Here is a 69,486-nt window from a genome sequence, read left to right as displayed (position 1 = left end):
CACCCGGAACCCACGTAGAACCCTGTGGGTGCGACGCTCGGATTTCATGCCGTGGAGGGATATCCAGGGAGCAGCGTCAGGCCACAGTATACAGCTGCGAGTGTGAGCAGTGAGCCCTCATTACAGAACCCGGAACGTCAAACACCCACAGTGGTAGGTATCAATTCCCCTTTTCTTCTGCCCTTGAGTCTACACAGAACTGGTCTCTTTCCTGTGCTTCGGCAACATCCCGTTGGTAGTTAAAGACAGAAACTAGGTGACCCCAGAAGCTGCCGTTTACCAACCTAAACAGCCCTGCTTCCTCCGACAGCGTGATCAAGGGTACCCAGGCAAACCCGGCGCTCTAACACACGGTTAACATGGCTCAGGTCCCATCCCCTGTCCCGTGTGGAGCCCACCCAGCGCCCAGCCCCAGCCCAACAGTCCTGTGAATTTCTGAGCGGATTCGAATCCCCAGAGACCTGGGGGCGGGGAGGCGGGGGGCTTACTGTGGATGCCGCTCTTGGCCGTCCTTCCCTCGGCTCTCGTCCACCCACCGTGACCCACCTTGATTCCCATCATACCGCCATGTCCACAACGTGCCATCTAAGTGTGCAGACGCACACGCAGCCTGTTCCTGTTCTGAACTGCATTGTTTTCTCCTTCTGGCTACACAAGCTTCCTCCTCTACCTGGTCTCTCCTCCCGGGCAGAATCCAATTTGTCCAAGCGTCTCACGGGGTGTCCAGAGCAGTAGCTCTGACATACAAGGTCAGGGGCATCGCTCTCGTGTCCCCCCCATTACACCCCTAGTAAATGCAGGGACGCTGTGCTGTCTGCACAAGGCAGGAAGAAAAGGCCCTCCTGGATGCAAATCAGAGCAGAGGGTCCTGAAAAATTAAAAAACAGAACTACCCTATGACCTAGTCATTCCATTTCTGAGTGTTTACGTGAAGAACACAAAAATATTACGTCAAGAAGAGAAAAGCACCCCTCTGTTTCCAGCAGCGTTGTGTACAGTAGCCAAGACGTGGAAGCAGCCACGTGTCCATCAAATGACGAACAGACAAAGAAGATACGCTATATACACGCACTAGAATACTACTCAGCCATAAAAAGGAACGAGGTCTTGCCATTTGCAACGACGTGGATGGATCTAGAGAGTGTAACGCTAAGTGAAATAAGTCCGAGAAAGACAAATACCGTATGGTTTCACTCGTATGTGGAATCTGTAAAACAAACGAGCAAACAAGGCTCCCCGGCCAGAGGGGAGGGGGTGGGGGGATGGGCAAAATACGCAAAGGGGATCAAGAGGCGTAACCGTCCGGTCATAAAATAAATAAGTCGCAGGGGTCAAAAATACAGCACAGGGAATAGAGTCAACGTTATAGTAACACTGTATGGTGACAGGTGGTTCGGGGAGCATTTCGCGTCGTGTGGGATTGTTGAATCACTGTGTTGCACACCCAAAACTAATATAACACTGTGTGTCACTATACTTCGATTCCACGGTTTTGCCTTTCCCAGAATGTCACGTGGTCGGGACCACGTAACAGGTAGCCTTTCAGACTGGCTCCTTTCGCTCATTTCCCGCTGATGCTGAATGATATTCCGTTGTCCGGATGGACCAGAGTTTATCCATCACCCACGGAAGGGCATCTTGGCTGCTCCGAGTTTTGGCGATTACGACCAAAGCTGCTGCAGACGGCCGTGCGCAGGTTCTCGCGTGGACCTGATTTGTCTATTCCTTGGGGTTAATGCCGAGCCGCGAAGGTGTTGGGTCACGTGTGGGGTTTTGTGGGAACCGCCACGCTGTCTCCCGGGGTGGCCGCACGTCCCCTCCAGCAACGAACGAGACTTTCTGCTCCACGTTCTCACCAGCACGGGGTGTTGTCAGGGGCTCCGGATTTGGCTGTTCTGTGCTCCCTCTGCAACTTCCCGTGAACTTAGAATCATTTCAAAATAAGAACATTTAAAACTCAAAACTGCAGAAGAACAATTTGACTATGCTACCTCCGTGCTGGCTTCCCGCCTCACTTGTGCATAAAGAATGTAGTCTCACCGTGACCCAGACGGTCTCCTGAGCTGTCCCGCTAGCCCCCCTGCTCACTGGCACACCTATCGTTCTATTCCGATGTTCCCCAAACGTGCCCTGGAACTCTGCCTCAGGGCCTTTGCACTTGCTCTTCCAGCTGGAACGTTCCTGCTCAAACGCCATCTCATCAGTGAGCCTATCCTTGAACCCAGCCCCACTAATTCCTGTCTCACTCCATTACCGCACACCCCACGTCACCTGTCCTCACCGCACCATCGCGACCTGACCTCACACGTATTTACTGGGTCGTCTGTGTCGAGACTGTTCTGGAGAACGTAAACTTCACGGGGGCAGGAAGTTTGTTTCTATGTTATTACCTCCCGAGTGTGCAGCACATAGATGTTCAATAAGTGGTCACCGAATCGATTACTCAATTCACTGGGACTGTTGTCCTTACGGTTACGAGTTGCAAGCTGAAGCCTCTCCCAGTCTGTCTTGGGTTCTCTTTAGAGCGCACACACGGGTTTTACCGTGCGACAATGTAAACATCCATGCGGCGGGACTCCCTTCTTTCTCCTTCTGGACATTGTATCATAAGTAGAAGGACCCCCTCCCAAGCCAAGGCTTCAAGTGTTTGCCTCTCTGGAAACTGCTGGGCAGAAAGCAGGAAGCAGAGAGGAGCTGCTTCTTGTCTCAAAGCTGTGAGCATCACTTCCTTTTCACGTTTGTTTTTATCCTCACGGTACCCCTTTGCCAACCCAAGTTTGCCGGTAACCGGGGGCTCTGGCGGTGTTTCTGGCAGGCCACAGCTTGCACACGCCGTGCAGACTGTGCGAGATCTTGGCTCTGTGAGCCGGCCAACGCTTTACCTTCAAATAGGGGAGTGTACCCTCTACCTGTGTCTGCGTGTCAGAAACACTTGAGGTTAGTTCTTTTTCGCCAGTTTTACAGCTTGTATCTCTGCTTCAAGATCTTTGTAGAGGCAATGACTTCCTTGTTTTTAATATGATGATGACACGTTTGGTCACAATTTTTATCTGCCCCATGCCAACATTGTTGGTAAGTGTTTTCCATTTTCAGTGTGTTTTCCCCAGTGTTTCTTCCCTTTTATCCTGTATCCTTGGATAGACCCAGGGCTTCTCAACCCAGGCACCCCTGGCATTTTGGGGTCCACGGCTTTGCTGTGGAGGCTGCCTTTGCACGGCCGGATGGATGTTCAGTGGCATCCTGGACGCCCCCCTCCCCGGATGCCTCCTCCCCACTTGTGACAACCAAAAGTACGTCCAGACACTGCCAAGGGGGCAGCCCCCAAGTGTCCCCCCAGGGTCACGGTTCTCCCCGTCGAGAACCACTGGCATCGATCACGAGCTCCTGTCTGTGGTTGCTCATCCCTGAGACAGAAGGACACAAGCCTCTCGCGTGGAGACGAGCCCGTGCTGGGGCAGGCATGACGTCCCCTGTCGGCGTGTGGCGAGGGAGCAGGAGCCAACGAGCGCCCACAACCCTCTTCTCCAGCCCCCTGGGCACGGCAGGTGGCACTCCACACGGGGGGCGAGGGGGAGCCAGTGACCCTCCCAAAGCCTGTCCCTAAAAGCCCTCCGAGGATGAAGCCCAACCCTCTCTTACGGTGACCCAGACTGTTCTGCTGGCCCTCACCTGCCTCTCCATCCTCGCTGCCCCTCGCGCACCTGTGGCCCCGCCCCCGCGCTCTGGCCAGCCCGAGTCCTGGCTTCCCCGAGCCATGCCCTGCCTCGAGCCTGGACCCCTGTCATCACGTGGCTCGGTGAATCCGTGGATGCACGAATGAGTGACTTTTCTAATGTGTGTTTATACTTGAGAGAGACACAGAGTGGGGGGGGGGGAGGGGCAGAAAGAGCGGGAGACACGGAATCTGAAGCAGGATCCAGGCTCTGAGCTGTCAGCACAGAGCCCGACGCGGGGCTGGAACCCAGAAACTGTGAGATCATGACCTGAGCCAAAGTCGGATGCTCAACCGACTGAGCCACCCGGGCGCCCCAATGTTTATTTACTTATTTACTTGAGAGAGACAGAGACAGAGACAGAGACAGAGACAGAGACAGAGCGGGGAAGGGGCAGAGAGAGGAGAAGACACAGAATCGGAAACAGGCTCCAGGCTCCGAGCTGTCGGCACAGAGCCCGACGCGGGGCTCGAAGTCATGAACCTCAGATCATGAGCTGAAATCGGACACGTAACAATGAGTCACCCAGGCGCCCCAGGATTTGCTTTCTTACTGATGTCATTCTGCCTCCACCTCCTCCTCCTCCACCTCCTCCCACTGCTCTTCCTCCACCTCCTCAGCCTTCTCCTCCTCCTCTTCCACATCCACCTCCTCTGCCTCCTCCACCTCCTCCCACTGCTCCTCCTCCTCCACCTCCTGCACATCCCCGTCCTCCTCCTCCATCAACTCCTCCTCCTCCTCCTCCTCTGCCTTCTCCTCCTCCTCTGCCTCCACCTCCTCCTCCACCTCCTCCACATCCCCGTCCTCCTCCTCCATCAACTCCTCCTCCTCCTCCTCCTCCTCCACCTCCTCCTCCTCCTCCTCCTCCACCTCCTCCTCCTCCTCTGCCTTCTCCTCCTCCTCTGCCTCCACCTCCTCCTCCACCTCCTGCACATCCCCGTCCTCCTCCTCCATCAACTCCTCCTCCTCCTCCTCCACCTCCTCCTCCTCCTCCGCCTCCACCTCCTCCACATCCCCGTCCTCCTCCTCCATCAACTCCTCCTCCTCCCCCACCTCCTCCAGCACCTCCAGCCGCACCCAAGCTACTCTCTCATGTGACTATTCGCCGCACCAAACGTGCATCATCCCAGTTTCAAGTGGGAGAATTGCAAAGTGCCTTCGCTGGGAGGTTCTGAACGGAGGTTCTGCGGGAGAACCAGCCCGGCCCTCAGAGCCAAGGTGAGCCTTACTGGCGTTTCCACCCTGACCTCTTGTGGTCGTTTCTCGTATCGCGGCAGCCCTCAGAAAAGGAAATGCCCCGAGTGTTTCCGGGAAAGGCCATCAAGGGACTCAGCACAGCAGCTGGAGCAGCGCTGACCGGGAACGACGTGCGTTCACGCCACTTCCCTTCGGGACTTCGCTCTCACCGCAGACGGAAGACGCCCGGCCCGGCAGCGGGTCACCCTGAGTGGCCGCACGCGGCCAGGGGCGGCTGGACCGGGGGTCGCGCCCGACTCCACGCTTGGTGCCCGGTACCTTACTCACCGGGCTGAAGGGTGACCGTGCCTCTGCTCGAGCCAGACGCCCGTCCTCCCCCGCCCGCAGACGCCAGGCTCTTTGTTCCCGGGCTCTGACTCGGGCCCGGGTTTCCACCACAGACCCCTCGGCCTCAGACCAAACACCACCTCTGGCCCTCCTGGTCTCGCCGGCTTGCATCTGGCAGACGCGGGGACTTCTCAGCGTCCGTAAGCGCGAGCGTCAGTTCTCACAGCAAACCTACGGTAAGTCCTGTCGTGTCTGTGTCTCCGTTTCTCGTACACCAGTCTGGAAGAAGTGTCCCCCCCTCGGTGGCACCACATTCACAAAGGACACAATCAGCAGCTCCAGCCTGAGCCACATTCCCCTGCGACCCTTCCTCACCCCCGACCAACCACTCCTGTATCCAAAGCTTTCACCAGGAATGGGTTTTACTAAGCCATTTATCTTTCAGAGCCTCTTGAGAGAAGTAAAAAGCATGCCTCAGTTTACTCTTACCAGCCGGACGGTACTAGCTGGACGGCTTTGGGAAAACCTGAGTAAATGATCCGTGCCTCAGTTTCCCCACTGTAAAACGGGAACGTTGACAGTCCCCGCGTCAGAAAGCCATTTGGAGAGCTAAACGAGGGGACACACAGCAAGCGTCTCCCGCTTGGGTTTGCTCACAGGAAGAGCGGAGAGTGATTCCTTCCACGGTGGCCGTGATTAGGATTATTTCTTAAATCCGCAGCCGCGTTAGAACAAAGGATCCAGGAGCGCCGTGTCGGGACCCAGGGTCAAGGCCAGGTCCCAGAACAAGCGGTTCCTGGTGCTCTGATCGCGTGGGGAACTACAAGGGGCTCGGCAGCCGAGCCTGGACCCGGGGACGGAGGCGGACGCGTGCACGTCTCACTGTGTCACAATTACGCGTCACTCTCCTGTTGGGGGACACTTGGCCTCAATGGGGTTTTGCCAGATGCCAGGGCTATTACCTCCTCGTCTGCTGCGTATTTTCCTGGCAAGTTTTTTCGTCCTTTTTTGAATGTCCGCGTCTCTCCGTCTGTTAAAGGAAACGTACTTGGATCTTACACTTTTGTCGGAGAGTTTCTGTTTAATTGGTTACATATTCTTTTTATCTTATTTTTTATTTTTTTAAAATTTACATCCAAATTAGCATATAGCGCAACAACGATTTCAGGAGTAGATTCCTTAGTGCCCTCCCCCACCCACGGCGTGTCGCGTGGCTCCGTGCGACCCTCGGGGCCTGTTTGCCCGGCCTGCGCGCTCAGGCTCCCCGGGCCTGGGAACGTGCACGACCAGAAGCCAAGGCCAGGCCCTGGTCGGCGTCTTCCCGGAGAGTCGAGGAGGGAGGAGGGCGCCCCGGACGCAGAATCGCAGTGCAGAGCAGGACCTGACAGGTTGCTCACACGGCACCTTAACCCCCCGCCCCGGGTACTCGCGGGGACACAGCAGGAAAGAGGGGACGCCCGGGGGCAGCTGGAACCCGTCTCCATCAGCCGCTGGCCAGTCGGGTCTGCCGTGCCCTCGCCCCACAGGCTCGCCGTTCGGGCCGCTGGTCCCGGCTTCCTGACCTCCGGGGGACCCTGGTGGCCTCGGGCCGACGGGCAGGACAGGCGGGCGCGGGGCCTCGGTCCGTCCTCCAAGTCCCCCCGTCAGTGCCGGCCCGGCCCCGGCCCCTTCCCGCTCCTGCACACGCTGTTCCACCTCCCCGAGGTCGCGGGCACAGAACGCGTCCTCGGACGCTCGCGCCCTGCCTGCTTCCGTAGTCCCTGCAGGCCGCGTCTGGAGGACGGCCGCTCGCCAGGCCACCGCCCTGAAGGGGGCACGGGATGCGTCAGCCTACTCTTACACACAGGCCTGTGCACGCGTACCACACACGTGCTTACACGCACACAAACTAAGACACACACCGTGCACACGCACACACATATCACACACACACACACACACGCACGCACGCACACGCTCCCCTGTTGTGCAGCCTCCAGCTGCCGGTCCGAGGGCAATACACCCAGCGCGTTCGTGAGCGCCGGCTGTAAAACGCACAAACCGAGGATCGCTTCACACACGCAGTCCCCCCACCCCAGGGTCGCGCCTGCCTGAGAACCAGTCCCGTTAAGATGAGCTGCCCTGTGTGGCGAATTAGAGAGACTCCAGTTAATACTTCAACTGCCTAAAATACGACAAGTCAAAAATGAAAAGGACACGCAGCTCACATAGATGCTCTGCGAGGGCAAGCCACGGGAGAAGCCAGACGCCCTTCTGAAGGCTGTCCGGCAGAGCTGGGACCCCGTGTCCCCCAGCCCCCTCACCTACCTGGGCCTCCTTCCCTCCGTGAGGGACACGACTAGTAAGAGATGTGACTTGTTAAAACAAACGTGGCCTCGCACTCCAAGAGGGAGCGTGAACAGCGTGGTCTGTGGGCGCCCCCGAGAGTCGCGGCAGCAGCGGCCTCCTCTCCAGCAGGCCAGGTGCCCTCTGGGAGTTCACACGCGGGGCACTTCCTCCTGTAGCCCCTGGGTCTCTCACACGAACCCCCGGACACACAGAAGCTTCTTAGAAAGCGGAATGGCCCTGTCTGGGCTCTGCCGCCCTCGCTGGCCTCAGGCAGGCAACTATTTCCCATCAAGTTCTGCAAGGCTTGTCCATGATCGGCAGAACCAAGGACCCGTCACATGAGCACAGCACACGGGCAGGGACATCCGGTGACAAGCCACTGCAAGCTGCTGAACGTCCGCCCGGCAGGGAACGCCGCGAACGGCTGGCTGTACGTTTTCACATTTAGATTTCGACGTTCGAAGCCTCTCAGGTCCACTATGTCTGGTTTATTTACCCGTCTTGTTGGAGAGAGTGACGAAAGAGGGAATCGGCAGGTCTGAGCCCAGCGCTGCGCGGGGCACATTCACTCACGTGGTCTCACACGGGGCTGGAAGACACACACGCACGCCTCCACCTGCAGACCCACCTACACGGTCAGAGGGCGGCGGCCTCTTCCCGGGCTGCCCACCCCGGGGCTTCCGTGTATCCAGAGCTCTGTTCTGACCCTCACTTCGCAGAATCTGCAACACCTGTCATTTCCTTCCTCCCCACCTCTGTCCTGCTTTAAGTTGAGCGGGGCATTAATTTTTTAAATAAGGGAGAGGAAATGCCATCAGAGACATAGGCACAGATAAGCAGTATTTATCTTTCAACTAAGCTAAGTAAGCCTCACGGAGCTTCGTTTCCACGTGACGTGTCCCAGTGCACCTCGCCCACGACGCGTTCACACCTGCCAGATGGCGCGGGCTTCGGATTTCTTGGTAGAGGTACTTTAAGGCAAACGTCGGATCTTCCTTCGAGAGCTATTACGGAGACACGTGATCAGTAATGCATTAACTTCTTACGAACAGGCAACGCTATACATTCAGTAACTAATAATGTATTAAGACCTTAGCACGTGGCAGGCGCTATTCTGGGGACCAAGGACACGGCATGGAGTTTACATGTAGTGGCGTAAGAAGGACGATAAACAGACAAGTAAACGTATGTGTCAGTGGTGACAAAACTAGCTTCGAAGAAAAGCAGGGACAGGGAGACGAGGAGGCCGGGGCAGGTGAGAGGGTGCCATCTCGAATGGAGTCGTTAGGGTAGATCTTGCTGCTAATGTGACATCTAGCCAAAAGGAGGCCACGCAGGTGTCAGAGAGATGGTGTTCTAATTGGGAACGGCATGTGCAAAGGCCCCGGGGCAGAGGCAAGGCCCAGTGTGTGATAGGAACAGCAAGGAGACCTGGGTGGAGTGAGAGAGGGGAGCAGGGCAGCCGGTATGCCGATGACGCGGGATCTCCCGGCCCACAGCGAGGACTCTGCCGCGACCCGAGGGACCTGTGGAGCCACGGGGGGTGGTGACCCAGAATGACACGGTCTGACTTGAGTTTTAAGCAGACGCCGTGGCTGCTGAAATGGCACGTAGCACAGCCACTCCCTGTCTTCTCCCTGCTCTCGGCCCCTCTGTCCGGACCACATGACGACGTTGCTTCCTCAGGGACCTCCCGAGTCCGAGGCAACAAAGTAACCGAGGCCCCAGTCACTGCTTCCGCTCGCCTGGGAGATTTACCCGCGGTGTGCGCACGCCTGCACACAGACCCCGCACACCCCGCGAGGGCAGCCTTGCTCCGTCACGCCGTCTGCACGGGCGCCCACAGCCCCCATTCGTCTGTAAGCTCCCCCAGGGCAAAGAAATAAAGGCACAGGTCTCCACGGTGCTCAGGCTTCGTTTTTATTAAACCACGTGCTGCCTCCGGGGAGATACAGCCGACCGAGGGCACCGGCCTCCGCTTTCCTCCCGCTTCCATGGCGGGCACCCCCGCTCACCCGGGATGGGAAATTTCTGCAAAGCCGCCCGCCCCGGGGCCCGGCTTCTCCAGGCACAGACAGCTCCACAGAGGGAAGCGGACTAAAGAGCCCCTTCTTCTGCACAGAGGCCTGGACACACACAGGCCGGGTGACCCGGGCACCGTGGGGCAGAGGGAGCGCCCGGAGCCGCCCCAGGAGGCCTGGGCACGCGGGGTTCCTCCTCTGGCCAGACGCGGGTCACTTCCTGTGGCCCTGCACAGCGGCCGGTCTCAGCCTGACCACTCGCTCTTCTCGGCGTCGCGCACGTAACGCAGTCAGATGCGTCCCCGTCACCGGGCTCTCTGGGCGCCGGCCGCCGGGACACCGGGAGCGGGCACCTGGGAGCTCGGTGCCCCCCCCCCCCGCCCCGCCCCTCCCTGGGCGGCTCTGCCTCCGGCCCAGCAGGAGCCCGTGACCTAGGAGGGCACATCCGTGCTGGGGGCGGGGCGCAGGGACTAGGAGTGCGCCACCCGGGGGGCGGGCCGCTTCTCCGTGAAGAAGCTTTTCAGCAGCAGCACCTGGCTGAAACTGACCAGGAACAGGGCGACAGTCTCGCCGACAGACCAGTACGAGACCCGGCTGTTCAGCTCCTCCGCCCGCGCCCGGTCCTGGGCCTCGCGGAGCCGGTAATGCGTCTGGGAGTCAATCACCGTCTTCAGGGCCTCGTGGATGGTCACACAGGCCGACTCCATCTGGGCGGGAGGAGAAGAGCAGTCATGTTCTAACCCCGAGAGGAGCGTGCAGTCCGCACACGGCCCACGCTGACACCCGGGCCACGTCCCCTGAGCCGCCGGCACCGAAACCGCACAGCGAGCCCGAGGCTCCGATTAGGAGGTGGCGGAGACAGGAGCGGAGCCCGCGTGTCTGAGTCCCGAGCCTAGGCCTTCGAACGCGGCCCTGGGGTCTCACCTAACATTCGGGACAGTGGCGGGCGGGGATCGCCACCCCGCTGGTAGGAGGCCTGACTGACTGCTGGCCCCGCACACAGATGAGAAAACTGAGGCTCCAAGAGGCCGTGTGACCTGCCCGAGCTCAGAGACGTGAGTCACAGTCGTGGGGGCCTGTTCCTGTACACACACAGGCACAGGAAGACACCCCTCTCGTGTATGCACACACACCCGACCGCACATACGAACGTGCACGCTTACACACACACGCTCACGTGGGACCCCCTTCACCCGGCTCCGCGTACTGAGGCAGAACCTTGAATCCGTTCCCCCTCCCCCACACCTGCCCGACTCCCGCGACACGATGAGCTGTGACTAGGTCACACGGCACGGCCACCCTCACGCCACGGCCACCACCCCAGCGCCTGACCTGACCACAGGAGCCGCTGAAAGGGAGCAGAGCTCCAGCTGCCAGCCTAGAGGACACAGGCACGTGCGGGGACCGGAGGAGGTCTCTGGGGGCCGGGGCACAACAGCCGACAAGGACCCGAACCCGCCAACAGTCTGGCGAGCGCGGAAGCTGATCCCCGGCCTCACCCCGACCCAGCCTGGGGACCCGCGTGGCCCGGACCGCCCGCCTGCGGCCCTGAGGTGCACGTGGTCCGCTTCGGACGCTCGGTTACGCCACGAAGGGAGTCACAAGCCCGCGGTGGTCATGAGGCTCACTCACAGGTGACCTATGACACGCATTTATCCAAAACCTAGAAGATTCTATCCCAACAAGGCCAGAGAAGCTCGCAACGCGTCCCGGAGACACCTGCTTCGGTCCCCGAAGCGCAGAGGTGAACTGTCCACACCGTGAGCGCAGGAAGGGAGGGGAGACCGAGTCACGGAGCCACCGCCTGACTGACCCCCAACACCCTCCCTTGTGTCACAAATGGAACTGTTTCCGGGAGGCAAATAGGAGACTGTGGCCAAAAAGCAACGTCGCCCTTACTTGCCTCACGGGCTGTTCACTCCGGGCCACGGCAGGCGCCACACCAGGCCACGCGAGGGAGGACGAGGCCTCCTTTCGGCCCCGGCGTTTACAAGGCCACGTATCGTGTCCACCCGATGACTGGTCTGCCGCCAGGGCTACGGTTTCCTGCGGACACGCGGGCGGCTGCTGTCACCCGGGTCCATGGGGAAGAGCTGCAAAGTGCCACCCAGACAGGAAGCGACAGGGTCACTGCCACCCAGGTGGAATTAGGGGAGCTTCACAGGGCAGCAGTTCAAAGGGCAGAATCCAGGGTCACAAACCCACTTTCTCGGGGACACCCGCACACCCTGTCATCTCGGGCTGGCGCCCGGCGTCGTCACCTGCCCCACACTTGGTAGGCGGCGCGTACCTACAGGCGTCAGACGCTGAGAAGCGGCCACCTGATCCTGGAAGGGCTCGTGACACCAACGAGTTCCTTGATGTGTCAACCGGCTCCAAATGCCGGCCACGACAGGACCACCCGGGGCACAGACCTCTGCCGGACGCACGGCGGCATTCGTAGGCGCTGACGCCCCCCACCCCCCGCCCCAGCTCTTCAGGTGACGCTTCTGGAGCTCACGAAGGCACGTCCGCCATCGCAGAATGAACAGCGGATAAACCGGGAAGGGCTAGGAAGGAGGCCGCGGCGTGGGGTCAGGCTACTCTGCGAGCCGTGTCCAGGCCAAATCACGACACGGCACTTCTGGAAGCCTCTCTAGTCCAGCTGCACCGGTCGCTGCGGTTCTGCGGGCAGGACAGGACAGAGCGGCGGACAGACGTGGGCACCGAGGGCCCCGCCACAAGCAGGTTCGGGGTGTCCCTGAGATCAGCGGGGGCCGGGGACGCACACGTAGGCATGCGCACCTGTGGGGCCTGCACACGCACACACACTCACTATGCGTGCACACACAGACTTTGCCTTTAAGCACGAGCAAAGGGCCCACGTGGGTTTCCGGGCTAGAATTCCACCCTCTTCGCTTAGGTCCGTCCCACGCTCATTCAGACACTCGGAGAGGGCGCTCCCCGGGCCCTGGGCCTGGCTGGGGGGCTCAACAGTGCAGGTCGGCAGGTGCAGGCTCCTCCCAGGGCCCAGAATCACTGGAAAAGGAGGGAGGGAAGAGGAAGAGAAACAGGGAGGACCCTGAAGTCACAGGTGCAGAGGCCCGAGGCAGAGGACACGTCGGGTCCGCCGTGCGAGGCGCCACGTCGGAGGCCGCGTCCCACCCACAGGCCAGAGACGGCACCGCGGTTCTGAGAAGAGGGCGGCGGTGGCCTTCACAGGAAGGTCTCAGATCAGGTCCCGGAGGGTAAAGCAGCAACGGGCGGGAACGTAGCTCTCCCAGCATCAAGGCCACGGGACCCAGGGGCAACATAGCACATGACGCGCACCCCCCCCCCGAAGTACCCCCTGCCCAGAAAGGCACACTACATCCCCATCACTGGGACCCCCGCCTGTGCCAGTGCATGGCCCGTGACCACAAGCTTTCCGTTAGGAAACCCGTCCAGCCTGCTTCCTACCCTGCGGAATCCCTTCTGCTTCCAAGAACCCTGTTTTCTCAGGGCCCTGGGCTGGAGTGTGGCTTCTGCCCTGGCTGGTTCCCTGGCTGGAATCCGGGAGCCTCCCGGGGTTTCCGGTCACTGCTGCCTTGTGACAGTTGCTCCCTGGAGACACCCCGATCCGTCCCCCTCCCGGGACCGTCCCCTTCCTCTGCTGCCACACCAGCGTCTCACCCTGTCTGTCCCGCCTGTTGATGCTCCAGTCTTCAGCCTGCAACCACCAGCAAGGTCCCCCAGCCTGCACCCCACGGGGCCCCCACGGACAGGAGCACTCGGGTCCTTACCGACTTCAAGAGCTCGGAGGCAGGGAAGCATGAGCTGACCTCAGAGCAGAGGTGGGAGAACCTTTAATCCTCCCCGGAAGACCAGTGAGCGGCCCGGGGCCTCTGACCTCCGCTGGAAAACCTTCAGCCTCTGCTGGGATCTGCCCGGACTCTCAGGAAGCTCGGCCGCCCCAGGGGCACCCTCCCGGCCCCTGCCCTCTCCTGGGAGCCTCGTCAGGCTGGGACCCAAGCTGGAGACAAGTCCCCGTGGCCTTAGCCCCGGCCTGGACCTTGGTCACTCTGGATCCCGCTCATCCATCAGAGTTTGGATTCGGGGGCCAGAAAACATGGCCTCTGGCCCACCGCTGTGCTGGAAGAGGTTGGGGGGGGGGGGGCAGGGGGTGTGAGAAAAGAGCCGGGGCCAATGGGGGATCCAAGCCACGCCAAGAAAACAAGGTCTGGGGAGGGACGTGCACCTGCCGGCCCCTCCCAAGACCCGTCCCTTAAACCACAGCTCTGACCACAGCGCCCCGTGGCTAACTGACATGGCCACACATCTCAGCCTGCCGCCAGCCGGCACCAGCACACAGGAAATGCCCGCCACACGGGAACCAGGCTCTCAGGTGTAGACACAGACAGACGGTGCTCAAGGCTGGGGGTGGGGGTGGGCGGGGTGGTCAGAGGTACCAGGGGAAGGGACCCCCTCTGGAGGCTGGGCAGGAGAAAACAGGAGATCCGGCCACGCAGAAGGGGGTGAGTAGTCAGTTTCCTGCCAGAAAACCAAATCTAATTCTAAGCCTCCAGGAAAGGATTTCTCGATCGCAGTGACCATTAAGCCTTTTCTCTACCCGATCTGTCTTCCACCGGTTAGAGGGGGAGACCTTCGGCTCCGCTTCCAGAGTTACCACATCTTCAGCACGGAGGCTGTTTCACCGGTGAGCCACAGAACTCCCAAGAGTACGGGCTGTGGGACCTCCCACCCAGGACACGCCACGGGTCACGCGGCCAGGCTCAGACCCAGGGCCATCTGGCGGAACCTGCCACGCGTGGCCACTGGCCACCTGTGACTGCTGGGCCCCGGAAATGTGGCTACGCAGCCAACGAGGAAACGAGTTTTTAATTTCATTTTAATAAACTTATGTTGCAATAGCCGTACGTGGCCAGGCCACACCCCGGACTGGGTGGCGGTAACCCCCATCTGATCAGGGAGGGCAGACGAACCCACAGTCAGAGCCACAGAGGAAGGGAGCGGGTGACCACGTGACCACCGAGAGGCCACCCAGAAGGCGACCTGGCCCCGCTGGAGACTTAGACGCTCTGGCTTTGGATCAGGAGCAGCGCAGCCCCGACGGTCAATCCTGTCTTGCGGGGTCCCCTGGGCCCCGCCACGCAGTCGTGTGGCAAGTCTGTGCCATGCGCCACGACTGGGGGCAGGGGATACCAGGGTAAACGGCACGGGTTGCTGGGCGGGCCTCGGGAAGCCGAGAGCCTGCACTGCACGTGAGGGGCAGGAGGGAGACTGACGAAGGAGCCTGGGCTCAGTCTGTCACTGGCCCCGAGAGCCCATGCACGGCCATCTATCCCCGATTCTCTTCCAGAGTGTGGGGCCCTGGCTGCGAGTACACTCCCCAAGCAGACTGTCTCTGCCAGCCCTCCCGGCATCCAGGGGGCCGCGGGACACCTGGCAACGACGGGCTGAGCAGAAGTGCGGCGAGTGACTCCCGGGCCGGGAGTCTGAAGAAGCAGGCGGGACTTCCGGAGGAAGTCCGCTCAGAGCCCAGAGGAATGGAGCAGGGAGCCCACCAGACAGCACCCCGGATTCCTACGTCAGTCCGTGGAGGAAAGCTCTCCACCAACCTAGTTACCGCTTGAGTGAGAAAAGATCTGCCACAGGGTTAAGCCACCGACACGTGGGGTTGATCTGCCGTCGCAGCTCACGTGGCCCTAACAACACACCGTACGAAGCAGGCGTTTGGTCTTGATGACGCACACACACTGTACACGCGGGGGGGGGGGGGGGAGGGGGCAGGCACGGACGCCCCCCGAGCGATGCCGTTTGAAAGGCCGGTGGGAACACGGAAATTCCAGAGGATCCGGCGAAACAACGCAGAGGGAGAGCACAAGGGGGACCGTGTCCTTTAGGACTGAACGCAGGAGGAGGTGAGGCCAACACTGAGCCACGCAGGCCGGGAGCTGGAGGCGGGGCGACTGAGTGCAGGCCAGGACCGGACCCGAGGGGAGGAATGGGCTGAAGGCGGAGCCCGGCCCGCGGCCGCCGACGTCCACTCACCTGGGTGAGGGCCGTGACCCTGTTCCCCATGTCTGGGAGGATGGGGGGCTCGTCGCCCACTTGGAAGTCAAAGTAGACGGTCTTGTGAGAGAAGGTGGAGAACTCATTGCTGAAGCAAAACTGATAAACGCCCTTGACCTCGGCCCGGTGCGTGAAGCTGTCGTACTGCTTCTTGGTTTCCCTGTAGATGGTCTTTCCCAGGGGGTCCTCCACGTAGCAGTCCACGTCATAGTGGCCTCCGGTAATGACCTGACAACCAGAGACACACCCACCGTCTGCTTTACCAGTGGGGCAACCAGCGCGCGTGCAATGCCGACCGGCCACCGTGAACTTCCTAGAACAGGTGCTGGGATGCTCTCGGTCGTCCTGGGGACGACACTGAGGTTGGGAGAGGTTAAGTAAATCCGCCATGGCCACACTGCTAGAAAGGGACAGGGCTAAGATTTGAATGCCCGTCTGCCCGACTTCCCAAGGTTTTGCTCTGCAAGGGCACAATGAGCTTAATCCTTCCCCTTTTACAGAAGAGGAAACTGAGGCTCTGAGATCAAGTAAATTGCCAGACGGGTCTAGTGAATGTTAATATTATTACTGATCAAATGCAAAAAGCAAATACAGATTAGAGTGCTCATAGACCCGGTGGCCATCAGAGGTGGGAGGGTCCTTGGGAATGACACAGTTCAAACTCTTTATAAACATAAGAGTGACAAGATGGGCATTGGGCAAAATCACACAGGTGGTCATCGGCTATAACCAACGTCCATCGAGGGACACAGTCAGCGGCCTACATCCACTTCCAAAGTTCTTCTTTGCACAGATGGGAGGATTTCCTTTATAAGTGGTCGGCCCCCTGCTGCTGGAGGTGCCGAAATCAAGGTGGCCATCCTTTGACAGGGCATTTCTGCCCTAGCAGTGACCAGACCGCCTCCCAGGCCCCTCCAGCCTCATAATGACCGGTTTTTAGTGATTGTACGGGAGGGGGGGGGGGGGGGCGGCTGTTAACCCAGACACAATTTGCATGGTGTCCACAGAGATGTCAAAGTGGCCATACCAGCGACCCAGAGGCCATCCCACACCATGTTGTCCCCAGGCACAAGCCTCCTGCAGTGGCTCTGGCCAGAGAGGACCCATGAAGGGCCTGCCTCACTCCTGCTTGCCCACGCCACCTCATCCCGGGAATGCCTGGGAGCAGGTGTCCACGGGCAGGTGGCCGTCTGGGGAGGATTCCCACTGGCACCCCAACCCCAGATCTGCCCACTAAACCTCCGGGGCAGATCCCTCACCCGAGACCAGTCCCCACCCGTGCGCCGCGCCGGGCGGTCTGTGGGAGGAGGCGGGAGTGCAGGAGCGGCAGCATATGGCCACAACAGGACTGCTTGCTGGTAAACGCTGCGCCTTGTCCCCTCCCCTGCGCTCACCCCGCCTCCGCCTGTAAACCCTGGAGAAGCGGGGAGTACGACCACGAACCCACCTCCCGCCCCCACTGCCGTGCTTGAGTACACGCGGGACAAGGCGGGCCGAGAGCGCTGCCTCCCGGCCCGCCCGCAGTGCCGCCCGTCGGGGCGCGGCCTCACCTGGTAGTCCAGGGAGAACTTGGCGCCCCGCTCCACGTCCTCGTGGAAGCACTGCTTGGCGCTGTCGGGCAGCTCGAAGGTGAGCTCGGCGCCCCGCGGCCGCTCGGCCCGGAGCAGCAGCAGCAGCAGCAGCAGCAGCAGCGGTGGCGACGGCGGGGAGCCGGGACGCGCGCCCGCGGGGCCCATGGCGCTCCGGTCCGGTCCCGGCCGGGGCGGCGGCTGCGGGGCGCTGGGCGCGGACGTGGCGCCCAGGCGGCGCTTCCGGGGAAGGCGCCCCGCCCCTTCCCTGCTGCGCGTGCGCGCTGGCTCCGCCGGGCAGGCCACGCCCCCTCCCCCTGCGGCTCCCGGCTTGGCGGGCGGGCTGGGGGCGGGGCAGGCGGGCGAGCTGCGCGGGAGCCCCGCACCCTGGGGCCACTGAGGCTGCGCTCAGCCACTCAGATGTCTGGGCTATCAGGACAAGGCGAAGGTTCTCCTGGGATAAAACGCTCTTTCTTTCTTTCCCTTTGCCTTCTCAAAACCATGAAAGCGGGGAAATTGACTTACTGCCTTCTCCATTACCATTGGCCTAAGAAGATATCTTGTATAATCACTACTACAGGGTTTTGATATTCTAAGAGCAGGTAAAACAGAAAAGACACCGACTGTGGTTTGGCTACTCAGTAAAGAATTTTTCGGGACAGCGTTATCACATGTGTATCCGGATTTCCGCAAATAATTGTACCGCCATATAGACCCCCACGTGGACGACAGGGAAGTGTACCGCCGCGGGGCACATCTGGCCGTGAATTAACGTGCGAAGCTATGTCAAAGCAATCAGATGACTCTGTACCAGGCTCAGAGAAGGTATGTTGTTCTGTGCCTTGAGGCTCTTTCCCTGGTTCTGTCCTGCGGCACATTATTTTTTAGTTACTGATATATGTATATATACATATGTATATATATATATATCGATATCAATATATACATATATATTGATATATATGTATATGGAAAAAACATGTAAGAAATAATCATTTCATCTAGATGCACCGAGAGAAGAAGCAAATGACAGATGTAAGACTAAGATGACCTTGGCCAGCTGCGGTGCTAAGATTAACAAGAAATTTTGCCAGGTTACATGTTAAGTCCTGTGTTTAAGTTCCAAGAAAACACCTGCATAAGCTCAGAGGCGGGAAGCCTGACGCGGCCGCAGCTCAGGCCACGGCATTCGAAGCCTGAGCCTCAACAACACTTAGCTGAGGGTAAGAGTGGGAATGCACCAACTGAGCAAGGAGGCCTGACTCGCCCCCTGGGGGTTAATAAAGGAACAGAACTGTCACAGCACCTAAGGGGTGGAAGGCAGTAACTGTCACACTGTCTCAGGCACTGATCAGAGCACATCTGTGTTACTACCTTGGGAGGGACATGAATAAAACAGGGGAATAAGTCACAGCGAGGTAGTTAGGAGGGGACCAGTCTAGTAAGCTGCCAGGAAGGCTGCTCAAACAAAGTGAAGTCAAAGGAAACAGGATATAACCTTGAAGAATAAAATCTAAGGATGAAGAAAGTGTTAACTTTAAAAAGTTTGCATAACAGCAATCTTTACAGCTACCATTCAGCACCTACAAGGTGCCGGCCTGCAGTGTTAGCTACTCACACACTTCATGTATTTTGCATTAATTAATCTGCACGAGCGGCCATGCAAAAACAAAAAAAAAAAAGTGTTATTATTCCCCCTTTGACAAAGAAGAAACAGAAGCTCAGGAGGTTTAATTAAATAGCATTTGCTTCGGTCGGCATTTGCCGTGTGAGTCAGTGGCTTAAACCAACAAAGACGCACAATTTCTCGTGATTTCGTGGTTGGCTGGGTGGTGCTTCAGCCGTTTTTGCTTGGGCTTATTCACGCAGCTGCTTCAGCCAAGGGTCCTCGGGGCTGGAGGTCCAAGATGGTCCCACTGAAGAGGCGGCCGGCTGATGCGGGCTGCTGGCTAGAGCAGCTCAGTTTTGCATGCATCGTCTCCCTCTTGTGGTTTACGTGATTTCTTCATATGGCAGGCTCAGGGCAGCATCCCACGAGGGCCAGGACAGAAACAGCAAGGCCCCCCCCCAAAGAACTACACTCCAATATCACTTTTGTCACTTTCTGTTTGCCGAAGCAAGTCCAAGGCCAGACCAGGTTCAAGGTGAAAAAATGGACTCCATCTCTGGATGGAGGAGGCCTAAGTCACGTTCAGAGGAGAAGTATATTGGGTGGCAGGAATCTGTGGCCCCTAAACAAGCTGCCAGGGTCCCCAAACTCAGCTTGTTAATAGCTAAGCTAGGGGCGCCTGGGGGGCTCAGCTGGTTAAGCGTCCAATTCTTGGTTTTGGCTCAGGTCATGATCTCTCGGTTCGTGGGTTTGAGCCACGCATCTGACAGCACAGAGCCTGCGTGGGGTTCTCTCTCTCCCTCTCTCCCTCTTTCAACGTAAATAAATAAACTTTAAAGAAAAAAATCATCAAGCAGAAACTGGGTAAACAAACAATTCACATGTTGTCCCCAGTGAATGAAAACACAACTCTAACTAGATTAAATGATACAAGAATATCTTACTTCATGTAACAGGAAGTTCAGAGGTAATGCAGCCTCCAGGCAGAGCGTGATCAAGGCTCCAGTCCATCTCCCTACCAGCTCTGCCCTCCTCTGCACGTTGGTTTATCCTTTGACTCCATCCTCTCATTGTCAAAAGAGGGCTGTCAAACCAAACAAACAAACAAGTAAGCTTCGGAACAACATGTTTATTGGGTCACATCTAGTAAGAGGTAGAGAAAATCTGTCAACCGGGGGATGTATGTCCTTGGTTCAGCCCAGCTGGTCCAGTCAGGCCATGTCTCCTTCTCTGGATCTAAGGCACTGAGAAGGGAAGGCCGTGTGGTGATTGGCTTAGGCTGGATCCTTTAGCCAATCACTGATGAGGAGAATGGACTTGTCGTGATTAACTCAGACCAATCAGGACTTCCCTTGGAGGGAGCTGGGGAGGGAGCAGTGTCGCTTTAGTGGAAAGAGAGGCCAGGATGTGGGGTGACCACGTGAACAAAATCAGGCCAGAACGGAAAGGAGAAAGGAGGAATCAGACCAGCTAGGCAAGCAACAGTGCCCACCGTGGCAGGGAAAGGATTAAATACTTCTTACATTCTAATGGGATCGTTACAAAATTAACGTAGACCTTTACCTCTCACCGTATGAGAAATTCTTTTTGCTCTGGATCGGGGATGTCTAGGATTCTGGGTCCATCATCCCGGATGAGGCAGAGGATCCAGAACGGAGGTCCGGGGCGGGGGAGGGGGGGTGTCGTGTTCCGCGGGCTGTTTCTTTGGGCTGGTCCACACCTGCAGGGCCTGTGTGCCACCTTCTGTCCCCCCATCACCTCTCCCCCCTCCCATCCTCCTCCTCCCCAGTCCTGACACATCACGCTCACCCTGTTCTGTGAACCGCATTACGTTTTTTACTCTGTGATGTCAAAACCCCCTGTCCACGATCAGTCCACGGAAATTGGATCACAGAACCACCTTCAGCTGAGGATGCCCGGTGAGAAGCGTCCGACACTTTTCCCTGCGTGACCTGCTCTGGTATCATCATAGCTGTAAAGCATTACCCCCTTTTGTTCCTTGAGGTCTGTTGCTTACCCCTGATGACCTCCCCGGGGGCAAATGCCATGGGTGACGCTTCTGTCCTTTGCACAGTGCATGCCGTGGGCTCTAGAACACCCTTGGGTGTGAGAAACGTCTCACTCCTTTACTCTTCTAAATCTAGTTAAGAGTGATCTGCTCCCCTCCCCCCCACTTAACAAAGACGGTAAGAGTGCCCATGTCGTCCCGGGGGAGCTCCCCGCGCCCGTCTCCTGTAGGTCTTCAACGGCTCACGGAGTTCCGGTCCCCGGGCTGTGTCATCCACAGGCTCACTGGCCACGTGGATACATGTGCTGTCTGAGCTGCAGGGTTCCTGCAGGGCCAGTGGCTCAGATGCCCCTGCCCAGCCTGACCCCCACGCAGCCCCCGCCCAGCCTCGCAGGATGCACCATGGACCACTCCCCTCTACCCTTTTGTTCTAGAAGGGGGCGAGGTCCGCTCAAGGGACCCCAAACTTCCAAGCCTTTTATCAATCCTGGGAATGCGCCCCCCCCCCACTCCAGGTGGGCCACTGTGGCCTTATCCCCCATCACTTCTCCTCCCCCCGCAGGGTCCCTCGTAATCTCTCCTCACAGGATTCAGAAACTTGTGGGCCTGCTTTTCCCGAAGACGGAAGTGGGGAAGGGACATCCTGAAGCCAGTCCTTTTTGTGTTTTTGTTGACACAATTTCTTTCAACCGTCTAGGGGAGGCCCCAGAGGTAAGGTTGGGGCTGTCCGGAGAGTCAGGGAGTGTGGATGAAATTTGAATCACAGAACTCTGCACTTCAAGAGACAAGGGCTAGTCCATTGGATTCTTACACTCTGCCCCGGAGCAGGGCCTCGTGTAACACTCGCCGACACTAGAAGCAGGGCCCGAGGAGGGCCAGCCCAGCGACTGGTAAGTCCCCACAGGTGGCGTGTGTCAGACAGCCCCAGGGGAGGCCCGAGCAGTGAGGCCAGAGGAAGGAAGTGAAGCCCACCCCTCCCAGGGGAAACGCCCCTCTCGTCCTTTGCCCCTTTCTAACGGAGAGCAAAATTCCAACACTTCACTTACACTTTTGTGTAAGCAAAAATTAATTTTCAAAATGATGAGTGTGTAAAATATTGGGTGTCTGCTAAGGGAGACGTTGTGGGGCAGTCACGTCAACCCCGTCGTAAGGAAAAGGTAATATTTATCACTGAGATTTCACTACAGAAAAACGGAGAATGCTACCGAAGGATTGCAGCGTATCTTTTATTGACGTGTTAGAAATGCCTAACAGTTACGATACATGGATTTTGAGACATCTTTGAGCGCGTCGTCGGCTTGAGGCTAGAGTAGAACGCCGTAGAGAACGAGCTCAAGCAACAGGGATACGTCCAAAGCACCAACACAGAGGCAGACGGTCAGACACAGCCTGCGTTTTGCAGGATACCGTTCACTGGATGAAATTCTAAGAGAATTGACAATGATTCAAACAAACAAGTAAAACAAAAACCGGCTTTGGAGTGTCTAGAAATTAAACCGAAGTCCCAGACTTTAAACGTTAGACTCGTGTCCCATATTTTGATAAACGTTCCGGAAGGTCTCAAGTGGATGGGCTGTGAAAACTACAGATGGCAGCGAAATTCTGTAGTGACGCCAGGATCCCGAAAAGAAAAGCTAATCTCCGACCTACGAGGCATATTTGAATCTAAAATATGCTTTTAAGAAGCATCGTTGTGAGGTTTGTTAACCTGGACAAAATCGCCTACTTATGCACGAACCAGGATAAAGCGTTGTGGTGGGCACACTAGGTTGGAACGGCCTAATTCAGCTACTGCATCGTCAAACAGGGATGAGACAGGGACGATCCGGTGACTGTCTAGAGGAAGGCCAAGGAGAGGGTCACAAGTGACTGATGCAGGCAGGGAGTGCCGTGACAGCGCCTGCCACAGGCATTCGGGGACGGACAGGTCACTCCGGCTGAGTAGCTACCACGTTTCGCGTTTCACCTGAGCTAATCGCTATGGATGTGCCGTGCTCGCTACGAGGATGAATCAGGCTTTCCGGTCTTGGCCGAAGGTTCAGACAAATGCTCGTGTGCAGCGCTGCTCCCCCACAGTTAGATGCAGGGCTTTCACCAGCACGAACGACACTTGGAGAGCACTGGCCACACGTGCGTGTGCGTGTGTGCGTGCGTGATGTGCTGACAACAGTGGTTGTCTGTAAGGTTCGCTCTGTAATGCTTCGGAGGGTTGTTTCTCTGCCACTCATCGTGTGCCTTTGGTAGGAACCATTCGAGACTAAAGGGCCCTGGAAAGAACGTGGATTGTCCACACTAAACCAAGTCCGCGAGCCCTCGGTTCGTGCGAGCTTACGAGCTTTTCTTCCCTCCCTGAAAGGAACACAGGGCCACCGGCACTTCCGTTTGTGTTTGCCGGGAATCCTGAGAGCCCGACCACAGTCGTCCTACAGAAGCACAGTTCGAACGGCTTCAAGTGAGGGGCAGGGCCGAGCCAGCCAGACCGCATGCGGCTTCGTGGGTCTTGACTTGTTCTGGCACCGCCTTCTCCTGGAGCGGCGGTGATCAGCCGAGGTGATGGCGCCCCCCAGCGGTCTGACCTTGTCTGGAGACGTTTTTGGTTGTCGCAATTTGGGGGAGGATGCTGCTGGCATCTAGCGGGTGGACCAGGACAGCCCCCACGGCACAGAACGACCCAGCCTAAAGTGTCAGTGGTGCCCAGGTTGGGCACAGGCCCGCCCTGGAGGAAGCATCAAAAAATGAACATTTGGCTTATCTGTGAGCATCGTTCATCGTCAGCACTTTTGTTCAGGATGCCCCGGTAAGGGTCTAGCAAGTGTCGTCACAGAGACGCTATTGTATGAGAAGCGGATGTGGCAGAATTTACTGTACGAGTGTACTTGGGGCTATTATGGAACCAAGGAGAAGTTCAAGGAGACACTTGAACTTTTCAGCTGGACTTTACTGCGTTCTGTGTAGGATATTATGTATAACTTGTAGATTCTGAAGCCTCAGAGGCCCGGAGATGTGCCGGAGACTGGGCGACCCCTCCTCACCCCGGGTGCGGCACAGGCACGTTCTGGCACCGGCCCCCACGCCCTTTCCAGGTGAAGCACTGCCAGCCCATTTTGCAGACAACCGAGTGGAGGCTTAGAAAAGCCGAAGTCCCCAAGCTGGGAAATGATGGAACAGAGTTGCAAACCCAGACCTCAGAGCCTCTACTCGTCCTCCATGGGAGGCGACCCCCAGGGACCACATTCTTCCAACCACAGAGCACACAAATCTGAGCAGCAGGAGGGAAAAATGAACGGGAAAACGACCAGGCCCGTCATCTGAAATGTGGCCCCGTCACACCAAGCGCACTAAGTCTCTGCTTCCCTTCCTGGGTTTGCGCAACGGCTGGAAAGCGTCACCCGGGTTATCTCTACAAACCTCCCGCCGCGTAGACACTTCGGATAATTCGCAGAAACCGGATTTCTCTGGAGTTACCTGGACAAGAGCATGGGAGACGCCAGTCTGCACCCCCGGAAGTTTTCGGGCTACAACACCCGATCCAGTCCCCGCCACTCCCTCCAGCCTGAGAACCTCCCACTTGTGCTTTCCACGTGTGCGCGGCCCAGCGCTACGTATTGTTCTGGCTTTGGGTGGGGGGGGGGGGTGTCACCGACTTTTCGGAAGAACAGGCAAGAAACAGGTCTATTCTGGAAACTGTATCACATTTACCTCCAAATTAATTACCAGACCCTGGCTGTGTTTTCCCAAGATTTTGGCACGGCTCGTGTCAGGGCAGGCGGATGAGGCCAATTTCACGTCCGATGCACCGATGACAATGGCACATCGGAATTTGGGGGACATGTAGTTGTATCTGGGGACTCGTAGCACAGCCAGATGAGCACGTGAACACAGTGCGATACGGGGGTTGGGAAGACCGTGACCGTGCCGAGCAGGACACTGCCCCATGACCCGGTGACAGGCAGCCAGAGCCCCCGTGATGGGAGGGGGGCCTCCCCCCCTTCCCCGCCTTCTGGTGCTTCTGATGGGGGCTCTGTCCCCCCTTCTCCGCCTTGGGCTGACACATAACACGCAGCTTGCCAGATCTCACAGCTCAGGGGCCAGTTTCGAGCTTTTGCACACATGACAAATTCTAAAGCCTCATTTCCTTTGTAGGCACTTTATAGATTTAGTACTAAGGGCATGCTTTCACTGCCGTCCTGGGATCTAAATTCTAGTTTGTCTGGTGGAAAGGAACTGATGTCAGGGGCCTAGATCACCGTACCAGCTGCGTTACTTTCAACCCCCAAAGGTTTTCTTCCTTTGGAGAAATTTATTCTCGGTAACCTCATCCCCAGAACCCAATTACCCTGGGCCCTTTTCAAGCAAACCCGTAACAACCCACGATCATTTCAGAAGGGAAGCGGGGCCCTGTTCCGTACCCTGTGAGGCGGCCCGCACAGCAGCACGGGGGGACGGGCGGGAGGAAGAGGGCCCACGCGGCTGCGTTGGTCCGGATTATGGTGCCTGTCGTCGGGTACGTGGAGACCCTCTGGAAGTGTCTAGGCCGTGATCTCCTCAAAGCCAGACAGCTGTTTCACATGCTCGACCTGCATGGAGTGCCTCCGGAGTAGTTTCTTTTGACTCCTCGAGTCAGCTCTCTTCGGTGAGCTGGGAGCCACGGGCAGCATGGATTTCAGGCCGCCGGCAAGTGGAGAAGAAGGTTTGCCGCCGGGCCTGATATCTGGGATGGGTGGGTTCAGATTTACGTTTAAAGGGGGAAGGAAGCCGGGCCTGGTGTGCGAGATGCGGTCCAGCAGCAGAGTCCCAGAACCTCGCCTTTCCAGAAGAGGCGGTGGCCTGGGGCGCGCCGAGCTGGGGGAGGTGCTGGGCGCCACGTCCAGGGACTCACGGGAGCCGTGGAAGAGAGCCACGTGGGAGCCGTTCAGCCTCTTCCTCTCGAGGGGCCCTTTGCCCGACTCCAGGGAGACGGGATTGAGCTGGTCAGCCCCTGGCTGCAGATCGAAATCGTACGGGTCGTTTTCCAGCCGCTTGCGGGACACTGATGGACTGACTCCAGCCTTCTCCTGCTCCACAGGGAGAGTCCCTCTTCTGGCCACACGAGGGTGGGACGCCTGGCCCTTGTCGTAGGCGGCCTTCCAGGATGCGGGTGCCGGCGAGGCTGGGATCTTCAGAATCTGCTCTGTGAATGTGGGGAACAGGGCGGGGTCTTTGCCGTCGATACTGCTGGCTCTGGAGAGCGGCCCCCTTTTGGGGAAGGACACGTCGCTAATGCTCTTGATGACCTCACTGTCTGTGCCCGCGCCGTGGGCGTCGTCCTGACGCACGTTAGCAGCCAGCACGGACGGCGCAATCAGGCCCCAGGGTTCGGACTGGAGCCTCTTCAGCTGGGGCAGGCGGGCTCTCTTGAGGTTCCCAACTTTCCCGGTGGGTGACCCAGGCTCGTTGAGAGCCTTGGCGGTGTGGCAACCACTCGGATGCCCCGTTTGGACGCTGAAGAAGTCGTCCTCCCGCTCGCTGGGCGGAGCGCCCGGGCCCGGAGCCTTCAGTTCGACGTCCGAGGGAGACGCGCACAGTGGAGGTGACTGTCTGTCTTCCACTTTGGGTGACGGAGGGACGTTAAGGTACCGCTTGGCGGTTTGGGCGCCCGCTGATGACTTATCTGTCGTGATGATAATCACCTCCTTCCCTTTGGCTTTGCAGGCGTCGAGGAGATGTCTCAGGGCGTCTTTGTCATCCGCGTGTATCGCGTAAACCAGAGCCGAAGCCCCCGTGCGGTCCTCGAGGCTGGGGTCCGCGCCGTTCTCCAGGAGCAGGGAGACCACCTCTCCTCCGGCCCTCCTGATGCAGGCGTGGATGAGGGCCGTCTTGCCAGACTTGTCCTGGATATTGGGGTCCGCCCTGTTGTCCAGCAGGTACTTGACCATCTTGGACTTGCTGATGCTCTGCTGGTCCACGTGCTTGGTGATGCAGGCCACCATGAGAGCCGTCTCGCCTTTGTCATTGCTCTCGTTGATGTAAGCGCCCCCTTCCAGGAGGAGTCTGGTCAGCCTGAGCCTCCCCAGCCACACAGCCTTTAAGAGTGAGTTTCCGTCGGTTCTCAGTTCAGTGTCCTCCTCCATCGCGCTGGCCTCCGCGCCTCCGAGCCACCGCGGCGACCAGACCTAGCGAGGGAAGAAGAGAGAAGCATGGCGTGCGTTCTGGAGGCGCCCGGGTGCTGATGGTGCGGCTGTCACGGGGCTGGACGCAGTCCTGTCCCCGCCCGATCCCAGGTGAGGCCACCTCGGCCGCATCGTCCGGCTCGTCTGCGTCCGTCTCTTCATCTGTGATGTGGTGGGAGGGACGAGGACGGCCGCCTGGTGAAGCCACGCTGGGGGTTACGGGAGAGCGGACAGAAAACATCCACACAGGACAGCAGCTGACATAAACCTGGCAAGCGATCGCACACGCGGGGGCTGCCCGCCCCACACTCACCTCAAATGCCGCTTAGGAAACTCCGCTCCATGCCCACGGGCACCTGCGTCCCACGAGGGAAGGTGTGTGTCCCCCCGGGTCACTGCCGCGGCGCCGACATCGGGCAGCGATTCACACCCCATGGGTCACCTCCTAGATAGCGGATGCGCTGTCGTCCCAGGCGGGCATCCGAAAGGCCGGGAGGGAATCCACCAGAAACACGGGTTACTATCGCGATCGGGGAGGAAGCAGAGAGAGAATCATCGCAAAGCAAACTCAACCTCGCGGCAGCCCTGATGTCACAACCCTCCCCTCCTCCCCCTAGTCTTCCAGAATAAGGCCAAAGCACGGCCTCCCCGTGGGCAGGTACGAGGCGGAGGGCGGACGGGACTGCACGCTGCTCGCAGGCGACACAGGGCACAAAGCTCAGGCTGCAGCTTCCTCCGCGGGGGTGAGTCTGCGGCCGCCGAAGGCTTTTCCGCTTTCGTCCTCCCCGCGGCCGCCGCCCGGTTCCCGCAGCCGGAGCCTCCAGGCCGGGTGTTGCCGGAGAGCCTTCCCCGAATTCGGACAGGCGGGCCCCCTCCCTGGCCCAGGCGTCCGCCGGCACAGCCCCTCCACGGGGACTCCCGTCCCTCCTGCCGAGGAGGGGCCGCGGTTCCCGGGGTTTCTCGTCGCCCGGTGGGCACCACGGCTTCCCGACGCCACTGCCGCGAGCGGCGGCCAGCGGTTCACAACGTCCACCGGCCTGGAAGTCAGAGCCCGGCTTGGCCGAACGTGAGAGAGGGACTCACACCCCTCATTAGCGTTTCATACGTTCACAGACACTTGCCGTTTGTCTAGAAAGCCCAAACCGCACGCTCCCGTACACGCACGCGCGTACGCGCGCCTCGACGTCGCTCTCTTCCGAAGCCACGACGGCGGACGGTCCAGCTCGTCTCTCTGCCTCCAACAGCCGTGTGTCGGTGTGATCTCGTTGCTGTTGTGGGTGTTCCCGCGAGATCTTCTGCAGCAACGTGGCCACCGTGCGGTCGGGAGTCTCTGTCCCCCAATGCTTCCGTCTTCAGCCTCCTACGGGTCTGTGTGTGTGCGGGTGTGCACACGGGTGTGCGCATGCACGTGTGGGGTGTGCGTGCGGGTGTGCACATAAGTGTGAGCATGTACGTGTGTGTGTGTGTGTGTGTGTGTGTGCAGGGCGTGTGCACATGGTGTGTGTGTGTGCGCGTGCGCACACACGGGCGCTGGCCTTTCCCTTAGGCCCCACCATCCCTGCTCGGCACTGGCGCTGCGCACACAGGGTCAGGGTGTCGAGGTCTGTGTGCGGCCCTGGACGTTTGCAGCAGGATTTCCGGGCGCTAAATAACGGAGCGGGAATGTGCAGTGAGGGTGCGAGGTCTCCGCTCAGCGAGGGCCCTTCGTGTGCTGGCGCATCGCCCCCCAGGGCCACCAGGACTCCTGCACACACCATGCGTCCATCTGTCCACCCAGGGCTCCCACGCCTGCACGCACCGTCTGTCCATCTGTCCACCCAGGGCTCCCGTGCCCACGTACCGTCTGTCAGTCTGTCCACCCAGGGCTCCCGCGCCCACACAGTCTGTCCATCTGTCCACCCAGGGCTTCCCTGCTCCCCGCACACGCCGTCCATCTGTCCGTCCACCCAGAGCTGTCCGCCCCACACGCACTGTCCGTCTGACTCTCAGACGCCCCGCTCGCTGTCCCCCTGAGCCGCTTTCTAACTGTGAGGTCTAACAGAGACCCCGCTCTGTTTAATTATTCACCACCCTGCAAGCCTGGGCTCAAATGCTCCTTCCTTTCTAATCAAGAGAAAAACCACTCAAGGTGGAAGGGAGCCGAGTAGAGTTACAACCGGCTCAGCTCCAGGCTGTATGAACACCTCCCACAGATCACGTTCTTCCCCAGCCACGAATGGCCAGTAAGCACACAAACAGGTGTTCGGCTTCGTGGGTAGTCAAACGAAACCAAATCAAAGCCCAGTGAGATACCAGGAGGCACGGTGTCCAAATTAGCATGGCTAAAATTAGCCAGCCTGGCAATGCCCGGGGAGGGACAGGAAGCAACAGGACCCAGTGGGTGGGAGGACGAGACCAACGCTCCAGCGGGTAATTCCGCACCTGGGTTCTGTCTGTGGGAGCCCGGAAAACACGGCCACAAAGTCCTGCCGTCCTAGCGTGCACACCGCGCGCCAGGGGCCAGTGCCCCCCCGCCCATCAAGAGGAGGGGTCGGCGTGTGACCCACAAGATGCGGCAGGAGTGACTGTGACTTTCGAGGCAGGGCCTCCGTGGGCCTCCCAGCTTCCAGTTTGCTCTCCTGGAGCCCCGCTGCCTCATAAAGACACATGGGCTGTCCTGCCGGGGAGGACACAGGGAGCCCCAGCTGACCGCGACCGTGCGGGCGAGGCCGCCCCGGACCCCTGATAGTTACAAGTGCAGGCAGGACCCCGGGGGGGGCAGCAGACATGCCCAGAGCCTGGTCCAAACTGCAGAAACACGCACAAACAAGTGGTTTTGGTTCTAAGCCACTCGTTTGGGGAAGGTTCGTTCATATCAATAATTACCGATAAATCTGTGCAGCGAAGCAGGTACAAAAGCGTTCCCGACAGCACTATTCACAAAAAGCAAAAGCGAGACATCCTGCGATGAAGAAAATAAAGAAATTGTGCCGTATTCATACACTGGGATGCTATACAACACTAGGTACTCTTTCTCACAGACTCACACTCACAGACCCCCCCCCCCATATAGACATACACACACTCACACACACACACACGGTTGATAACCGCATCTCCTGGATTCCTTGATACTTCGCCACCTTCTGTGCTGAGCCCTGGTGTGTTCATCTCCTGGGCCAGCCCCCTCCGAGAGCCTGGCCCCACCCCCCGAGCCCCCGGGGCAGGAACACTGTCTTCTCTCCCTCATCGGCTTCGGGGTAGTTGGAAGGAGGATAAGGAAGAGAAAAGGGGAGGGTCATGTGGATGGACAATCGGGTCCTCTCTCCGTGTCGTGTGGGGGGCCGGCCACGTCCCTCAAGGTCGGGGGTGGGGAGGGAGGGGACATCTAGCTGGTGCCTGCCTCCCTTCGTTTGCGTCAGGGGCCACCTCCTGCCCGGAGCTCGGCCTCGTCCCTAACCCCCGCTGCTGAGGAGAGAACAGGGTGGAGCCCAGGCATCCTGGTTGCTCCCAGCCCATCTACAGGAATGACCTTCTCTGTGCGCGGGGAGCTGCTCCTCATATAGCCTCCGGCCAGCCTTCACCGTGGCCTCCCAACGGAAGTTCCTTATGTGACACACACGCCAGGAAACACTTGTGTGAGGACAGGACCAGACCAGACCCTTCGCTCTCCTGCCGCCCGCCGCGCGCCGCCTGGCGAGGCCTCGAGACCCACTCTCTGCCCCGGGGCCCACTCCCCACCTCAGGGCTTCGGCCACCGCCTCGCCTCCTGGCCCCGGTGGCCTCCTCTAGGCGTGCCCCCTCCCCACTGCGTCAGGCCGAGGGGCCCAGGCCCACACCTGCGCTCGGCTGACCGGGCACTCGGTCTCCCCGGAGGCCTCCAGGTGGCGAAGCCACGCAACACAGAAGCGTGGGCGCGTTCACGCTCTCCAGAGCGTATGTGGACCGAGAGCGCGTGGCGGCAGGAGGTAGGTACCAGGCAAACTCTTTTCCTTGTCTTCCACCAGAGCCTGCTCTTGGCGGGTTCCAGGCTGCGGGTGGGATGCGGTAGATTATCCGCTCCCACAACCCAGCAAGCCGCGCTCGCTGGCAGGCCGTGGCTGGCTCAGTGCCTTGCCCCTCGTGTTTGCTCCGCTTGTCATTCCCTCACTCCTCCCCCTGCCCCCCGGATCTCCTAACCCCATAAAGCGTTGATGAACTAGTTCGTGTCTGCTTATGACATGTGCACTAATTTCTATTATAACAGAGTAAGCCTTGACTGACACGCTGGGATTACCTGCCCACCCATCCATCCATCCACTCATTCATTCGTCACCATATAAATGTTGAGGGTCAATACACGTGCAAGGCATTAAGGACAAAAAAGCGTGTAGAATTCAGGCTCAGAAGGTCCGGTGGGAGGCCGGAGGTCACCTGGGAGCCCCTGAGAGATGAGGACGGTCAGAAGCGGCAGTGCGAGGACACTAAGGAAGCATGAAGCCGGAGATGTATTCAATAGTGACCGATCGGATGAGGGCATCAGCCAAGAGCTACGTCACTTGCATTTGGGCATTTACCTCCTGCTGTGTGTGCATCACAGACAAACGTCAGGAACACCTAATGCACGAAAGACCATGTGCCTTTCAGGGCTTCCCAGCCTGTCGGAGAGAAGGAAGCAATTCTGACCCAAAGGGGCTGACATGTGCCCAGAATTTTGAAACCCCGCGCACTTTGGCTGCCCTGGGCACCATGTTTTAAAATTAGCAGCCCCCAAGTGGGTGTTTTTCTTCCCTGTGTTTCAGAAGAAGAGTTAACGGAGAAATGAGCAGAATGTGCCTGGTTCCTCTCCTCTTGTCCCCCACCCAGCCCGCCCCTTCTCCCGGTCACTCCTCATGGCTGTTTTCTGTCTCAACCCCACATCATGGGGCGGGCACGCCTTCCAAAGGCACAGGGACTGGAAGAGACACACCGAAGACTAAAATATCACCAACGCCGAAAAAAAATAAAACGATGCTTTCTCTGATGGAAGGGGCAGGTGGGTGGAAGTGATTACCATGTTCGTCCAGAAGCCCTGGGGCTATTTTACCGTCCACAGAATTATGAAAGTCTAAGATTTCCGAGGCTGCGAGGGGCCGTGTTGTCCAGTCATTCCCAGTTTAGAAATGGGGAATTTCAGGACAGATCGAGTCCTTTATCTTGCTGAACCCAACCTCTCTGACTCCTGTGCTGCCCCACATCTTTTGCCTGAGCAGTGTAGACCAAGGCTGCCCAGTAATGGGCCAGGGGCCAAGTGCAGCCCACAGGGGCAGGTACGTCTGGCTTGACCGGCATAGTGTTTTAGTTTTGTTTCAGTTTGAATATTTTAAAATGGATCATTCATTGTTCAGTTTGGCAAAGGCCCTGCCACTCTCTGTAGTCTTACAACTGACCCAATTCATACATTCAGGCTACTTTCCTGGTCTTTGTAGGTATGTGGGTCTATGACACTGGGTGTAAAAGTAAAATGCTTGTGACACAAGTCATGATGCTGTGTCTGTGTTGTCCCCATCACCTCCTAGCTTCTTACCTCTACAGGTTTGTTAGGACTCTCTGCTGAGCTACCAGATGGAGAAGCCCGTTGTGTAAGCTTTAAAGCAGGGTGTGCTTCTGCAAGCCATTATAAAAAGGTAACTAACGGGGCGGCCGGAGGGGGGTGGTGCTCAGTGGCTTCAGAGTCCGACTTCGGCTCAGGTCATGATCTCACGGTTCGTGGGTTCGAGCCCCGCGTCGGGCTCTGTGCTGACAGCTCGGAGCCTGGAGCCTGCTTTGGATTCTGTCTCCCTCTCTGCCCCTTCTCCGCTGGTGCTCTCTCTCTCTCTCTCTCTCTCAAAAATAAATAAATGTTGAAAAAAAATTTTTAAGTTCATATCTAAAAAAAAAGTGACTCACAATTATTTCAGTGCAGATAAACTACCATGTTTTGTCTCCTCCTCCTCGAGTCACCTTGGTATCGGATTTCCAGCTAACCTTGCCGTGTTTGGCACCGTGGTAAATCGGAGGATTGAGGCACTGCGTTTGGTTCCGAGTCTACCTGTATTTGACCCCCGTGGGAAAGGGAGGCAAAAGAGGAGGGTCCACCGGCACCTGCAAACGTCTGCAGAGCACCTCCTGTTCCCAAGGAAAGAACTGGGGACACACATGACCGTACTTAGAGGCCCAGGGTTTCTAGGACTTTATAACATTCATGCTTTGTGTTCTTCTTGTTTCTGGATGTGGCCTTAATCTTGTTTCTCCCCTACTTTCTCAATTTGTGTTTGTTTTTTTTCCAGTTGAAGGATGTGCTCTATTCACTGCAGTTTCAGTGAGATCAGCATCCCGCTGTGACCACGTTTGCACACGTAAGTTTGCACACAATTATATCCTAATGAATCTCAGCTACTTCTGGTATGTGTCCACCTGACCTCTTGTGTATCTTTTTAAACATCACTTGAAATTCTTTGTGGAACAAAATAAAAGATAATGGTTGAACATGTTTTCGGTTGATCACCCGGCTCCAGCTGGCACGGACGGCGTTTCTCTAGATGCACTTCAGGTCCACAATTGCCCCATAATCCAAGCTTCTGAGGGTGCACAGTCATGGTGGGGCTATGGCAGAGAAGCAGGCCACCCGGGTTCTAAGCTCAGCCCTGCTACAAGGTGGCTGTGAAATTAACTGCTAGCCAGCAGCATTTTGCCCAATGCACAGAACTCTGTCTCTGCCTTCCAAGATTGTTATGAGGGTCAAATATAGGCAATAGGTAAACACTCTTCAAAGTCCTATAGATATTTAAAGGAGTCCAGGATCCTACCTCTGAGCCCTGATCTGGGGTACCCAACCCGCACCCCAGGGCCTCTGCCATTCATCACCCAACCTCTCCCTCTCCTAACCACCTGCTCCCCATTTCTGTCCTCTGCCTCCCAACCGCGATGGGCCATTTGCTGAGTTTTCCCACATACAGATCTCTTTGACCACCCTCCCCCACACGTTTGCAAGGGAAGCCTTATGATCTTAACCTTACAGATACAGAGCCTGCCGCGCAGACAGGTTGTGCGATCTTGCCCAAGCGCGTATGTTTGTAAGCTGTAGCTTGGATTCGAACTCTTAGTTCCTCTGAACCCAAGTTAGGCGCTTTCGCGGAGGACATTCTGCCGGCTCAGGCACACCTCCCCACTACCGCCACCTGGCGTGCGGTTTACAGGTGCAGCCACACCACCAAGTGGTCGCACAGACTCGGACTAGACTTGGCCTCCTCTGCTCCCATTTTCTGAGCCGCAGCACGCGGATAATGGCACACAAGCTCGCGGCGCGCGTAACAACCGCAGAACGCAGGTGGGGCGCTTAGCACAGGGCCTTGGCACAGGTGAGCGCTCCATAATGTTAGATCTTGAAGGAGTTTGGGTGCGCCTTTCAAAATCCAGGAGGCCACCGCGCTCGGCCGTAGCATTCGCGGCAGCTTGGGGATATTTTATACCCCGCCTCTTCCTTCTGCAGTCACGGGAAGCAGTTAGAGGCGAATCCGACGCAGAGCTCCGCGTTACCGTTTCCCCCCGCCCCGCCAAGGGTGGGGGCGGCGGCCCCGGGCTCTGCGCGCTGCCCGGCGCTGTCCGAGGTGCTGGACGCCGGCGGGGCGCGCTCCACGCCGCCGGCTCTGTGCGCAGCTTCCAGAAGGCCCTGCGCGGTAAGTGCGTCTCCATCCCTGCTCTGAAATGCTCACCTTCAAACTCTTTACAATTTCTGGAGCATTCTCGGGATCACAACCTCTCACCACCCTGCCGATCCTCAGAGGTTTCTGCAAACATGTAAGCTTTGCTCCCCCGTCAGTGTCTGCAGAGATCCAGACGCCTATCACCCAGCCCCGCTCCGCAACCATCTCCTACAAAAATCCAGGCCCCTGCGCACCTCACCCCCACGCGTCAGTGCAAAAATGAAAAATGTAAACCCGTGTTCCACACCCTTCTCCCACAGTTTCCTGTGATAAAACCAGACTTCCCCCCTCCAGCCTCCCACTCCTGCCTGCGGCTCAACAGCGCGGGCTGACTTTTGGGGAGCGCAAGATCCCTCTCACACAGTGAGCCACCGGAGACCCCTGCGGGTGCGCTTACCTGCTGGGGGTGCTCACCAAACGAGGCCACCTGAGTGCAGGCCACCGGTAGTGTCATTGCTCCAGAAGCAAAGTCAGGGGCCCTCGGCTTGGCATCGGGCCGCTTACCGAAGGGCGCTGCCAGGCTGACCCGCGCGGGCGCTGGGTTCACGCCGGGCCTCGCGGGTCCTGTAGAATGACTTGCCCGGAACTTCAAGGCTCGTCAGTAAAGCCTCTGCGTCACCCCTCGCTTCTCCCAGTTCAAGCGAGAACACGGCAGTTTCTTTAAAGAGAAAGAAGGAGGCGTGGAAGACGACGGTCTCGCCCAGCTCTGGCTTGCAGGTCTCCTGCGCAGCCCGGCCCTGCGCGCCGTCCCGGGGCCCCGCCGGCTGGCTGGCGAGCGCTGCCGCCCGCCCGCGCCCCGAAGCGCGGCCGTGTGGGCGTGTGCGCCGGGGAGGAGCGAGCACCGCGGGGGCGGCGGGGGCGGGCGGAGGCGCCCGCCGCCCCGCCCGCACCCCGACCGCGGCGGCCAGGCTCCGCCCCAGCGGGGTGGGGGCCCCCGGGCGTGGGCGCGGCGACCCCGGGGCCGGTAGAGGGGCGCGCGCGCCGCAAGCCTGACGCCGCACGTGCCGGACCCCGGGAGGGATCCTCTGCTGTCCACGCTGTTCCGCCTTCCTCGGGCTTCCTTCGTCAAACGCCCTGGGATCCAGGACGTCCGCCCACAGCGTGGGCGGGAGAAGACGGGAAGAGGGGGGCTGTGGCGGTAAGACTCAGGGGAGGGGGGGTGGGCTCGAGGATCTGTTTCCATCCCAGCCCCGCCCTTCAGCGCACCTGCTCCAGGTGCCCAGGACTCAAAGCACGTGGCATCTTACCTGCAAGGTGAGCGCGCCCGCGCCCCGGCTTCGCCGAGGCCTGCCCCCCCATGTCTAGGTGAAAACCTGCACGCGTGGGGTGAGTGTTTCCTACAGGAAAGGCCCTCCTCCTCCTTGGGTCAATCGTAGTCATTTACATTTTCCTACAAAATTGCCCACCTCGTTCACAACGGCGGACTCTCACAGCTACACCTGTCACCACCTTGTAATTTTTCATCTCTTCCAAACGTGTCCTTACACCCCCTTTCCACTCCGACATGGTTGCCTTTCCCCCTAGTAGTTTTGGTGTTTACTTTGTTGTGGTTGAATTACGGGATCTGCCTAAGTTCCATTTTGCGGCCTGTTAAAGGACCGATAAACTCAGAAAGCATTTTTCCTCCTACTCCTTGCAGGAAACAATGAACGACTGTTCAACTGAAGGAAACAATGCGTGCTTTTGGATACATGCGTGCGAATACACCTGTAAAGTTCATGACCTATTACTACCCTCTACACCTGTACTTTGTACCGCAAGGCAGGACGGGATTGGTGAAGCTGAGCCAACTGCGGAGTCAGACTGCATGGACTGAAATCCCAACCCAACCACTTGCCAGCCGTGGATCTCTGGTGAGTCACTAACCGGTCTGTACCTCAGTTTCCACCTCCATAAAACTGAATTAATAATAGCATCTACTGTAGATGGAAGCCGCGTTTATGGTGAGCATGGCGGCACCTATCAAGTGGCCGAATCACTGTGCTGCACCCGAAACTAATACAACATTTAACACGTGTCAACTGTACTCGACCAGAAAAAGGAAAAAAAGGAAAGAAAGGGTCTGCTTCATCAGGCCAGGGAGGAGGGGCAGCTAACACACGTAAAATGTCCCGTGCTCTGCCTGGTAGACAGTCGGCGCTCTCTAGGTCTTAGCTGTGTTTGTCTACCTGATCCAGTAATATTCAAAGTAAACTGCTAGAAAGACTTTCGGGGTGTTTGAATTCACTTATTATTCAAGAAAAACGTATCGAGTTTGGGCCGTGTGACCAAATCTGCATTTTATTTTTTTATTTTTATTATTTCATTATTTTATTTTATTACTTTATTTTATTTTTTATTTTATTTTATTTCACTTTATTTTATTTTTTATTTTATTTTATTTCATTTTATTTTATTTTATTTTTGGTACATGCTGGAGACTGAGCTGTGAACAAGAAAGACAAGTTCTCTGCCTTCGTGGAGGGCCCTTCTAAAAATCTGGATTTGTCGGCATGTCTCTGGGCGTGTGTGTGTGTGTGTGTGTGTGTGTGTGTGTGTGAGAATCAGTGGTCTGCTGTTCCATGACCCCCGTTCACACAAAAGGACACGAGGCAAACGCTTTGCATGCTCCTCCAAATCCGCCTTCTGGTGGAGTCTCCGCCCCTTTGCCAGAGATGCACCCTACGTGCTAGACCCACTTGATTAACAACAACAATAACAATTTTCAAAAAATAAGCCTTACTAGTAGTAGCAGAAAAGAATCCCCACTGTAGGCAATGCCTCCTAGCCTGAGACCTCCAGGAACACACTTGCAGGTGTATAACTGGACGGGACGCATTGGGCATCTTAGCAAGAAGGTGCTAGAGCGTGCTGCAGAATTAGGGCTTTGGTCGGGAGGCTTAGGGGAGGGTTTGCTCCACTCTTAACAGAGGAGAATCACGTCAGACAGTATTCTGACGCCACAAAGAACATTACAAAGTGATCCTTGGTGCCATGCTTCCCACGCACTGTTTTTGTTTTTCTGTTTGTTTTTAGAGATAATTGACATATAACGTATTAGTTTCAGATGCACAACGTCATGATTCAGTATTTGTATGTACATCTTGCAAAATGATCACCACGGTAATCTGATTAACCATAGTTACAATTTTTTTCTGGTGATGAAAACGTCTAAGATCTACTCTCTTGGCAACTTGCAAATATATGGGGGTGCCTGGGTGGCTCAGTTGGTTGAGCGTCTGACTTTGGCTCAGGTCACGATCTCATGGTCCATGAGTTCAAGCCCCACACCGGGCTCGCTGCTATCAGCCTGTCAGCACAGAGCCCACTAAAGATCCTCTGTCACCCCCTCTCTTCCCCTCCTCTGCTTGCGCTCCCTCAAAAATAAACATTTAAAAAAATAGCTTCAAGTAATAATATAGAACCTATTACTAACCATAGTCCCCATGCGATACATCACATCCCCGTGACTTATTTTGTAGCTGGGAGTTTGTACTTTTTAGCCTTCTCCCGTTTTGCTCCCCACCCCATCCTGTGTCTGGTAATCACCAGCGTCTTCTCTGTGTCCATGAGTATACACTCCGTTCCAAGCCAGGGCAGGGACAGTGTTTATTTCCCAGCCTGAACGGGTTCCCTGCACAGAGTACACTTTTGGTCAGTCACTGTCCGTAGGGAAGACAGACTCAGAGGTCAATACTGAGCTGCTTGGCTGGAGCTGTAAGCAAGGAGCCTTAAGTCCTCTGATTCATTGTCTGTACACAGATTTGGAGGCTATGTTCTAGAGCCATGAGGCGTTTTCCCAAGATCACACAGCAAATCAATTCCAGGTCTACTAGGTCTCTTGAGGTCGGTGTCGTGGGATTGGATGTGTTCCAGGCTATTACACATTTTTAAATAACTTTTACTAGATTGTTATTGTAAGTGTGTTATCGGTATTGCGCAGAAAATACAGATAAGATATGGACATGTTCTTCCAGTCCTTTTAGCCCACCTTTAATGTTAAAAAAAAAAGTTTCTTTCAAATGCGTTTATTGCACATGTAAATCGGATATGCTTTTTGCAGCAAGTATCAGAACGCCCGTCTCAAACAAAGAGGGACTGATCTTCTTACACAACAGCATGTCTGAATGTGGGCCACTGCTGATGATGGTTCAGAGGTTCAAAACTCCCAGGGCCAGCAGTTGATGCCTGTGGCATCCCCCTGGAGTTTTCCAGGAGGCTGCCGTCAGCTCAAGCCATAACATCCACATCCCAGACAGACCACTGGGAAGGAGTGGAGGCAATCACATCTCTCCTCTTATCCGAAGGGCAAGCCTTTCCCAGAAGTACATCGCACAGCCGGGTTCTCCTTGAATCTATTAGAAATGGGACAAATCTGAGGACGCTGGGAAAACGGGAAGCCAGATTGCTATGATTGGCTTAGATCAAGAGATGCTTCCTTTCCTTGGTCTGGTCTAATGCCAGATCGGAAATGAATAATACGACTGTCACAGTGCTTGTTATTAAACACTCGGGAGGTGCCGATGAGCAAGAAAAAGAGGCTGATATAATATTTATAATACACAAGTATAATTTATAAAACTAGAATTAAACAACAGAGTACGCTGTGTTAGTCTTGTTTCCTTAAAAATCAGCTACGAAGCCATCCATCTAGAGGTCTGTTCCTCTGTGACTTATTTCCACACGACTGCGAGTTCTTCTACTGCCTTGTCAGTGGCTGCGTGAGACATGAGTGTGCGCGTGAACCGCAATACCTTTAACCAACTCTGTTTCAGATGTGACGCTCTCCCGTGGCTTCTCTCTGTCGTAAACCACACTCCGGTGAAGGCCCTTTCGTCGGTCTTTTTCAAATTTCAGAATTATTTCCTAAGAGCAAAATACTTGAGGTTCCCGAGGGAAAGGTATGCAAAACTTTACCATTTGCATACAGAGTGCAAAGGGCTGCTCCGTGAAGGCCGTGCCACTTTTCATTACCCCTTGCTCATGGCTAAGTGCATCCTTCACCTTATGAGATCTCATTGTTGAAGAAACTTGCTAACGTGATAATTAAAAATGTATTAGGTCATTGTTCTCGTTTGTATTTCTTTTATTACTAGTCATGGCTGAATTTTAAAGAAGTGTTTATTGCCTATTTTTCTGTCAATTGCTCATTTATACCTTCTAAATTTTCTCTTGGTGTACTGGTGATTCACAGTTGATTACAAAATGGACATAAAGTAAATAAAATTGTTCATAATTTCCTTATCCAGAAATGAGCACTATTATTCGCCAGTTATTCATGGGAGTTCATAATGGGTTTTATATGCCTCTCCCTCTCCCTCTTTTCCTGTCTCTCTCTCTGTCTCTGTCTCTGTCTGCCTCTCTGTCTGCCTGTCTCTGTCTCTGTGTCTCTTTGTCTGTCTTTGTCTCCTTGCCTCTCTCTGTCTCTCTCTTTCATGTCTCTCTCTCTCTATCTCTTTGCCTTCTCTCTGCCTCTTGTCTTTCTCTTTGCCTGTCTCTGTCTCTCTCTCTGTCTCTGATGTCTCCCTTCCATCTATATGTCGATCGATCTCTCTATGTACCTATCTTGTGATTATTTCCTTTGGATAAATACCCCAAAGTCAGATTTCGGAGTCCTACAGTAATACTATTTTTTAAAAATATTTGCCAGTTTGAGAGGCGTGCTTGTAAGCTTTTCTCTTTGTCCATGATCATACCCTCTGGCATTCCCAGTGTTGGCTCTGTGGGGCTTCCTTTCTCTTTTTTCTTGGTGAGACCCGACCAGGGCTTACCTATTTCATTGTTTTTCTTCCAAAGACAGATCTCTGACATTTGTTAATTGTAGTATTTTTCTAGTTTCAATTCACTATGTTTTACTTTCATTCCTATTAATTCCCTACCCTTGTTTTCCTGTTTCTCTTGCTGTTTGTTTTCTTAGCTTTTTGAGTTGAATTCATAGTTAATTCTGTCTTACTCTTCTTTGCATACAATTGACTTTATTCAAGGATACAAAGTATCTTCCAGGTACAACTTTGTCAATCCCCCTCTTTTTTGTCTTCAAAACGAAAATCACTTTTTGAAAAATACGACACTTTAATACAATTAGAAATTTTAAAGAAGATAGAAAAGTACAAAGAAAATAGAAAATCACTTGAAATTCTTCTTTGCAGAGTTAACCATTGTTAACATTTTGGGGAACATCTTTCCAGAAATTCTGTTTAATAAATGTATATAAAAATCTCACGCAAATGGTGTCCTGCCATACTTTTAATAATATACTCTATAATGAAACTGTTTTTCTGTTAATGACTGTAACACACATAATAGGTTTCAATGAGTCCATTGTATAAATATATTATAATTTATTTAACCCATCTACAGGAGATGCACATTCTAAGTTATGTCTAAGTTTTCATCGTGATAAACAACTATAATACATTTGCCCAGCTAGTCTCTAGGAGTAAATATCTACCAAAGAAATTGCCGAGTGAATGTGGGGAAAAGAATAAACATATTAATAAATATTTCTAGACAATCTTCCAGAAAGATTATAAAAATTTATACTGTCATCAACAGAGCACGATACTAACCATTGTCTTACCCCCTCATGGGGTCTAGATAACATCAAGCTTTTTAATCCCTAACAATCTGATTAGCAGGAAAAAAAAAAAAAAAAAAAAAATATATATATATATATATATATATATATATATATCTTAGTTTTGTATTTCTTCAGGTACTAATGATGTTGATGTACTGTGTTTACCTGTTGTCTGTATTATGTTTATATGTGCACATGTGTGTGAGATCGACTGCTTATATCCTTTCCCATTTTTCTGACTTCTTAATTTTTTAAGCTTTCTCCATATTTTGTATTTATGTTCTTAATCTGTCATACATATTACAAATATTTTCCAGTGTTTTGTGTTTTAGTTTTATCGTAAGTTTTTACTTTTTAAATTGTCTAAATCTTTCTTTATTTTCCTTTAAAACTCTCGCCTTCCGGACGCCACACTTACAGTGCCCTGGCCTCAAGACTATGAAAGATCCAGGTTCCTCCTGAGGCTCCGGGGTTTGGGGTTTGGGGTTTGGAGTCAGATGTTTGCTCCTTCTAGGCTGTTGTTCAGTGCATTGAGATGAACCATGCTCCCAGTCATAGACTCACTACCCCAGTGAAGAAATCTCTCTTCTCCCCACCGCTTTTGAATGTCACGAAAACTCGACTTTATTCGTGAGTGTCCCGTTCTGTGCTATTCTGTCCACCCACCTGCCCCTCCTTGTACCACCTCGTTCTCACTGTCAGCAGTTTACAGTTTCAGATGTAATGGTGTGGATTTCACCTTAAACGTCCTTTCCAAATTTCCTGAATTTTACCACAGATTTGCTCTTTCCAATCAACCTTAAAATCATCTTAGATACTAACGGTTACATTTTTCGTCAAATAGTGGTTTGTTTCCAAACGTAACGACACTACCGAACAATCTTCTTTTTGCTGAAAATAAATTGGGAGGTCTGTATTTCCAGTGAAAAGTCTCATGTTCTTTTTTAAGACCACAGTCTGGCGTGGAACCACACTGCAGACCTTCAGAGAGGCCTGGGAGCCTCCGGCCTCACTCTGTGCAATGGGCTGATGGGCTGAGTTGCATGTCCACCCCACCCCACCCCCGGCCTCCCAGTATTCCTGTGTTGAGGCCTAACATCCATGTGATGGATGGTACTTGGAGGTGGGCCTTTGGGAGGCAGTTAGGGTTAGATGAGGTCATGGGGGGGCCCTCATGATGGGTTAGTGCGCTGATAAGAAGAGACAGAGGGAGCTTGCTTCCTCTCTCTCCACCATATCCCGACACCGAGGGAAGATAAGGAGCCCTCACCAGGCACCCGATCAGTTGGCACCTTGGTCTTAGACTTTTTAGACTCCTGATCTATGAGACATAAACGTCTGTTGTTTGAGACACACGATCTACAGCGTCTTGTTATGGTGGCCCAAGAACAAGCCCGTCTACACAAGCTCAACATAAGCTTTCTGAGTTCAGTCACCTGTGTCTGTTCATTAATGACTCTCTCCCCGCAACACTCACAGCTTTTCCCCTTGGATGAAGTTCCTAGGAGAACAAGAGGTGTTTTCTGGAAATAACTCCTGGTTGGTTGGTTGGTTTTTATTTCTTCAAGTGTGTGCTGTAAGCATGGAAACACTTAGCAATTGGCTGGATTACCCATTCTGGTGAGGGAAATAGGCCTCTTAGAAGGGACATTATATTTCAAAGCAACCATCATGGGAAACCATCATGGCACTTGGCTTCCTAAGCAGTAAGACTCCCCTGAAACCCCTCAAAACTCTGGGCACCAGCCTATGGAAAGCAGTCATATTGATGTAAGTTGGTACCCAGTGAGGACTTGTGGATTTGTGTATGAGTAAAGATATATACATGTGTATTTGTGTACGTATGTGCATACACACACACACACATACACACACAGACACCTACAAAAGTTTATTCTAAACTTGATATAAATGACATGTAATACTCTACTTACATATAAGAATAAAATACACAATATGTTCTGTAAATTCAGTATAATCAATTGATTTTCATAGAATGGTTTCATTGATTTAAAAAAAATTTTTTTTTTAACATTTATTCATTTTTGACAATGGGAGATTCAGAACATAAGCGGGGGAGGGGCAGAGAGAGAGGGAGACACAGAATCCGAAGCAGGCTCCAGGCTCTGAGCCGTCAGCACAGGGCCTGACATGGGATCAAACTCACAGACTGTGAGATCATGACCTGAGCTGAAGTCGGATGCCCAACCGACTGAGCCACCCAGGCACCCCGGTTTCATTGATTTTTAACAAACTCTTATATCCCCAGTCAGTCTACAAATGCAGTCCAAGCACAATCTCACAAATGGACTTTTGTCCCCTTCCACCAACTCCTTCCTTCCAAAATTTACTGTCGTACCATCAGATATGTGATCTGTTAAACTATCTCTCACCCCATACGAATTACATTAGTGACACTCAAAACCTGTTTCCGTTTCCCCACTAACTTTAAGTCTGATCTGCGTTATTATAACTCTTTCATTGATATACAGAGAAACCTTGGATTGCGAGGAATTTTTCTGTGAAGGTTCCGCAAGACGAGCAAACATTTCTAATACATTTTAACTTGATAAACGAGCGATGTCTTGCAATACGAGTAGGACGTGATGCCGAATGTCACAAGATCACAACTGAGCGAATGGTTCTTCTCTCTCTCTCTCTCTCTCTCACTGTGGGATTGTGGGTGATTGTGTCCCATGCTCGGATGCTCGGTCTCAGGCCGTGGCGTTTGGCAGAAATCTGTGATTTTTCAGCACGTTAGAAGGTGCCCATAACTGGCACTCGTGTATTTTTTGTCACTTCCAAACGCCTGTGGACAGTCCTTTGCTTTTGCATCCAAGAGGGAGCTTAGGAACGCTTTGCTCATTCCAGGTCAGGCTGCCTGCTGATACAGACCCTTTCCTCTGCTGCCTTATTGCCAGTTATATTCGATATAGTCTATGACAAGAGTTTAGTAATACTGTACTGTAGTCAACATCCGTTAGTGACGGTGAAAGTCGTCCTCCACAGTGACCCTCCTCTCTCTCTTGTCTCCCTCACACCAGCCACGAAGGTTTTCGAAGGTAAGTGCTGGTTAATTTGTTTTTCTTTATATTTTGTATTTTCTTTATTATTTTGTATTAGATGACAGTATTGTAATCATTTTTATATGAATATTTTTGGGTTGTGGAACCATTCACCCGAGTTTCCATTATTTCTTGTGGGGAAATTCGCTTTGATATACGAGTGCTTGGGATTACAAGCATGCTTCCGGAACGAAACACTGATAGTGTGGACAATCGGTAAAGCAGTAAGTCAAGCCCCGGGTTGTTACACCTGCCAATTCGGTTGTGCAGATGCTTCCAGAATGTCCGATTCCAAGCTGCCAACAGGCCGTCATGATGCAGAACTGGGGACAGAGGCACACCATGCCGTTCCCACCGTGCAGACACAGCAGATCCAGGGAGCCACGGGAGCACAGACGGCAGTGGAATGCGCCAAATAATTAGGAAGGGAGGAATTCTGAGTATCTATTACCTTTGCGTTTAATAGAATGTAACTGTAAGTGTGTATATTAATTTTTGTCATGGTTACGTCCAACAAAGGCTCTCAAAGTTGTGGGAAACGACCCGCCCCTGTGAGCAGGCAGGGGACTCTAGCGCCTGCCGTCCGCACCCCCGGAGCCGTGGCCCGGCTGGGCTGGAAGAGGCAGACACCTTGCCCAACTGACATTCTGCGTGGGTGGAGAAGCCGGCCTTCGCGTCACCCAGGCCCAGAGGTCGTGGCCACCAAAGCCACCCTCCGGCTCCCCGCGACGGGCCCAGCGCGTTCTCTCTACGACGTCCTGCTGTCTGTGGTTCCAGCAGCCGCAGCATCGCCTGGGATTGTTAGCAACGCAGAATCCCAGGCCGCTTCCAGGCCTGCTGACTCAGGAGAGGAGCGTCTCCGGGACGGGCGGCCCGAAGCACAGGAAGGTGGGACGCCCGCTGAGTTACTTGGGTCCCCCCCTCGGAAGACGCTGAGTCAAACCGAGTGGGGCCCGAGCACGGAGATGCTTTCAAAGCTTCTCCAGCTGACGGAACGTGGAGGCCGGGTGAGGCACACCACGTCTCCTCCAGAACGCCCCAGCCAGAATGTCACCGTCACCGTGGACGTCCCAGCGCCCTCATGGGTGCTCCCTCCTCTAGGGGCAGGGCGAGGCTGGCTGCAGGGGGCGCGTGCAGGGTGGGGGGTCCGGTAGGGGGGCAGGGGGAGGCTGCTAGTGAGCGGGTCCGCGGTCCCTGATGCCGTGCTCGCCCAGCAGGAGCGAGGACCCATCCTGCCCTTCGGGGAAAGTGGACTATGGGAAGCAGCAGGGGCAGCGAGCCCACAGCGCTGGGTCTGTGCCCGGCCCGGCCCCTCCCCCTCCCATCGCCTGTGTCTGTGCAGACCACGCGGAAGGCGTCCTCGCGGAGACGGGGTCACCATCGGCTTCCTCCCCACCCTGTTCCGAAGGCTCCTGCGGAAACCGTTTTCACCTTCTCAGATTTGAGGCGCTTGATACAAACACTCGGCAAATATTTCAGCAAAAATGAATGTCCCCAAAGAGCCGCTCTATCCGGGATAAGTCATGATCGCCAGTGTTCCTCTGAAATGCCCAAAATAGAGCGGTGCTGGCGGTTCCCGGCGAGGCGCGGCCTTGTTTCGCTAACCTAGTTAGAAGCTGTCAGCTCGTGCTTCGGGTCCTGTGAGCGTCTTGCCGTTCTTTGTCTGAAAACCCTCCCCAGCCCCCCCCCAGGACCTTCACACGTGCCAAGTTCCAGGACGCGCCCGGCCCGCATGTTGTGGAGACGCAGCTCTGGCTCACGGACCCCAGGACGCCGTGCGCACTGGCCGGCGGTGGGGGGCGCCCCCGAGCAGAGGACCCTCTGCGCCCCCGAGCAGAGGACCCTCTGAGCCCGTCCTTTCTCACTCCCTCCACACTGACAGATGTGGAGGGACGTCCCTGCGTTCTAATCCGGTTCCCGCCCTGCTCCAGGAGAGGAAGGGGCATGCCCCGCCCCCCCCATTGTGGAGACAGCACCCTTGTCCTCACGGCTACGTGCCAGGAGCAACTGAGACAATGGCGGTCAAGTCCACCGGTGCCCGGGGGGCAGCAGGGACCAGCTCGTCCCGATTTGTCAGGGACTCTCGGTTTCAGCACTGAAAAGGCCTGGGCCCCACGCAAGAACCCTCTCAGTCCCAGGCGAAGCAGGGCCACTGGTCACCATGGGCGGGCAGCCAGAAGCCACATCTCCTACGACCTGGAAAAACAGCCTCAGCTCAGCAGCACGATGGAATTCTGTAAGGCGAGTCCCATGGGTATAGCCAGTAACCAAACCCCCATCCGGGGGACACCAGGGGTGATCCAGTCCGAAGGCCCCGGAGCTAAGACCGGGGACGTGACCCAAAGCAGCCAGCTGCCGAGGCAAGCACAGAGCAGAGCGGCCCGAGGGGGAGTCGCGTGGGGGTCAGAAGAGGGGCCGAGCAAGGTCACTGCAGCCAGGCCACGCTCCGTCCCCGGCCCCGGGGCTGCGGCCAGACAGGCGAGGACAGTGGCCCCCCGCAGCTACTGCCTGCCACACAGAGACTCTTCAAAGGACAAAGGGACAGAAAACCGTCAGAGCCTGTGTGTCTTTATTATAAAAGGGACACATTTATAGTCGAGAAATGTGAAAAAGTACAGAAACACCATAAATTTCAAACCTCACACGAACCGCCACCTTCAACAAACCACCTGTCACATCACCATGTATTTCTTTCCCGCAAAAGCCAGGGGCCCACGCGGTGCAGTCCCAGCCCAGTTATGTGGCGTGAAAAATCACTTTCCGCGAGTCATCAAAAGCACCTGAGGTCTCCACTGGAGATGCTCAAAGAGAATCAAAAGACGTCCAATTTCTAATCCATAGAAGCACTTCCTAAATGTTCCCTTCCCGTCCACGGCCTCTGGACCCCAGCACCTGCAGCCGCCCCAAAGCCCTCTCGGTCGCCCTCCCAGCCACCGCCAGCGCTCTGCCAACCCCACAAGCCGTCTCCAAGTCTGTCTTCCTCCTCGGAGGCCTCCGTCCCCTTCCCGCCAGCACATTTGGGCTCGAGCCCCACCTGGTAGCTCACCCTTCACTTTCTGCCCCTTTGCCCGGTGTCCCCAGGGAGAGTCCGGGCTGGGGGAGGGGAAGGAGCCAGCAAACGGTGACAGCACTTTTTTTCCCCCACACTGTCAGCACAGAGCCCCACATGGAGCTCGAACCCACAAAACGTGAGATCATGACCTGGGCCGAAATCGAGTCAGACGCTTGGAGCTCCTGGGGCCGGGAGGGGATGCTCAGTTGGTTAAGCGTCCGACTTGGGCTCAGGACATGGTCTCACGGTGCTGGAGCTCAAGCCGCGGGTCAGGCTCTGTGCTGACGGTGTGGAGCCTGCTTGGGACCCTCTCTCTGCCCCTCCCCTGCTCCCGCTCGCTCTCTCAAAATAAATAAATTAAAAAAAAAAGAGTCGGACGCTCAACCGACTGAGCCACCCAGGCGCCCCCAGAATATTCTTTCAGGGACAAGGGGAGGAAAAGAAAAGCATCGCAAAATCTGCAAACGCCTGTCATGTCACAGTTTTTAGAAAATAAAATGGCAAATATTTCATACTTTTTTTTTTTAATCAAACTGCAATTACACTGTGGGTGCAATTTTATTTTTATTTATTTGTAAAGATTTTTTTTTTCTTTTTTTTTTTTTTTTTTTTTTTTTTAACATTTTTTATTTATTTTTGGGACAGAGAGAGACAGAGCATGAACGGGGGAGGGGCAGAGAGAGGGAGACACAGAATTGGAAGCAGGCTCCAGGCTCTGAGCCATCAACCCAGAGCCCGACGCGGGGCTCGAACTCACAGACCGCGAGATCGTGACCTGGCTGAAGTCGGACGCTTAACCGACTGCGCCACCCAGGCGCCCCTAAAGATTTTAGTTCTAGGTCGTGTCTACACCCAACACGGGGCCTGAACTCACAACCGGGAGATGAAGAGTCGCTCCACCAATTGAGTCAGTCCCTGCAGGTGCAATTCTATATTGTAGAATTCTATATTCGTTCGTTCGTTCATTCATTCATTCATTCATTCCTTCAGCAAGTACTCACTGTGGGCTTATTACGTGCCAGAAATTGTCACTAGGGAAACAATGAAGAAACAGAACTCGATGCCCTCGTGAAGCCTAGCGAAGTGGTCAGAGGCGACACAGATATAAAACAAAGTGGGGACGCCTGGGGGCTCGGTCGGTTCAGCGTCGACTTCAGCTCAAGTCACGATCTCACGGTTCGTAGGTTCGAGCCCCGCGTGGGGCTCCGTGCTGACCGCTCAGAGCCCGGAGCCTGTTTTGAATTCTGCGTCTCCCTCTCTCTCTCTCTCTCTCTCTCTCTGCCCCTCCCCTGCTCAAGCTCTCTCTCTCAAAAATAATAAACATTAAAAAAATTTTAATAAAATAAAAACAAAACAAAGTATGTGTTATGCTAAAAGGTCACGGATACTCTGTAATTTTTTTAGCAAAGTGAAAGAGGTTGGGAGTGCTGGTTAGAGGGCTGTTTACTTCCCAGTGAGGTGACGTTTGAGCAAAGGCTTGGCGGACGAGGGGGGAGCCATGCAGGGTGGGGGGAGGAGGGTGTGGCAGGGGGCCATCGCTTACACTGTAGGACGCCCAGCAGCATCCCTGGCCTCCCCCACTGGATGCCAGCGGCACCCCTCCCCAGCGTGACAACCAGGAATGTCTCCGGGCTCCACCATGTGTCCCACGGATGCAAAAGGGCCCCCAGTTAACCACCATCGAGGGCTACGCGTTCAGATCACCTGAGGAGCTCACGGTGGCCCGGACTCCTCCTCAGACCAACTAAACCAGGGGCTCTGGGAGCACTGGGAACACTATAAGCTCCTCGGGATTCTTCTAACGTGCAGCTGAGCTCGAGGACCTTTGCCTTGACCTCGTGGTCCCGACCCTTGAGCGCACATCCGAATCCCCTGCAAGCTGGTCAAGACCCAGCGTGGGGCCCGCCCCCAGAGTTCCAGATTCAGGAGGTGGACACGAGGCCTGAGGCTCGCGTTTCTACCAAGTTGCCGGGCGATCCTGGTGCGGGGACCCCCCTTGGAGCGATGCTCAAATTCTGATGTGCGTGGGAACGACTCGGCCAGCTTACTGAGAACGTCAGTTTGCACAAACATCCTGACTCTGCGTACCCCTTGCGGGGCCCAGACCTACCCTTTTAACAAGCAGTGTCCCAGGCTATTCTGATGCAGGGGCTCTGGAAAACCCGAGTCCTGACACGGCCGATGCTGTCTGTACGGCACTGGGCTGGTGAGGCCCCTCTTCCAGAAGCAGGCTCAGCAGGCTTGGGGGCAGGAGGCTGAGGCCCGAGGCAGAGACAGCCCCATCGCTCACTCACCTGGGAAAGGGAGGGAAGGGCTCAGGGTTCGTCAAGCGTGGCCACACAAGGCCCAACTTCTAAAACGGAGGCTCCGAGGACCCTAACTGAGACCCTTACGGCCGGGACCCGTGCCTGCCGCTTCCCTCCCCAGACGCCAGCTCACCGGGGGAGGCCTGACCCTCATGTCTCCAGGCCTCTACTCACCCTCCCTTGTCTCCTGCAGCGTCCGGCCCCGGGTGTGCTCAGACCTCCCCGCCCACACTCGGGACAGCTGTCGCTCTTTCCTTGCTCGTGCCTGGTTCTCCCTGCCTCCCCTCTACCCGTCCACCCCATTGTCACCCCACCCCCCCTCTCGCCCCTCCCAAATTAATAAACTTTAAAAAATTAAAAAATAAAGTCAACATAATGACGGAAACAAAGGCAAGAGGAACATAGCTTGAATTAAATCTCCTGAACGCTCGCTCCCAGCCACCGATAGACGCCCCCCAGACACGCGCAGAGCGGGACCTTGCTCCAGGAAATCGTGGCTGCCCTACTCCCTTCGCCTTGTCCTTTCCTTAGAGACTGCAGGTAACCTGATCTCAACAGCAGCTCGCCCCTCAAGGGCCCCAAAGCCTTGCTTCCAAATTCCTTAGAGACTCACGCCGTCCCTGACGCCCACTAACTTAAAAGTATAGAAGCAGTCACGCGTCACAACCCCAGCGCGGCTCTCCCTGCCCCCGGGCCCTGTCCTGTGCTTTCATAAAACCACCTTTTTTGCGCCAAAGATGCCTCGAGAATTCTTTCTTGACCGTTTGCTCCAGGACCCCATCAAGCGTGTTAATTGGTCATACTGATTGCGGCAAGGAGCCAATGCATGGACAGAAGTTGAAGACACAGCACAGGTGATGGCCTATCAGAGGCGGGGTGGGGTCCGAGCCCCAGACCGGGGGACGGCCCAGATGGTGCAGGAGTCTCGCACACAGGACACCAACCCTCAGAGGGCTGGGCGCAAGCCGGGACTTACCAGAAACACGAATGACCAGGCAGACTGCAGTCCCAGGCATGATGAGATTCTGTTTTTCATCAGCCAGAATTTGGCCGTCGACAGATGAGGAAACGGAGGTTCCGAAGGGTTAAGATCAGGGCCACGCGGCCAGCACACGACAGAGCCGGGTCAGAATCCAGGCAGCGCGGCCGCAGTCGGCGCTCACAGACGTGATATGACGGCTTTCTTTCTAAAGAACAATCACACATTGCATAAGTATGCATTTCCACAAACCGATGCATGTAAATAAACACACACACATATGTGCATGTATAATTCATATGAACACTCACGCAGAACAGGAGACATCAAAATGTGGAGAAGGGTTACTCTGGGTGATTGGACTACAGCTGGCCCTTTTTCCTTTTGCCTTTCTGTATTTCTCAATTTCCCCCAAAGGGTAAGTCACTTGTGCATAGGAGTGATTTTCTGAAAACAAGCCAGCCTGGGGGCGGGGGGGAGACCTGGCGGAGGCATGGATCAGACCCCCGTCGTTCAAGTCCAGCCCTCCCGGGAAGCCTCCGGACTGGGGTGGGGCAAAGGATGCACGCGTGAGTGGGTCTCAGAAGGTTCGACCACCACTCGGTACCTGCAAAAGCCCGCAGCACCTTCCCTGGGGAGGGCGGTCTCTAGCAGAACCACCCTGGCAGAGGGTTGTAGCCTCTCGGGTTAGATGTCTCCCTCCACTTTCCCCCACGCCTCCCGCGGCGGAAATCACCCAAGATGCGTTCCCCCCACACGTGCTCCTGCCCCCGGCTGCGGCCATGCCGCCAGGCCCTCTGCAGAACCAAGAGGAGGTCGACGCCTCCCGGGGCCCCTCCTCAGAGCTTGGCCCCTGTGGCCCCGGCTCCCAGGTCGGACGGTTCTCCGTGACCCCGTGCGGGCGGCCACCCCATCCCAGGCTCCCGCTCCCGGAACCTCACCTTCCCTCCACAGCCGCTGTTCTCCAGAAAGACGTCACTTCCTTCCAGAGCAGGTGCCTGCCCTCCTCGCGGCCCCGCCCCCGGCCCCGCCCCCGGTGGCAGTCACGTGGGAGAGGCCACGGGGGCCTGCACCTCCCACGTCTAAGGCCCTTGTCTGTAGCTGGAAATTTTGGAGTGAGCTACTTAGTGACCGGATTCTGTGAGGCTCTTCTGCTCCAATATTATTTTTTAATGAAGTGTCTTAAAGGATAATTCCGCAGACAAAAGAAATTTTGAAAAGCAGGAACTTCTGGTTGTCCTCTGGGAGCTCTAGAAAATCCAGACGGACGTAGGGGTGTGAAGAGAGCCCCCGGGAGACAGCTCAGCCGCAGAAGTCCGGGGGGGGGAGAGGTGGCAGGAAAGGCGTGCGCGCTGGCGGTTGGGGGCGCGGGGGCAGGTGTCCCGACACAGGTGTGCAGTGGCGGCTGGGGGCGCAAGACCCGGAGCGCGTTCCGACGGCGGCCTTCTGCTCCTTGTTCCGAGCCGGGCTCTGTGGTTTCCCAGGAAGCTCTGCCCACAGAGTGAGTCCCTTCTCCAGGCTCGGGGAGCCTCAGGGAACCCGGCGAGGCTGCGCGCCTCTTCCCTGCCAGACGCACCTGCCCACACGCTCGCCCATGGCGCGAGCCCAGTGCCAGGCGCTCGCGGGCGGACTCGGGGTGGTGCTCACGACGGCCAAGCTGGACGCCTGTCCTCCTTCTGCTGGAAACGTCCCCTCCCCACCAACTCCCGTCCCCCCCCCACCCCACCCCGGGCCACGCGGAGAGGAAAGAGCCAGAGCTCCGGAGCCTAACCACGAGGCCTGCGCATCTCTCTCAGCCACTCGCTAACCGACAGGTTCTGGGCCCTTCTTCCTGCCTCTGGCCTCAGCCTGTTTTCCATAAAGTGCAGACGAAGTGAGGATTACATCTGAGACCCTCAGGGGGGCTTCCCCCTCCTCCCCCCACCCTCCAGGCCCCGACTCAAGTCCTTCCGCCCTGGGGAAGCCTCTCTCAGAGGCAGCCCCCCTGGCTTGCTGTATTTCTGCACCCGGTTCCAGCAGGTGGGGGGGCGCTGTCCACACCGGTCAGGCCCCGACGCCGGGATGGGAGGGCCGCAGCTCAACTCCGTTCTGACACCATCTACCCCGAGGCAGCGTCACCTTCCTCAGGCTAAGGGCTCAGTCCTGCCAGACTGCCTCCACCTCAGACGCCAGTCACAAGTCTAGGGTGCCAGTCCCAGCTGTCACCTGCACCTCTACCCACCGACTGGAGATCAGAGGTCCCCACCGCCCCTCCTCCGGTTTGGCTAATTCTCCAGAGCCGCTGCAGAACTCAGACATTTCACCTACGAGATTCCTGGTTCTAGAAGGTTATGATTCAGCAGCAGTCGGACAGAACAAGTGCGGAGACCAGGTGTGGGGAAGGGGGCGGGGGCCCCGTGGGTCCCCACACCCACCGGGAAGCTCTCCGAAACCTGTCCTTCTGCGATTGTGCTGTTGTTCGGGAGGCTTCACTGCACAAGCACGATTGATTACATCACTGGCCGCTCGTGACCGAACGCGATCTCCGACCCCCTCCCATCACCGGAGTGGGGGAGGGAAGACACTTGAGAGTTCCAAGCCCCAATCACACTTCTGTTCCCGTCTTTAGGTGACCCACAGCGGTGGGTCCAGAGGCCAGCTCGTTGACACAACGACAGACACTTTATTAGTCTCACCGCTCGGGAAATTCCATGGGTTTTAGGAGCTCTGCGCTGGGAGCAGGACACAGACCAAACGTGTTTCTTATTATAAATCACAGTAGTTCACTTGCGCTCCCAATTGACCCTGTGTTCCTTCCTTCCTTCAGTCATCAAATATGAGTCAAGTGTCTCTGTCTGTCCTCAGGCCGGGCACAGCGAGGGGAAGACAGCAGTCCCTGCCCTCGGGATGTAAGGACCAGGCAGGACGCAAGCATGCAGCGACCCTCCAGGGGGGCCGTAGGGTCTGGAAACGGGGGCAAACGAGTGGTCAAGGGGCAAGGACGAGACCCTGTGTCAACAAGTACATGATACCCTCTGTTTCCGGACCTCGCAGACTCCTTAGACTGCTAGCAGGCTCAGGGGGCCGAAGTGGTAGTGAGACCTCGGCGACAGAACCTAACAGGGGCACGCAGGGACTCTCATGCGTGGGTGACGTGACCTGACCCCCGGGGGGGGGGCGATTCAGGAAGGGAGGTGTTTGTGTTTGGCTTGGGCCCTTTTTAATTAAAATCCCTCCTTTGCAGATGAGGAGGCACAGAGAGGAGAGCCAGCTTGTCTGCAGGAGGAGGCAGGGTTGACGCGGGTTATTCTGGTGCTGGCACGCAGGGGCTTAAGTGAGAGGAGAGGCCAGCGGCGTCTTGAGCCCTGTCGGGAAGTCTACATCTCTCCCAGTGGCTCTCACGCTGCCATGGCGACAGGCAGTTAAAAATAGTTCAGGCACAATTGAGCCAGCCCTCCGCCACCTGCAAAGCTCCCGGTGAGGCTCGAGCAGTGAGCAAGGGCCGTGCCCCCCCAGGACGGGGTGCTCCGTGTGCAGGGCGGGGTGCCCCGAACCCTCTGGGTGTTTCGGCGGCTTTTCTCACGGAGGTGGACGTGGGCCCGGCACATCCTGCAGGAACCCTGTAAGCCGGGGGCCCCGGGACGGTGGGGACAGCCTCCACCCCGGCCTCCCTGGTCCTCTGCCCACACACCCGGCTTTGCAGCTCCTGCCGGCATGTGTCTCCCTCGGAGTCCTAAGACGGGCCGTCCTGTGTCCCCTCCCCACTGCCCCACCCGCACGGGCCCCGTCCCCGACCTCCAGCGGGCATTCCATACCTATTTATGGAATGAATAAGCGAGATGATGAAAATCAGCGTCTTTAACTCCGTGTGTCGAAACACACTTTAGTATTTCTGACCCAGGCCCTGGTGGACCGTGAGACGTTTGGTCTAGCGCCAGACGGCCGGCACATCGGGGCTGGCTCTCCACAGTTCATCCGGCTCACGCGACATTCCCGGCGTGCAGGAATTGAGAGAGGGAGAGGCGGCCTCGGTCACACGGCACCCACCTGCTCAGTCCCCGGGGCCGTGCTTTCTCATCTAGAAATAGCAGTGGACTCTAAGTGCGCATTCTCGTAGGCTGAACCGTGTGAAGGCGGGGCCGCCAATGAAGACAGTTGTTTCCAAGAGATGCTCGGGCACAGGCTTCCGGACACCTGGGGGAAGACCAGGGCTGTGCGGACAGCTGTAGACCGTTCCAGAATCCTGGGAGAGGAGAGGAAGGACGAGCGCACCGTGCCTCAGGACGAGCTGTTTCATAACGAGCCCAGTGCAAACATTAGCCGCCGACTCCTCTGGGTATTATTGGTGTCATCTTATCTGGAACTGGGTCACACGAGAAAGGACAGTCCTCCCGGATGGGTCCCCGGACCTGCCTGTGTGCATGGACACTGAGGACAGCGGTCAGAGCCAGCACTCTGGCGGACCCAGCTCAGCCCCCAGTCCCTCCCCCTCGCACCCCTGCCTGGGGCTGGGGCCACCTCTCCGCTCACACCCGCCCGCTTCAGGCACCTTGGACCTGGAAGGCCGATGACAGACAAATTATCTCCCTCCTTTCAGACATTCTCTGCCTGCAGGGTGTCTCCACTCGGAGGGCCCAGGGCCCAAGCAGCATTTCCCCCTGAAGTCACCTTCCTCTTGAAGCCCCGATCTTCTGTCGTCCGTAACCCAGAGCTGAACGGCCCACCTCCTGCCACCGCTCAGCACCCTGGACAGCAGAGTCCCGTCCATCCCTCCTAAATGGTCCCGGCAGCACCGGGACGGTCTCCACCTCCGACCTGGGCTTCTGCGACCCCCACCCTAGCCAGCTCTCCAAAACACACCCGTGTGGACCTTCTGATCGAGCCGTGACACTCGCGACACTCGTCTGCGGGACAGGGTGTGTGGCTCCCCGAGGCGACGACAGAATTCCCCGCCTGGCCCGCAGAGCCCTGTGGCCATGCCAGCCCTAACTTCAGCCCCACAAGGGTTCACGTCCTGTACCTCCGATGGGCGCTGTCGCTGCCCCAACCCCGAACTCTGCTGTCTCTCTCTCTCTCTTCTTCTGCATTTTCCTGGTCCTCCTGCCAGAAGCTTGAGCTGCTCCGTATGTTAAAAGTATAAAGAAATCCCCCTGCGGCCAGCATATTTCCAGTGTTTGCAGCCAACTCACCAACGTCTTTATCACAAAAACATTGTGTGCGGTGTAATTTGTGTTGCTCAGATGACAACAAACAGGCTGATAATCCAGGCGGTCCTTGCAGCCGGCGGGCCAAGTACAGAGGCCTGTCTGTCTGGGTTTCCCCTCGGACGCGGGACTGTCGGTCTAAAATCGGGAAAGCCCTGGGCGAGCCAGGACAAGCTCGGCACCCTAAGTGCCCAAGGGCCGTTCTCTGGCACACGAGGACCGGCCTCTTTCAAACCCTCCTCGTGCCTCTGTGGCTGTCTGTCCGTGTCTGTCCCATGCTTGCAGATAAAAGGGCACGTTTGAGGCATGTGGTGGGCTCAGCGCCCCAGGCCCTCTCCTGCTGGTGCTTCCCGCCCCGCCCCTGCTGACCCAGTGCTGGTCCGCTGGCGGCCACCTCGCTGCCCCTCGGCATGTCTGGACACCTCCTTTCCAATGGGGTCACCGCCCTGCGCACGGATGCGCTGTGAAGGAGCACTCGAGCCACACGAACCACTCACACTCACAGGAGAGGAGAGGGCAGGGCGCCAGACACGGAACGAGGCAGCTGGCAGCGGGGCCTCCCGCCTGCCCTGCGAATGGCCGAACGCCGTCAGGCTTCTCAGGCCCAGGAGCTCAGAGAGGGTTGGGCAGGGATGCCCGGAACGCGCGTCGTGGCGTGGACGGCGCACAGCGCTTGTCCCAAGACACTGCTCAGAAAAAGCAGAAATGCCAAGTCCCGGAGACGCTGCTCCAGGAGCAAAACAAGAAAACCAAGTTCACACGCCCCTTCTTCAGATGAGGGCTGAGCAAGGTGACCTCACGTCCTGCCACATTCTGTCACCGAACCCTGGCATTGCCAGCGGGGAGGGCGACGCGGACGCAGCAGCCGGACAGGGGTTTCTGGGTGGGCGAGTCGGTGCCCATCAGACGGTGGAGCCCCGTGGGGGAGGAGCCTGTGGGGGAGGAGCCTGGAGGGGTGGAGCCTGGAGGGGGAGGGACCTGTTGGTGGGGCCTGGAGGGGGTGGAGGGAGAGGAGCCCATGGGGGAGGAGCCTGGAGGGGAGAAGAGCCTGGAAGGTAAGGAGCTTGGAGAGGGGAATTGGGGAGGGGGAGAGGGAGGAGCCTGCAGGGGGAGGAGTGTGGAGAGGGAGGGGGAGGGGCCTGGTGGGTGGGCGGGGCCTGGACGGGTGGGTGGAGCCCAAGTCTGCACGTCAGGCTCCCGCAGATGTACCGGGCGAAGGGTGAGTGTTCCGGAGCAGGGGGCAGGCAGCCCGGCGTCTTGGGAGGTTGGAACAACCGCATTGCACTAGTGTGTGCAAGAGTGTGTGCACGCATGTGTGCACGGGTGTGTGCACCAGTGTGTGACTGTACCACCTCTGCCTCTTCTCTCCTCTCCTCCGTTTCCCATGTTGGAATTTCAGGGCCTCTACTAACCACGGAGATGGACGTGAGTCCAGCACCCTCTCTGGCCCTGGCAATTCAACACAGGGATGTGGGAGGGTCCGCTTTATGGCCGGTAAGTCTCGCTGGGAAAGCGCCTTGACTCCAAGGCCCCAGTCTGGTTTCCCTATTCTCTCTCTTTTTTTTAAGTTTATTTCCTTATTTTGAGAGAGAGAGAGAGAGAGAGAGAGAGAGAGAGAGAGGTGTGAGCAGGGGAAAGGCAGAGAGAGAGGGAGAGAGAGGCCCAAACAGGCTCCAGGCTGTCGGCACAGAAAGAGCCCGATGCCGAGCTCCAACCCACCAACTGTGAGATCGTGACCTGAGCCCAAATCAAGAGTCCCATGCTTAACGGAGGGAGCCGTCCAGGCGTCCCTGGTTTCCCTCTTCTTTCCTTTCCTCTGAACTGGGCCTCCCGTCCCGTCCTCAAACTACAGACAGGCATGTCCCGCCCAGGGCAGAGCCAGCCTCGGCCAGCAACAGGGTTGAGGGCACCGGGAAGAAAGCCTGTGCCCACGTGTGGGTGGGGACAAGGGAGGACCCTTGGAAGGGCTGTCAGGCACGATCTCACCAGTGGAGCAGCCTTTCCCCTCCTCCAGGAGACGCAGGAGTGAGAGGCAGGCTGGGAAGGGACGGCCACCTTCAGGCAGCAAAGAGCCAGTGGCTCCCTGTCCCTGCAGGTGGCAGGTGCTAGGTCCCAGGAGGGGTCCCCGCGCCGTCTCTCCGGTTGCCTGTGCTGCAGGCTCTGGGCTGGCTCTCCCTGATGGTCCTCCCCTCCTACATGTGCAGGACGCAGGTGGGTCCTGTCCCTCCACACGGGCTCTCTGTGGGAGAGCTTCACTCGTGCCTTCCCAGAACAGTCCTGACCAAAGGCCATGACTCATCTCTGCGGAGGAAGCAGGGAGGATATCAGAGTTCAGCCTGTCATGGAGCCTTGCTGAGAAGGGCCTGGGGTCACAGTGAACAGAACGGGATTTCAGTCCCAGACGACCACCAGCTCGGAGCCACGTCTCTCCCCAAGCCTTTGTCCCACCGGCGGTGTAAGGGGAATAATAGTGACAGTATTGCTGAATGCGTGGGCACCATGGGTCATGCATGCACATGCCACACAGTAGGCAACCAGTAAGCAGCAGGTTCTTCCTCACCTGTGCATCATCCTGTCTCTCCAGGTAAGCGCCATCGCCCTTCACCCTGGGCTGGACCGGGTCACAGCCAGATCTGCACAGCGCCAGAGTAAGATACAGCATCCTGGCCGTGCGGCCAGGTCGCGGGTGCGATGGTCTTAAGGACGCAGCTCCCACGGCCTCGTGAGTCTGCGGGATCAAGGCCGCTGCGCTCCTGTCTGCTTCCAGTCTGGCTCTGGAGGGAGAATGGGGTGCAGTCTATAGATGGGAGCCTCAGAACCTCCCCCGAGGGCCTCAGGGGGGACAGGCAGGTGGTACCAGGTCGGACAACCCAGGGCTTCGTCCTCGAAATCTGTGACAAGGTCAACAAGCACATCAGCAGCTCCTGGAGCCTCAGTTTCCTCATCCACAAAATGGGATGACATGCCCTTCCTCGAAAGCAGGATACACAGTCACGGGCCTGAGCGGTTCTTTGTGAGCCGCCCGGGTCCATGCAGCTGGAAGGTTATGGAGGGTTATGGCGCTGTCACCCGAGGCACGTCTGTGGCTGTGGGTGCTGGACGGTTCTCTCAGCTTTCCACAGCTTTGCTGGAATCACAGCTTGTAATTAACGCACGGTGATGTGACTTGACCCAGTTTCCCAAATTGGAAGGTTTCAACTGCAGAGGATGAAAAAGGGAGATTCTTGTCGTCCAAGCAGAACCAGCTAGATAAACCTCCCTTCTCTGGGCTTTCAGCTTTCCGCGGGGCCGATGAGGAAATATACACGTGGAACAAATGAACATATTCACTCCCTCAACAGGTTTTGGTCGAGTCCCTGCCCTGCCTTACCGGACCGGCTGTGTCATCCGGTCTGCACACGGGTTCTGGGAGGGGGGCACTGACTGCTATCCTGATGCACAAATGAGGAAGCAGAGGGCCCAGAGGGGCCAGGACCTTCACCTTGAGGGGGCGGAGGCACGGTTAACCCAGGTGTCCGTCCCCCGAGGTACCTGCCCTTTTGTGACACCGCATGGCCTCTCCAGGCTTCTTGCAAAAGGGAGCTGGGGCTTCAGGAGCAGGTGGGGCTGGGCAACAAATCACGGCTTGTGAATTCCCCCAGGGTCCCCAACGGCCATCCCGATCTTTCCTGGCACCCAGCTACTCGTCCCTGTCTCCGTTCCAAGCAGGTGGACCCTGGGATGCATCTCCTGCCCCTCTTTTCCTGGCCAGACTCGTCAAGGGGCAGCTGGACCAGCGCTCGACCGTGGTTCCGACTTGTCCCTCGTCCACCATCCCAGGACCGGACTGGCACTAGGCTTCATCTTCTGAACCGGGCGTCTCCCTCACACCCCGGGCTAGAGGGCTGGAGGGCAGTGGCCAGCAGCACAGGCCGTGGAGTCTGACAGAGTGGGGTGCTGTGGCTTGCTCCCCATCTGACTTCGAGGAGGTACCCGGATTTCTCTATGCCTCAGTTTCCTTATCTGAAGGCTGGGGGTAACACCTGTCCCCCAGGATTGTTGTAAGCAATAACCAGACAAGGGCGTGCCCTTGTGGCGCACAGGACGTTCGGCGGGTGCTGTCCCCTTCCCCCCCGTTCTTGCTTCCAAGGAAGCACGGCAAATTCTGACCATACTGGTTTCCTCTATGATTTCTTATTTTTAAAAGTTTAACTTTAATTTTGGTGAGCAGAGCAAGAGTCACGTGCGTGCACACGTGCACATTCACATGCAAAACACACGCACACGTGCACACATTCACATGCATGCACACACTCTCACACACACGCACACACAAGGCCAACCCTACACCTATTCATCCCTCCCACGCCTCCTGACCGATCAAGTGTAGGAAGAAGGCAGGAAAGAGTGACGGCCGTTGGTCGCCCACATACGGTCCCCTGCCAGGCCTGCCCCCCGTTGAAAGTCACGGGGATGAAGGTGTAAATCAGTCTCGTGATGAGCAGGTTCAAGGGAGACCCCAAGGGGCTAGGTCTGCTTTGCCCCGAAGACATTTGACGAATCCGGTGAGTCTCGGAGTGGCGTCGGACCAGCAGCCTCAGCAGCACCTGGGAACTTGCTAGAAAAAGCAAATCCTTGGGCGCGGCCCCGGGTCTGCTGACTCGGAAACTTCCAGTGATCTGTCATATGCTCTTGAGAGCTGCTGGACTCAAGACGTGCAGATTTGCTCAAAGGTGACCTCTTCTGGCTTCTGAGATTGCAGCTGTGCTGGCAGCCTGGTCAGCGGCATAGAAGCAACTGGAAGGTGCCCCCGGTGTTGCAGCCGGACCCCACGCGGCCCGGGCATCCCTGTGTCATCACACCAGTGCCGCTGTGGCCCGACTCTGGCCCGCGCTGTAGTAGCCAAGCCTGGGGGCTTCTCTGCCCGGCCCGGGCCTCCCCAGGCGGGTCTGTGCCGGACCAGTGGCCACATTCTGTTGCCACGCACAGGTCTCGCTGGCACACCGTGGCCTGTGTGCCTCCAGTGTCCTGAGCGTTCACCGGTGACCTCTTCTCCAACCGCTTCGTTTCTAGCCGTTCACAGAAGATTCGTTTGTCTGCTTTAAGGTATCGTTTGAATACGCATAGTGCCAGGTTTGGGGACCTGGTATTTATTATTTGCATCTCTGCCTCAGGTGGCCTTGACGAAGGACGATGGAGGGAGGACTTTTGGGGGGCCAGCCTTGTCCTGGGGCACACGTCCCACCTGCCCACTCCCTGACCTCAAGGGGATCCAGGACTCACCTGGTAGGACGCCTTCCAGCCTGGGGTCCCTGGGGAGACCCGGCTCCTAGTGCTTTTCACCGCACACCCTGAGAGGGGCCCCCCTTTTAACATGGGACTGTACCTTCATTTTAAAATCCGTGTTTAGACCTGTTCCCACAGCGTCGTGCAGAGTCGTCTGTCGTTATTCTCTGAATGTATCTTCTATGGTTCCAGTTTTTATATTTAAGTCTTGGGTCCACATAACGTTTATTTGCACATGAAGAATAAGAAATCCAAATTTTTTCTTTCAGATAACTGACCAGTTTTCCCAAAGGTTTGTTGAATTCTTACAGATACATTTAATGATGCCATTTTAATCACATGCTCAATTCCGTATGTACCCGACTCGGGTCTGGACTCCCTATCCTCCTATGTGACCTCTCGCTCTCTCCTGCTCTAAAAGTTTGTTTTAAATGTCTGTGGCCTTGGCCAGAGTTTTAATACCCGATATTCTTTATCCTTCGCCAGAACTTTATCCGATCCCAATCCTGTGTTTATTCTGTCAGACACAATCTAGTTTTAATTTATCACGTTCCCAACAAAATTTTGTCGGAACTGGATTGGGAAGGCCCTGAATTTAGAGATTCAGGGATTGAAAGTGTCCCACCAAAGAGTCTTCCAAAGGAAAGCAAGGGAGGCTTTGACTTATTAAAATCGTTTTTATGGCTTTTAATAGGAAGTTTCAATTTTCAGCACGCAGCCCCAGCATTTAGTACATTCGTCCTCACGCTTCTCTTTGTTTCTAGCGTAAAGGGCTTCTGTCCCAAGAGATTTCTAACCGGTCATTCTTTGTAATAGTAAAGCTTTGAATGGGGCCCAAACTTTATAACCAGACGCCTCTTCCTGTGCAAGTGTTGTGCCTCCTACGTTGTTCTCACGTGGGAGACCGGGAGCACTTCCTTCCGGTTGTGCTGGCTTCCGGGGGAGGAGGGTTATAGTGTCCTCATTGAACAGAGTCTCCGTTAGCATCTATTCTGACACCTTAAAAAGACCGCGTCAAAGCCCGATGGCTAGCAAATCCGTTCATAAGCGTCAGCTTTTCCCACACCGAACCACCCATGCAGGCAGGGATTTATTTCTCTTTGTGCGTCTTTGTTTTAATGCCGAGGCCTCCTTGCCGGTATCTTATTTAGGATTTTGCGGGGGTTATCACAGTCGAGATTGACCTGGATGCTTCTCGTTTGGCCTGTGGTTTGGTCAAGCGTTGGGTGGGACTCTCCCCGTCTGGGAACAGAAGTAGCACGGTAGTTATCTGTATCTTAAACATTTGCAAGAAGTTACCTGGGAGACCTGTGGCCTTAGCACTCGCAAGGACAGTGGCTGAATTCTCACGTCCTCAGGTGATTTCTACACCTTACCACCTTTGGAAGGTCCTCACGGCTCTGCATCATCCATGCATGTGGGACTCACCTGCAAGGCTGGCCGGCCCCGTGCCTGCAGGTTGGGGACGGGCAGAGGGACGGCTCTCGGACACCTTTCCTCAATTTCTCCCACAGTCTGACTCCTCTTTGGTACATTTTGGTGATTCATATTTTTTTTAAGAAAAGTATGCATTTCATCCACATTGTCTAATATTTAACCACAGAGGCTGTGCAAAGCACTCTGCAATCCTTCTCGAAATCTTAAGTCCTCCCCCTGCTCTCGGTTCAAATGTTGCTTGAGTCTTCTCCTTTGAAAAAACAATAGACAAGTCACAGGGACGAAAAGCACAGGGAACGTAATCAATGACACGTGCCAGCATCTGGTGGTGACAGACGGTGACACCCCCCCTTGTCGAGCTGAGTGCCGAGTGCCATATAGATGTGCCACGCACTTTAAACAAGCACAGCATTGTGTGACTATAATATTTCTACAAAAAATAGGCTGCACTCCGGTTTATCATGTTTTAATAATTTTTTCAGCCGATATTGAGGGTAGGTTCTTGAATCTTTGTATCAATTTTACTGTTTTCGTTTTTCTACTTAATTGCTTTCTGCTCTTCTGTCCATTAGTGTTTTCTCTCTGCCTTCCTTAGGTTTGTTTCATTATATTTCTTCTAAATTCTTGAATTAATTGTTTAATTTCCCTTCATATCCTCCTTATTGAGTAAATATTTCAGCTAGTAAATTTTCTTCCAAATACTGCATTAGCCCCATTCTATAGGGTTTGATAGACAGTGTTTATTATGTCATCACACTTTATTCATATCCTAGAGCAGATCTACCCGTAAACATACAACGGGAAAATATCTGTCATTTTTTTTTTAAGTAGGCTCCACGCCCAGCGTGGAACCCAACACGGGGCTCGAACTTATGACCCTGAGATCAAAACCTGAGCTGAGATCAAGAGTCGCACACTTAACCGGCTGAGCCACCCAAGCGCCCCCGTATCTGTCATTTTTAAGTGTATGGTATCCACATGTAAAAGTAAAAAGAAATGCGTAGACTTAATGTTAACGATATACTTTCTTCAACCCCAAAATAACCCCAATATTATCATTTAAACATGTAATCAATAAAAAAACACACATATTCATGAGATAGTTTACATTGTTTTTTCGTTTTAAGTCTTCTGGTGCCACGTGTGGCTAATTGCTACCATACTGGGAAGCACGACATTAGAATTTCAGCTTGGTCTCCTTTTCGATACGGAGTTGTTTAAGAAGGAGACGAAAACCTAAGCAGACCTAGGTTTTTTTATTTATGTTTTTGTCTTTATAGTTTGATTGCATTGGATCGGGGAATATGCTCTGCACTATTTCTGTGTTTTACTGTCATATTGGTATTAATTGTATTTTTAAATTAAAATTCCATAGGTTCCTGAAAAGATATGAATTGTCTGTTTTTTGGGTGCAGAGTTCACTTCATTATTCATAATATCCATCCCTGTTTTATGGAGGGAGGTCTGCCAGACCCATTGTGAACTGAGTTAACGTCTCTTATAATGCGCACACCTTGGCGGTGCCGGAGGGTGGTTCCGGAACACCACGATAAAGCAAATTTCACAATAAAGCCAGTCTAATGAATTTTTGGTTTCCCAGCGCATATTAAGAGTTATGTCTGCGGGGGCACCTGGGGGGTCAGTCGGTTGAGCGTCCGACTTCAGCTCAGGTCATGATCTCGTGGTTCGTGAGTTCAAGCCCCGCATCAGGCTCTGTGCTGATGGCTCAGAGCCTGGAGCCTGCTTCAGATTCTGTGTCTCCCTCTCTCTCTCTCTCTGCCCCTCCCCTGCTCTCTCTCTTTCTCTCTCCCTCTCTCTCAAAAATAAATAAATATCAAAAAATTAACAAAAAGAAAAGAAGGGCAGCTTCTGTGAAATGTGAGATGGGCCATACTCTCTAGTCAGCTCCCATCTTGTGTTGCAGCTTAAAAAGAATTACATTGATGTTATTTTGCTCATTATTTAAGGATTCAGAAGAGCCATATGTTCATGGGAAATTACAAATTTTATCTTTATAAAGCTCCCCCTTTTGTCTTTCTCTTTTTGCCTTAGATTAAACTTTTCTCATTATTGATATACAGCTGCTGGTTTTGTTCGCGTTTATTGACCTGAATTTACCAGCCATCTTTAGAGGAGCTGTTTTGTAAACAGCTGTTTTGTAAAGAGCGGGGTTTTTGCTGATACATACTGTTCAAATAGCTGGTTAAACACAGAGAATATAGTTGGAGGAAAACTGAATGGTTCCTCTGCTCCCAGCCATACAGTTTATCTGTGGGAGGAAGACCGTGGGGGCCTATACGTCTGTAGAAGATCCCAACCCCAGCACTAGGGGCCTTTCGGACTAGATCACCCTATTGGGGGCCGTCCTGTGCCCTGTGTTGGGGGCCGTCCTTTGCCCTGTGTTAGGGGCCGTCCTGTGCCCTGTATTAGGGGCCGTCCTGTGCCCTGTGTTGGGGACTGTCCTGTACCCTGTGTTGGGGGCCACCTTGTGCACTGTGTTGGGGGCCATCCTGCTCCCTGTGTTGGGGGGCCGTCCTGTGTCCTGTGTTGGGGACCATCCTGTGCCCTGAAGGATGTTTAGCAGCCTCCCTGGCCTCCACCTTCCAGACGCCAGTGGCACCTACCCTCCCCCCCCAGGCTGTGACAACCAAGAATGTCCCAGACACTGCTGCTCGTCTCCCCCGCTTAGATCCCTGATCTGGAAGGTACATTCCACACCTTTCTCCTGGGCCTCCCACCCACCGATCCCCAACTGTTCCCTCCAAATAGAGGTGTCACCATGACTTGTGTGGCAGGCACACTGCCTCCCAGGGGTGGAGAAACGCCTGCTTTGAATTTGAGAAACTTCCATCTCTGGTGACACCTTTCAAATTTACGGTTGGAGGTTGCCATCCCGCATCTGTTTGAAGGTGGCCACTTTGCTCTTTGCCAACGTGCCTTCTGCTTCTGTGTCTCGTTACGTCTACGGGGAGGCAGCCTCAGCTCCAAGGCACCACCTCGCACACGGTCTCCCTCCATCCCGGCTCTGGCTCTCGTCACTGCGTGTCTGACGGAGACATGGCAGGCTTCAGTAAGAGCATAATTAAGTCTACAGTCAGCTCCCGTCAGATGGCATTAAACAGAGGGGGCTGAAAAAAGAAACAGCGTTCTCCGAGGGGGAAATATTTTCACAGGAGTATTTTGGTGTTTGTTAACGTGCCGGAGTTAATCGAGGAGTGTGGGAGGCGCTGAACAGAAATCCAATTTGTAGTGATTATTTCCAAATTAAGAACAGCGCAGAAACCTGTCTGGAGAGGGAGGTAGGGTGTGCTGTTCCCGAGAAGAGGTTTCGAAGGTGTAGGTGGGGAAATGGAGAAAACCGAACGACAGTGCCCTCGTGCAGGAACGGGGACGCGCCAGCGGGTCTGGGGACAGCAGCGGGGTCAGCGTGGAAGGAGGCCCAGCGGCCACCCAGAGAGGACCCGCAGGGCCCGCCCCCACCCGACCCTGCAGCATCCCCCAAGTGCATCTGCGAAGAGCTTCTGTGAGTTTAGCACTTTAGGTAAGATGGATGTATGCACGTGACGGCCCATAAAGGCATTTATTATGAGGTTCTTAACTAGATGGGCACTCGAGTAAGCCGTGCGCGTTGCGGGGAACGGTCGCTTCCCTCCATAAACGCCTACCGGGCCCCATACGGTACACGTGGCATGGAGGTGATCGTCCCACCCTCTGCCACCAAGAGGCTCACGACTCTCCGTGGAAGACGAGGTAAAGCCCCGACTTCAAAGCTGCGTCACCGGCCCCAGGATGGAGATCTGATGGCCATCAGAGGGAGGAGCACAGAACACTGGCTGGGAGGTGGGGCAGGGACAGAGAAGTCAGGGAGGGCTCCCTGGAGAAGCTAGAACAGAGCAGAGCATGAGGCAGAGTGGAAGTCAGCTGGTGAGGGTGACACAGGCATTCCCGGCAGAAGCGCACGTGAGCGAAGGCACTGAGGCCAGTGACGGGCGGCGGGCGCCGAGGGGGAAGAGCAGTTCAGGCTCGCGGGATCATAAAGCCTGGGGCAGGCGTGGCCACGACGGGCCTTGGGCGCCCTCTCCCGAGTCCGTGGTGGGGACCCACGGCCCTCCCGTGGGCGCTCCTGGGTTGCATCCTCGACAGCGGCTCCGATGTGGTCTCCTCGTCTGGATCCGCTCCCCTCCCGCCCTGTAACTGTTGGCTGGTCAGTCTGTTCCTCTCCTCTGTGCACACACCACCCCCCAGGGGCTTCCAGTGTCGTCTCTGTGCTGTGGAATCCCAAGCGTGCGTGGGTAGCTTCACACCCCCACCTCCCTGCCTGCCCCTTGGGCGCCTGCGGCAGAATTAACGTTCGGTTGGAGGTAACAAAGACCCCAAGTAACTGTGACCTTGAAAGACCGAAGCTCAGACATAAGCCGTCTGCAGCCGCTGTGACGGGGGGGACCCAGGCTCTACTAGGTTCCTGCTCGAACAATCTGAGGGCGTGGCCCACGTCCCCGGGGCCCCAGATGGAGCCCCGTCCAAGCAGCCGGATGAAGGAGGGGGGCTGGAAGAGCTGGTGCAGGTCAGGCTCCCAGGAGGCCACCTCGCAGACAGGATTTGCCGGGATGGATCCGGAGGTCGGCCCGCGTGGGCGAGGAAGGAGGCAGGACGGGCGGAAGGAAGGGTTGAACGGATGCGTCAGACGAGACCTCAGCCGGTCCTATGGGCGGTTCTGCAGCTCAGGTGTCCCTCGAGAGATTTCCCAAACTGAGCGAAGGGACCAGACCTTCTGGCCCCAGGTCACCCCGTCACCAGACGCAGGCTGCGCCGGGAGGGGCCGCGACTGGGTGAACTGGCTCCCCAGCCGAGGACACGCCCTGAGGAGAGGGCCCGAGCTGGAAAGCGCCCATTCCCTGGGGCTGTTCAGCCCTGCAGGTGGGGACACGTGGCCGGCGTGGCCCCCCCCCCCCATGGTGCTCACACCCGGTGCCGTGGGCACATCCCAAGAACACCCTCACGGGAAGAAGGTAGTGGGTGCACCGCCTTTCTGCCATCACAGCGGGTGTGGGGGTCACAGCCGGTCCTTGTCTGCTTCCCCCACTGCGCGTCCGGGACCCCCCACCCTGAGTGAGCCTGTCCTCTGCTCTGGGGGAAGTCTCTCGCGGGAGACCTGTGGTCTGAGCCCGTCTCAGGCTGTGGCTGTAACACCCTTTGGATGATGGGTTTCGACCTCACGTTAGCGGCGATGACCTCGCCCAGGACGGTGACTCCTCTCCCGGTCGGCACAAAGAACGCAACAGGGCCAGGCAGCAGCTTGAAATCCGGGAAAACCCTTGTCACGGCCCTTGGGGGCTCGTCCCCCGCCCGAGGGGCAGGACCTCTGACTCCACAGAGTCCGAAGCTGTGGGCACGGAGTGCCCACAGTCCCCACGTGGGCGCCGGGAGCACGTCGGCCGGGCCCGCTGCTTCCCGCATACCTGGGGAGCCACGGAGGCCAGCCCAGAGGAGCAACGGGGGTCCCAAAGCGGCGGGGCCGAGGACAGGCCACGGAGGAGTGCGTCTGAGCCGGAAGGCCAGTGCTGAGGGTTAGAACTGTCCAGGCAGGAGCTGACGTGGCCTCATAACGGGATATTATTAGAAACTGACATTTCCTTCAGCAAGAGAAAGCACTTGCCACCCAATTAGCGTCTCCGGGAACATCAGCAGGCAGCCTGCCGGGTGGGAAAGACATTTGCGAAGCTTTCCCCGCGCTCGTGGAGGCAGAACGTTACAGACCCGTTCCAAAAATAGCCCAGACGACCTGCGGGCGGCAGCCCGGCCATGTCAGCCGGAGCGGCAGGGACACGTGAGTACTGTCGCTCCAGGAAGACAGGGGCACGGCGGCCTCCGCCCGCAGCCTCGGCCTCCGCTGGCTTCTCTGTCCCAGACCGCGTCCCCCTGTTCACCTGCGCGGCTGCCCCGCTCCAGAGGCAATCCGGCAGGACCAGAGGCGCTCCGGCGCTCCTGTCCCCCCAGCACCACCCCTGACCCTGCCATCAAGTTCAGTAACTGTTGAGTGGTTGAGTTCAATGGGCTGTTGGGGAAGTCAGGGACCGGTGAGCCAGACCTAGACCGTCGAAGGCTCTTCACCCCTTCCCGTCCTCGGAGCGTGCTGCTGTCCCCACGATGGGAGCCACGCTCAAGGACGCAGACGTGACATGGTGACGTGGGGTTGAGGCCGTCTGCACGGCGGGCACGCTGAACCCAGTTAAGGCGTCTCTAGGAAGCGTTAAGATCCCGGAGGGAAGCCTCAAAGACCCGCTGGTCGTGAGGCTGTCGAGACGAGCCTCCCGTGTCGATCCCCTGACTTAGGAAATCTGCCACCTGCCGATCGGAGCGGGCTGCCTCTTCCTTCAGTCCCCCCCTCCCACCCTCCGCGTGTGGGGCCAGTTTGCAAACCGACACGGGCCCCTCCGGTGGGCCAGACACGCTGCAGCGGGGGTTACGTGCATTATGTTACTCAATCCTCTCAAAACCACCATGAACTAGATATTGTCCTCATTTCACACGGAAAGAGACTCTGGCACAGACAGCCAAGTAATTTGCCCCAGGCCACCTGTTGCTGAGCGGAGGGCCCATCTCCAAAAAAACCAGCCCGTGGAGCTCCGATCCTCGGACAGACTCCGCAGCCTGCGCTGTGAGGTCAGCGGCCGCTGGGCACTTTCGGGTGCTGACCAGGAACCGACGGATGCTCGTCAAGGCCTCCTTCTTTTTCTGCTATACGTTCCGCTGCCACGCTAAGGCCTTTGTATGTGCCAAACAGTGTGCCGGACATGGCCGGCTGAACGCGGGGCCGCTTGGCCTAGGGGTTACGGCGTAGGGAGACGGGGAAAGAAAGGCGCCACAACACGTCCGAGTAAGCCAGGGCTCCGCAGCTGGCGCACAGGCTCGCCGGTGGACGAGGGGGTGAGATTTGCCCGATGGACGTTGAGCGGCGGCTGGGATCCGACAGGGTGAGGGTTGGGC

At 56.1% G+C, this 69,486-nt stretch overlaps 2 protein-coding genes across 9 annotated transcripts; both read right to left on the bottom strand.

Annotated features, from left to right (window-relative positions):
- Nucleotides 1-9,471: 9,471 nt before the first annotated feature.
- TMED3 (transmembrane p24 trafficking protein 3) lies at nt 9,472-17,407 on the bottom strand. Of its 3 annotated transcripts, XR_006203257.1 has the most exons (4): nt 17,188-17,407; nt 15,617-15,865; nt 11,877-12,604; nt 10,303-11,632 (listed from the first exon to the last, which is right to left on the bottom strand). XR_006203257.1 is itself a non-coding variant. In XM_042940787.1 (3 exons), the coding sequence occupies exons 1-3, from the start codon at nt 17,371-17,373 to the stop codon at nt 10,057-10,059; spliced, it is 672 nt and encodes a 223-aa protein (XP_042796721.1). In that variant the 5' UTR covers nt 17,374-17,407; the 3' UTR covers nt 9,472-10,056. The 3 variants fall into 3 exon arrangements, 2 of the variants coding, with proteins under 2 accessions (XP_042796721.1, XP_042796722.1); XM_042940787.1 differs by lacking the exons at nt 10,303-11,632; nt 11,877-12,604 and adding an exon at nt 9,472-10,293; XM_042940788.1 differs by having other exon boundaries at nt 10,303-12,604.
- Nucleotides 17,408-19,785: 2,378 nt separating this feature from the next.
- Nucleotides 19,786-50,808, bottom strand: ANKRD34C (ankyrin repeat domain 34C). 6 transcript variants are annotated; one of them, XM_042940784.1, is made up of 6 exons: nt 50,612-50,808; nt 35,051-35,311; nt 31,507-31,587; nt 29,837-29,912; nt 27,285-27,491; nt 22,031-26,974 (listed from the first exon to the last, which is right to left on the bottom strand). In XM_042940784.1, the coding sequence occupies exon 6, from the start codon at nt 26,930-26,932 to the stop codon at nt 25,352-25,354; it is 1,581 nt and encodes a 526-aa protein (XP_042796718.1). In that variant the 5' UTR covers nt 26,933-26,974; nt 27,285-27,491; nt 29,837-29,912; nt 31,507-31,587; nt 35,051-35,311; nt 50,612-50,808; the 3' UTR covers nt 22,031-25,351. The 6 variants fall into 6 exon arrangements, 4 of the variants coding, with proteins under 4 accessions (XP_042796718.1, XP_042796719.1, XP_042796720.1 ...); XM_042940785.1 differs by lacking the exons at nt 29,837-29,912; nt 31,507-31,587; XR_006203255.1 differs by lacking the exons at nt 29,837-29,912; nt 31,507-31,587; nt 35,051-35,311; nt 50,612-50,808 and adding an exon at nt 19,786-19,898 and having other exon boundaries at nt 25,232-26,974; nt 27,285-27,646.
- Between the last annotated feature and the right edge of the window lie 18,678 nt (nt 50,809-69,486).

The sequence above is a fragment of the Panthera leo genome, chromosome B3, assembly GCF_018350215.1.
Source record: "Panthera leo isolate Ple1 chromosome B3, P.leo_Ple1_pat1.1, whole genome shotgun sequence".
Classification (NCBI taxonomy): domain Eukaryota; kingdom Metazoa; phylum Chordata; class Mammalia; order Carnivora; family Felidae; genus Panthera; species Panthera leo.
The sequence above is the reverse complement of the archived record's forward strand: the minus strand, read 5'-3'. Positions and strand labels throughout refer to the sequence as shown.

Excerpts from the sequence above, each read along its gene's own strand:
- TMED3 (XM_042940787.1), bottom strand. The coding sequence starts at position 17,373 with ATGGGCCCCGCGGGCGCGCGTCCCGGCTCCCCGCCGTCGCCACCGCTG. Across the intron at positions 15,866-17,187 it reads AGTTCTCCCTGGACTACCAG|GTCATTACCGGAGGCCACTA; the intron begins GTGAGGCCGCGC and ends TCTGGTTGTCAG. Across the intron at positions 10,294-15,616 it reads GGGTCACGGCCCTCACCCAG|ATGGAGTCGGCCTGTGTGAC; the intron begins GTGAGTGGACGT and ends CCTCCCGCCCAG.
- ANKRD34C (XM_042940784.1), bottom strand. The coding sequence starts at position 26,932 with ATGGAGGAGGACACTGAACTGAGAACCGACGGAAACTCACTCTTAAAG.